Source organism: Corella eumyota, chromosome 1 (genome assembly GCF_963082875.1).
Source record: "Corella eumyota chromosome 1, kaCorEumy4.1, whole genome shotgun sequence".
Lineage (NCBI taxonomy): Eukaryota > Metazoa > Chordata > Ascidiacea > Phlebobranchia > Corellidae > Corella > Corella eumyota.
In genome coordinates, this window is record NC_137490.1 from 22391997 (window position 1) to 22453648 (window position 61652).

At 28.2% G+C, this 61652-nt stretch overlaps 4 protein-coding genes and 1 long non-coding RNA gene across 13 annotated transcripts; 1 reads left to right on the plus strand and 4 right to left on the minus strand.

Annotated features, from left to right (window-relative positions):
- Positions 1-231: 231 nt before the first annotated feature.
- Positions 232-24692, minus strand: LOC145762102 (uncharacterized). 5 transcript variants are annotated; one of them, XR_014287760.1, is made up of 10 exons: positions 5103-5239; positions 4711-4852; positions 4403-4534; positions 3880-3950; positions 3534-3748; positions 3228-3330; positions 2521-2734; positions 2211-2313; positions 1893-2023; positions 232-1370 (listed from the first exon to the last, which is right to left on the minus strand). It is a non-coding gene; the product is annotated as an uncharacterized LOC145762102 (long non-coding RNA). The 5 variants fall into 5 exon arrangements; XR_014287771.1 differs by lacking the exon at positions 1893-2023; XR_014287749.1 differs by lacking the exon at positions 232-1370 and having other exon boundaries at positions 1686-2023.
- Positions 24693-26555: 1863 nt separating this feature from the next.
- On the minus strand, positions 26556-29020 carry LOC145742379 (uncharacterized). The gene has a single exon (XM_082560162.1). The coding sequence runs from the start codon at positions 29018-29020 to the stop codon at positions 26597-26599; it is 2424 nt and encodes an 807-aa protein (XP_082416288.1). The 3' UTR covers positions 26556-26596.
- A 5742-nt stretch (positions 29021-34762) lies between these two features.
- On the minus strand, positions 34763-37707 carry LOC145763513 (uncharacterized). Of its 4 annotated transcripts, XM_082574972.1 has the most exons (8): positions 37562-37707; positions 37170-37297; positions 36859-36991; positions 36062-36236; positions 35905-35975; positions 35570-35784; positions 35260-35362; positions 34763-35071 (listed from the first exon to the last, which is right to left on the minus strand). In XM_082574972.1, exons 4-7 carry the CDS (start codon positions 36186-36188, stop codon positions 35281-35283), a joined length of 495 nt encoding a protein of 164 aa, XP_082431098.1. In that variant the 5' UTR covers positions 36189-36236; positions 36859-36991; positions 37170-37297; positions 37562-37707; the 3' UTR covers positions 34763-35071; positions 35260-35280. The 4 variants fall into 4 exon arrangements, with proteins under 4 accessions (XP_082431098.1, XP_082431100.1, XP_082431101.1 ...); XM_082574974.1 differs by lacking the exons at positions 36859-36991; positions 37170-37297; positions 37562-37707 and adding exons at positions 36358-36431; positions 36652-36699; XM_082574975.1 differs by lacking the exons at positions 36859-36991; positions 37170-37297; positions 37562-37707 and adding an exon at positions 36735-36753.
- A 188-nt stretch (positions 37708-37895) lies between these two features.
- Positions 37896-40829, minus strand: LOC145757666 (uncharacterized). Its single transcript, XM_082572458.1, has one exon. The coding sequence runs from the start codon at positions 40775-40777 to the stop codon at positions 38147-38149; it is 2631 nt and encodes an 876-aa protein (XP_082428584.1). The 5' UTR covers positions 40778-40829; the 3' UTR covers positions 37896-38146.
- An 8877-nt stretch (positions 40830-49706) lies between these two features.
- LOC145760647 (uncharacterized) lies at positions 49707-52990 on the plus strand. Of its 2 annotated transcripts, none has more exons than XM_082574526.1 (8): positions 49707-50265; positions 50512-50625; positions 50767-50821; positions 51578-51622; positions 51780-51938; positions 52010-52126; positions 52288-52426; positions 52725-52990. In XM_082574526.1, exons 1-7 carry the CDS (start codon positions 50074-50076, stop codon positions 52410-52412), a joined length of 807 nt encoding a protein of 268 aa, XP_082430652.1. In that variant the 5' UTR covers positions 49707-50073; the 3' UTR covers positions 52413-52426; positions 52725-52990. The 2 variants fall into 2 exon arrangements, with proteins under 2 accessions (XP_082430652.1, XP_082430651.1); XM_082574525.1 differs by having other exon boundaries at positions 49720-50265; positions 51777-51938.
- Positions 52991-61652: the final 8662 nt, after the last annotated feature.

A 61652-nucleotide genomic window follows, 5' to 3' on the forward strand; every position in this document is an offset into this window, starting at 1 on the left:
ATAAAAATAGCAAATTTATTTTACCTGTCACTCACAGAAAATCAATTAACTGGTTAAATTTAAGAATTTCCCATTTCTTAACTTAAACGTTGAACAAAACGACATAATTTTACAACTAACAATTTAATTAAATAAATACTTGAATTGACTTGTTAAAAAAACATTTTTTAAAAACATATTTAACAAAAAGTGAGCTACATAATGTAAAACAGGAACTATGTCAGTTTTACTAATAAGAAATACAAAAATAGAGTGTTATACATGTTAACAACTTAACCAAAACACAAAATACAATATCACCGTTTTACAAATAAAAATATCAACTTTATATTAACCGTTATTTAGGGATGTACCTAAAAGCTTGGCTTGTACGAGCATCTTAATTTTAAAAAAGCTCGGCTGAGCAATACGAGCTTTTGAATAGCGAAAATAAATACCTAAGTGACCTTTCGATACGTAACGCAAAACGTATGCCCGGAAAAATGCACAAATTTTTGTTGTGGACACGATTTTTTACCATTTTTTTTTAATTATTTGAATTAAATGTTATACCGCTGCATGTTTGCTATAGATAAATTATTTAAGATTATATTCCTTTATTTTAAGAAGCGATTAAAAATCGTTAAAACGTACGGTGAAACGTCAAGCTTTACCTGTTTTAAGAAAATTAAAATAGGCTGAACTTGGGTTAGTTGTGAACTTTGTATTAAAATGCGAAAATTTACTTAAGCTCACGTAAATTCACATGAAGAAATGTAAGTATTTTAATATGATCAGGAGTTAACTGGTTACGAAGCGGGCTAGCAATAGCTTCCGCTGTACTAAAAAGTCCTTCAATAAAAACACTTGTTGGCGGCGTGACAACAATTGAATAGCAACGTCATATCTCGCGTGATATAATAAAACCATTGAGATACCAATATGCATATAATATATAGATAAATATACTAATATATTTATCGGTGAAACAACGAATTTTCGCAGTGTAAATTATAAAACTATTACATTTAAAAAGTTATAACACTGCACGGCGTTTGACTTGCATTATAATTTACCAAAAAAAAAATTAATTTAGTTGATAATGCTCGGATAATTTAACATGAAAGCTCGGCAAAAACCGAGCCTTTAAAATGCCTCGGCAAGTACACGAGTACGACCCCGAGCACTCGGCTCGACACATCCCTACTGTTATCCAAAGAAAATCGATTAACTGGTTAACTACACACAAGTAACAAATATAGTCTTGCTATTACCTGACATAAAATATTCTCTGTTGTATAAAACCCAATGGAATTTTCTAAAAATAAAAATCTTTGCTTGTTGCTCGGCGTTACTAGGTTACTCGAGTCTGATGTTACTTGATATCCCTACTGTAAAAAAACAAGAGAAATAAAAAGATCTCTACTGTAAACTATATACCAGTTAAAAACAAGAAAACTAAAGATCTCTACTGTAAATTATATATCAGTTAAAAACAATAGAACTAATAAGAATTTACACAAAGGTTGTTTATACAAAAAATACAAGGTTCAAAAACATTTATGATTTGTTAACAATAAAAATGCTTTTAAAATGTAATTTTAATAACAAATTGTAAAATTGAAATATTTAAGTTGTATTGTTTCAGTAATATCCTGATATTTTTGACATTTATTTACAATAAAAATAATTCAAATTAACTAAATTATGCAAAGGCTACAAAAACCACAGTCTGTTTAAAATAAATAACCAATAAGAAGTACAACCATAAATAATTTTCTGAAATATACATTTCACCAAAAACCAGGCACATAAAAACCCATATTATTTTCTATTAACTTTTACCCCAACCCTACTAAAAAAAACGCAATAAAATTTTTAACAAAATATTGAAATAAATTAAACAAGTTTACAGTGGGTTTAGTTGGAAAAAAGGGGGTAACTTTTATTCCCGACAGGGGGTGACTTTACTATTGGGGTGAAACCATTGAATAAACCACTCAGTGGGTTTTGCATTAATCGGTCACAAGGTCGACTTCACAGCCTAAATATAAAAGAACCTTTTATAACCCCAGCCCAATCTTTAGTTGTATAAGTTATTTAACTTATAATAGCACAAAAAGTCAACTAACATCTAAATTCAAAAATTTTATGCAGTGCCAGTTGTAACAAACTTAAAAAAGGCAAAAAAGTGTCTACTAGAGTAAATTAGGGTATAGAAAAGTGCCTACCTGCTTCCCCCTCTATTCATGCTAGAACAAAAGTAAGGATAACTTGTGGGTTGTTGCATCCTTCTTATTTGTGCCTGGCTCAGTTGTATAGGTTAACAATAATCTAAACAAAGTTACAAAATTAGACCAAGATATATCTAAACATTATTTCTTAAATCTGGCTTACGTTTAGGTATTTAATTTAAACATTTGTATATGCTATTGAAAATTTAGTTAAATAACATATTATTGTGGTTCTGACTCACCTATTGTAGTAATGAAAATAATACAATAAACAAATCTAATTTTCAAAAACACTCAAAACCCAAACCTGTTTTCATCTGTAATATTGACAGCCTGTGTCCCAATAGAATAAGCATGACCACCTTGCAACAGACATGCAGCTACATTGTCAGGACATTGAGATAAATAAGTATAAAGTTCCGAGGAGAATTTATTGTGCATATTTCGACAAACATTTATGTAAATGCCGTCATGTGATGTCTCTGATGGGGTCGTAGGGTCAACGATGTAGTAATACCTCCCTAAATTTAAAGATAATTTAATTAAATAATAATATTCAATATAGGATTATATACCTGTTATAAATATGATTTCAGTTTATTGACCGAAACTACGGTTTTAAGTAACTAAAAATGACACTAGAGCTGTAAATACAAAACACAATATCTAAGTTAATAAAGTCAAGATTAGTAGACGTTACTCAAAGAACTAAAGTCAAGTCAATGATGTTATCAAATAGATACGCTATAAAGTTAGGAGAAAAGGGAGCAATTATGACGTCATCAATCAAAAGGCAAAAACACACAATTATAGATTACGTAAAAGAGATAAACGACTTAAACAAAACAAAGGCAAACAACTGTATTTTATAACATTTATTTATTTAACTTATAGTAACACAAAAAGTCAACCAACATCTAAATTCTAAAATTTTATGCAACTTCAATGGTAACAAACTTAAAACAGGCAAAAAAGTGTCTACTAGAGTAAATTAGGGTATGGAAAAATGCTTACCTACTACTCCCTCTATTCATGCTAGGACAAAAGTGATGATAACTTGTGGGTTGTTGCATTCTTCTTATTTGTGCCTGGCTCAGTTGTATAGGTTAACATTAATCTAAACAAAGTTACAAAATTAAACCAGGATATATCTAAACATTATTTCTTAAATCTGGCTTATGTTTAATTTAATTTAAACATTTGTATATGCTATTGAAAATTTAGTTAAATGACATATTATTGTGGTTCTGACTCACCTATTGTAGTAATGAATATAATACAATAAACAAATCTAATTTTCAAAAACACTCAAAAACCAACCTGTTTTCATCTGTAATATTGACAGCCTGTGTCCCAATAGAATAAGCATGACCACCTTGCAACAGACATGCAGCTACATTGTCAGGACATTGAGATAAATAAATATAAAGTTCCGAGGGGAATTCATTGTGGATATTTCGACAAACATTTATGTAAATACCGTCATGTGATGTCTCTGATGGAGTCGTAGGGTCACCGATGTAGTAATAACCCTCCTAAATTTAAAGATAATTTAATTAAATAATAATATTTAATATAGGATTATATACGCTAATATCTCCATGACCTTATTTTTTTCAAGTTTGAAAGTCGATTTAAATATAACTTTAAGACCAAAATTTTAAACCTGATTGCCAGAGTTTCAAAATTTCTTCCTGTGAAGTTTGTGAACGTTACATTTAACTTGTTCCTAAGCATCTGTAATCATAGAAAAATGTGTAAATTAAACATTATATATATATATATAGTACCATAGTGATATTAAAGTAAAACTGACATAAAAAAAAGTCAGCGTATAGGTTCAATGTTAAATTTCAATTATTACAACATTTTTGAGTTTTTAGAATATTAGTTTTTAAGACTTATGCCCTGAAAACTAAGTTAAGAGTGGAATAAATAAGGACATTGGTTTTTGCTTTCAAAATTTTAACTAGCTGCAGACCCTCATGATTACTCGCAGGTTGAATCTTTTGGCCCTTTCTGACCTTTGCTTTGACTGCTATGTCATGCTGCCAGGTAAAATTACATGATTTTACACAATTAAATACATAATACCACTTGCCAGCAGCAAGATTTAAACTTAAAACATCAAGATGTTGCCAGAATGACAAAAATTTATGCAAAAAATAAATAAATATAAATAAACTTACCACAAAACTTCAATATTTCATGCAGTAAAACAAATTTTAAATTTATGCTGGACATGGAAGTATGGGGGGTTTACCTTCAGGTGCTTTCCCAAACTTCAGTGACATCATCATGCATTTTTTATTCTCATTTACCTAAATTAACCCGAAATTGTAACCTAAATTTTGTATAACTAACACATAACTAAACAGCATTAAATTAAAAATTAAATTTAAGTTGATAACCTTAAAAAATTAGAACAACCAATATTATGTTTGTAAAACCTAATGATGTATATGAACATACCATTACAACATTAACAAATGTTCACCTAAAGGGGTTGTAAGATGTGTATATTGTTGTGGTTGTCACTTTAGAATATAGGTGACTATGCACAGCTTATTCACGATCTTGTGTGTACACAGTTTATTTAGAAGTGCTCATTAACAAGGCCACTAGCTGGTAGAAGTGAGCTAAAAACAAAATAGTTCTGTTTGTACAAAAGTGAAATATTTTTTAGGATCACATAAGTATTCAGGTTCGACAAACTACTTTTACAGTGTCACAAAGAAATAACATATTTGAAATTTACCCTAAACCAAGCTATAAAAACACTTATAAATAATTGTAAGTCTAAAAATTTCATGATTGACAATAGTAATTTTTAAAATCTAACTACATACTTTTTTAAGCTTAAATATTTAAATAATAATACTTACAAACCTAAAGTCAATTTTGATTTCTTTCTAAAAATTTGCAGTTTTCAAAAGTCAGGTTCCAATTCTTCATAAACTTTGCAGTATGCTTTATGATGTCACTGTAGCAGTTCCAGATATCAAAACAACTCAAATATTATTATATAATTCCTAATAATCCTGAAATATAAAATCAACATTAAATCAAATTTGTACAATTCATTAAGTTTAAGATTAACATACAAATATACCCGAAAATATATAACTGTGAGATTTAAACTGTTTTATAAGCTTTAAAAAAAGATACATAAAAATAGCTAAAAAATGGTTATTTTCATTAGGTGGAATTTTTAAGATTTAAAGTTTAAGTTTAACATACAAACATGCACTAAAATATATACTTAAACATAAAAACTGTTTATAAACATTTAAAAATATTCACACAAATGATACTCACAACATAGTTAGAAACAATAAAAAACCTAAAAAAATAAAGTTTTACAAACAAGCACAAATTCGCACATAATTTAAAATATTTGAAAACGCGAAATAAAGAAAAGAAAAATATTTTGATACTCGCTGACCATGTTAAGTTTAGATTAACATTTTTTTACAAAAAACTTTAAAATAAACGGCATTGCCTTGCATTCTCCAATCCAATCTTTACAGTACATGACCCTTTTCTGATTTTCTCCAGTATGTTGGTAGACCGTAAGTGAAGTTTGGAAATCCAATAATGCTTCTTCATATTGACTGAGCTCATATTTGCATTTTCCAATACAATAATGATCATCAGCAACATTACTGCTCTTAGTTGGATCGTCAACAATTTTTAGGTGGATTTCAAGTGAAGTTTGGAAGTCAGATAATGCTTCTTCATATTGACTGAGCTCATATTTGCAATTTCCAATCCAATAATGATCATAAGCAACATCACTGCTTTTAGTAGGATTTTCATCAATTTGTTGAAATATTTCAAGTGAAGTTTGGAAATCGGACATTGCTTCTTTATATTGACCGAGGTTATATTTGGACTTTCCAATCCAATAATGATCATCAGCAACATCACTGCTCTTAGTTGGATCGTCATCAATTTGTTGGTGGATTTTAAGAGAAGTTTGAAAATCAGATAATGCTTCTTTATATTGACCCAGCTCATATTTGCAATTTCCAATCCAATAATGACAAAGAGCGATATCATCCTCCGAGTTGTTAGTAACCTCAGTTTTGCATATTTCCTGGTCCCACCATTTTATAGCAAAAGTATAAAAACCTAAAATATAACATATCTCTGGAAACAAAAATATTTCAGGTTTTGCTATTTCATCAAGGTCGAACAAATTTTCTTGAAATTGTTGAATTGTTAAAAAATATTCAACAAGGCTTTTTATTCCAACTGTTTTATCGATAAATTTACTTTTTATTTCTGATCGTTGAACTGTATCGTCTTGTGATTTCTTATCCATGTAAACTCTTAATCTTGTCTCACATGCAACGGCGATGGAAAATTTAAGATCGCAACCAATTTCTTCAGTTAATTTATTTTCTTGAACAAGACTTTCTAGAATGTCAAAGCAACAGGACTCTTTTATGCCATGAATTTTACCGGTTGCTGAAACAAATAAAGTTGAACTTCTGTAAATCATTCTTTTTATGTTTAGTTTATTGCAATTCTGCAACTTATTTAATTGAGTTAAAACCTCAAAATCTTTTTTATTTTTATTTATTTGGTCTTTTACTGAAATTTGATAATGCATTTCATTTAATAAAGACATTTCCTCAACAAATTTCCGAAATTGTTGGTATATTTGTTGATTTCCCGCAACAAAACATGACGTCATCAACATATCAGCCAAGTGGTAACCATTCTTTATATTTTTATCTGACCCAATAAAACTTGCCATTTTGCTTACAGTTTGAATTAACTCAAGTGTAAATTGTTTGTTTGTAGTTTTCATTTGCCTTCCAAGTGGAGATTTACAAGCATGTGGCATCATTCCATCAAAAGAAATGCCAAGGGGGGTGAGAGCATCGTAAAAGTTAAATTTAGTTGAATCTCCGCTATTTAAACTTGGAATATTAACAGCAGGAAGAATAGTTTCTCCAAGATTAATCAAAATAATTTGAAATATCACAGCAAACCACCTAAAGTATTCCTTTACTGCTTTGGGAATTTTTTTAAGAAAATTCATTATATTATTATCCAAAACTATGACATTTTCAAAATCAGAGTAAGGAGTTATTTCCCTTCGTGAAAGTGATCCAAGCCCCACTAAAGCATATTCACATGGGGGATTTCCCATTATTTCTTCACAAAACCTTGCAAGGCGTTTCATAATCTTTGTATAATTCTTACTTATTATATTCTGCAGGTTTCTTATGGCTTCAACTTTTTCACTTTTAAGTTTTGTGAATTCCTCGTTAGATATGTCTTCAGGAATCTGAGGAATGGTTTTAAGTATATTATTAACCTTGTTTCTCATTTCTGCAACATCTTTAGCAATTATTTTTGAATATTTAATTAAATCTGCTTCTTGGTTTGCTGCATTTGAAACTTTAAGTAATTCAGAGCAAAATTGACGAAGATCTTGTTTAATTTCTTCCACATTTTCAGGATTTCTAACAATAGCTGCATTTAGTAAAGCTGCACTTTGAATTAATTTGATTTTGTTGGCATTTTTCAAATATTTTTTTGGGGACATTTGAACAAACTGAAACAATTTTTTTCCAAGTCTTGTTTTTTGATTGGGATTGTTATTTAAAACTTCAGTTTTGTAAATTAAACCAAGTTCATGGAAAAGTTTTGCAGATTGTTTTGGGAAATTTTCCTTTCCACTTTTGTCACAAATTTGTTTAAGTTGTTCAATAATCTCATCTTCTGTTTCCATTGTTTTAAGGTAAATGTATTTGCTTTTAAGTAAAATATTAAAAGTTTAAAATCTGATTTGTTAAACCCAAAAAAATTTTTATTTGCCAAAACAGCAAGAACTTTTCTGTGCAGATTTATCAAACTTATTTTATAATTTTTATTGGTATAACCAAGCAATTAAAAATTTAATATTTTTGTAATCCTATCTAAGATAAGATTACAAAACCTTTCCTAATAACAGTAAAATTTAATATTTTTGTAATTCTATCTGAGATAAAATTACAAAACCTTTCCTAATAAATATAAAATTTAATATGTTGTCGATAGTATAACATAAGTTTTATTTAAACTAACACATTACTGGCAACACAAAACCAGAATTCTTTGCTATTAACTGGCTTAAATTATCGTACGTTAAATAAAACTCAATGAAATGTTTCAGGAAGAGAAAGCTTTTGTTTGTTGCTCAGTGTGGCTAGGTTACTAGTGCCTGATGTTACTTAATATCTCTAATATAAACTATATACCAGTTAAAAACAAGAGAAATGAACAGAATTTACTGTCACAGTTAATTTCATTATATTTTCATCAAGTTTTAACCCTTTTAACTTAACAGTTAAACAAAAACAACATAATTTTACAACTGGCGATTTAATTAAATAAATACTAGGATTAACTTGTTAAAAAAACTCTTTTTAAAAACATATTTAACAAAAAGTGAGCTATATAATTTTACTATGAATTTACCACGACAGTTAATTTTAGGGTATATTAATTAACCTTTAACTCTGTTTTAAAAACCCTGATAAAACAACCTAATTTTACCACTGCCATTTATTCAAATAATTTGATCAACTTTTTAATTAAACCACTTTTTAAAAACATATACAAAATAAAATGAGCTTAAAAATATAACAAAACCACCATTGTCAGTTTTTTTAAGAAAGAAATACTAAAATAAAAGTGATAATAAATATTAACAACTTAACCAAAACACAACAAAACTGTCTTAAATAAAATAGCAAATTTATTTTACCTGCCACTCACAGAAAATCAATTAACTGGTTAAATTTAAGAATTTCACATTTCTTAACTTAAACGTTAAACAAAACGACATAATTTTACAACTAACAATGTAATTAAATAAATACTAAAGATTGACTTGTTAAAAAACATTTTTTAAAAACATATTTAACAAAAAGTGGGCTACATAATGTAAAACAGGAACTCTGTAAGTTTTTCTAATAAGAAACACAAAAATAGAGTGTAATAAATATTAACAACTTAGCCAAAACACAAAATACAATATCACCGTTTTACAAATAAAAATATCAACTTTATATTAACCGTTATTTAGGATGTGCCAAAAAGCTTGGCTTGTACGAGCATCCTAATTTAAAAAAGCCCGGACGAGCAATACGAGCTTTTGAATAGCGAAAATAAATACCTAAGTGACCTTTCGGTACGTAACGCAAAACGTCCGGGAAAAATGCATAAATTTTTGTTGTGGAAACGATTTTTTACAATTTTTTTTTTAATTATTTTAATTAAATGTTATATTGCTGCAGGTTTGCTATAGATAAATAATTTAAGATTCAAGAAGCGATTTAAAATAGTAGGGAACATGTGAAAAAGGCAAAACAAAGTTTACCGGTTTTAAGAAAATTGAAATAGGCTGAACTTGGGTTGGTGATGTACTTTGTATTAAAATGCGAAAATTTACTTAAGCTTACGGAAATTCACATGAAGAAATGTAAGTATTAGATATGTTCAGGAGTTAACTGGTTACGAAGCGGGCTAGCAATAGCTTCCGCTGTACTAAAAAGTCTTTCAATAAAAACACTTGTTGGTGGCGTGACAACAATTGAATAGCAACGTCATATCTCGCGTGATACAATAAAACCATAGAGATACTAATATGTATATAACGACGACCTTTCGCAGTGTGAATTATAAAACTATTGCATTTAAAAAGTTATAACACTGCACAGTGTTTGATTTGCATTATAATTTACCGAAAAAAAAAATTAATTTAGTTGATAATGCTCGGATAATTTAACATGAAAGCTCGGCAAAAACTGAGCCTTTAAAAATGCCTCGGCTAGTACACGAGTACGACCCCGAGCACTCGGCTCGACACATCCCTACTGTTATCCAAAGAAAATCGATTAACTGGTTAACTACACACAAGTAACAAATATAGTCTTGCTATTACCTGACATAAAATATTCTCTGTTGTATAAAATTCGATGGAATTTTCTAAAAATAAAAATCCTTCTTTGTTGCTCGGCGTTACTAGGTTACTTGTGCCTGATGTAACTTGATATCCCTAATTTGTTAAAAAATGCTTTTGCATAAACTTTAACAATTTTTTTCTTAAAAAAATTACTAAAAAATTCCTTATTAAAGGCCCGTTCACACGGCGTACGCAACGCAACGTAGTGTAAGATTTCGCAACTATTCAAAATAAACAGAGTCGTTCACACGTACGAAAGTTTGCGTAAGTTAGGTAATATTTCGTAAAGTTTTGTAGCCGAAGCGAAATTTACGCAAGATTTCGTAAGCTGTATACTTTTATTAGATATTTTGTATTTGTTAATCCCTAGAACTCGTAAAATTACGTAACGCAACGCAGCTCAACGTTATCTTGTCGTGTGAACAACCCTTTACTTTTAATAATAGTAAAAAATAACTTAATAATCTTACTTTAAAAATTATAACAGATTAAAACTTAAATTAATACTTTATATTAAAGCTAAATTTGAAATATTATAATGGTTGCCAGAAGATTCGGCCGTGAGAAGGTTCGGCCTGTAAAAAACGGCGGGGAGTCGTCGACAAAATTCCCGCGTATAAAGTCAGCGTAAGATCATATTTTACCGATATTCAAAATAAGATTTTGCAAAAACTAAAATACATAAAAAATAATAATCATTTGCGATAAATATTTATGTTAATTTTTAAAATTTTTTTTAAATTTTAGTTTCAAAAACGTAATTTTAGAACGGATTAAAAACAAGTGCTTCTGACCTGCAAAATTTATTTTCGGCCTGTGAAATTTTGTATCTATCCGCGGGAAATCCGTGACATAAAGCCCGCATATATACCTTCAATGCATGACCATATTTTCTCCTGTATTTAATCGGTTCTAAATTTAGTTTTTGATGTATAAATCCATAAAAAATAACAGTTAAACTAAGATATATCCTAATTGTTAAAACCAAACACAATATACTTATAGATTGTACATTTTGCAAAATTATAATTTAAATATTGGTCAAATATGGTCTTGCGTTAATGTTATCCGCGGGCTAAAGGTATACTCCCCCGCAGTTTAATGAATAAATTTCGCAGGTCGAAAGCACTAGTATTTAATCTATTTTAAAATTAGTTTTTGAAACATAAAGCTTAAAAAAAAATTTCAAAACCTTACATAGTTATTAACGTAACAACCAATTAAAACTATTGTATATACGGTATTTTTTGCAAAAATTATTTTGAATATCGGTAAAATATGGTCTTACTCTGACATTGTACACGGGAATTTCGTCGCCGACTCCCCGCCATATTTTTGCAGGCCGAATTTTCTTAGCCCCATTATAAAAGTATATTATACAGAAAAATCTTGGTTAAAAAAATTCTAATTATATTTTTATTGTTTTTAAAAACCGTTTAAGCGACATAAAACATATGTAATAAGGGTTACAAAACACCTTTCTATTAATAGTTTAAATATCAGTATACAAGACATTGCACTAATTACGTTAAATCTAGTTTTAACTAAGACAACAAACTAACTGATATTATAAGCCCAGCACCAGCGTATGTTAAGCCAACTGTAAAGTTTTAAAGCCTAAACATCAAGTTTAGTTTGGGAGTAATAGAAAATACACTAAGCATGAAGTGACGTCATAAAGTGTACGGTTTTATTCACAACAAAACGAAATGTAACTTGCCTACAGTTTGCTTTTAGGCTATCATTTTTACTCCCAGGTTGTAAACCCTTACAGTAATAAGTTAAAAGCTTTATATTCAGATTCTTTAAAGCTTTATATTCAGGCTCTTGTACTTTAAATTAATCATTCCTTACACAAAATTAAGATATTAAATTTTTTTATTATTAACTGCTTAATATTAACTAACTGATGTTATTTATTATTAAGCATTGTAAAAACATAGAATCCTATTTGTTCTTTAAAATATTTTGTTTTATCCTAATTAAACTAAGTTAATAAATATTTAATCAACTATTTAATTTGTTACGTTCGAATAAAAAAAATTAACAACTAACATGTTTACCTAAAAATATCTAAAACTTGATAGTGACGTCACTGCAAGAGCTTATGACGTAATAACATTCACATTTTTAAACCAAACAACTAAATTTAGCACCGAATTTACGCGAATTAACGCTGCCACCTTAGAGTCTAGTTAAATTAAAACAATAACCGCAAGGTCGCAGTAAGGAGTAAATTCGTAAAAATATAGCGATGTCATCAGATTGCGAGCCAAAAGGTTTCCAGTTCAAACCTCAGCAATGCCACGCTATTTTCCTCGGATGTTAAACATTCTTGAATAAAATAAAAAAGTGACTACCAAGTATATATTAGGTTACATAATCGATCGAAAATTTGAATTATATTGGTTTAAGGGAAGTTTTTAAATACAAAATTAAAGAAAATATTTTGAATAAAAACAAATATTTATTTATTGAGTTGTTTGATCCGATTTATCTTTAGTTGAAATTATTAGTTTTATGATTTTTGGTAGATCTTTCATGCTATTAATTACAAAAAACACAAAATATGATCAACTAAGTTTAAAAATATAAACGGCAACAAAACAACAACCAATGTGTTTATAAGCTTTAACATTTTATAAAATTGCTTGTAATTTAAACCGTTTTTGTAAGTTTATAGTAAACATATTTAATTTCAACAACATACCTTGGCAAGGCAACTATCTTGATGATAGGTCAAGTTTTGGCTTATATTGTTTTAATCCACATATCTTAATAACTTGGTTTGGATTAAATTTTAAATGTCCAATATATTCAAAATTCTATATTTAATAAAACAACAATATTATAGATGTTTGTAATATAGAATGTAAATATCACATCTGTTTTACCGCACTAGTTTACCTTACTATTGGTCGTTAATGTAGTTTTATTCTAAAACGTTTGTTCAATAGTACATGTTAGCATGTTAATTTCTTAAACACACGACTTGCAAAGTATATGAAAGCAAAGCGAGCCAACTATGTGCTAAAGCAAACTTAAGCAAACAAGATTGGAATTATGCACAGTAAAGCATAGCGATTGAGGCTATATTCTACTTTGGGCACAAGTGTTTAACGCAAAATTTATTTTTACGCTGCTATTGCGTTTTAATAGACAACAGAATATTAAATATATTTGAACATTTAACAAATTTGTTATAATTATTTAAGTTAAAAACATTTAAGACAAATAATCACTTATATCAAGTATTGTTTAATATCTTGTAGTTTGTTATAACAACTTAACTATTCTAAAATATTTTACGACAATATTCAGTGCATTTCTGTTTAATAAAAGTTTATTAATTAATTTTTAAGTTTAATTAAAAAAATCGTTAGTAATTTTTACAAGTAAAATAAAAATTATAAATTCAAAGCTTTTTACAAACAAGTTGTTTAGTTAAATTTAAATAAAAACATAACAAAAAATGTAAATTTTTAAATTTTGGGATGTGACTTTTTGTTAATGTTGTTATAAATCAATTAAACATTGTGACGGTTTTAAAATTAATTATTACGCAACAATTGAAGATTATTTAAAGTCAAAGATAGTTAAATGAGATAACAATTACAATTGTTTAACCAACAAACAACTTTAGAATATTGATCACATTTTAATAATTTGCAGTATTTAAATAAAAATTTACATTTAATTAAGTTTACAATATGCTCTATAATATCATAAAATATTATTATTAAGAGAAATTTGTAAGATTTAAAGTTTAAGATTATCATAAAATTATGCACTAACATATATACTTAAAAATAAAAACTGTTTAAAGTTTTTTAAAAATATGTTTAGAAGTTATATTTACAACATAGTTAAACAACAATAAACTAAAAATATTGTTGTTCCACAAATATAATGTTTTAAAGCACAAATTTGCATATCATAACTCATATTATTTAAAATCCAAAATTAAAAGAAAGGGAAAACAAGTATGATATAGAAGCAAACAATTTTTAATTTAGCTTCTTATTTCTTTACAACAAACTTTAAAATAAATGGCATAGCATCACATTTTCCAATCCGATCTTGGCAATCCCTGATCATATTTTGATTGTTGCCAACTTGTTGAAAAATTTTAAAAGAAGTTTTAAAATCAGATAATGCTTCTTTATATTGACCGAGCTCATATTTGCACGAACCAATCCAATAAAGATCGTAAGCAACATAACTGCTTTTAGTTGGATCGTCATCAATTTGTTGGTGGATTTCAAGTGAAGTTTGTAAATCGGATATTGCTTCTTTATATTGACCGAGCTCATGTTTGCACAATCCAATACAATAATGACAAAGAGAGATATCATACTCCAAGTTATTAGTAAACTCAGTTTTGCATATTTCCTGGTTCCACCATTTTATAGCAAAAGTATAAAAACCTAAAAAATAACATATCGCTGGAAACAAATTTATTTCAATTGTCGCTATTCGATCTAATTCCAATAAATTTTCTTGAAATTGTTCAATTATTAAAAAATATTCAACAAGGCTTTTTATCCCAACTGTTTTATTTATAAATTTACTTTTTATTTCTGATTGTTGAACTGTATCATCTTGTGATTTCTTATCCATGTAAACTCTTAATCTTGTCTCACATGCTACAGCGATGGAAAATTTAAGATCGCAACCAACTTCTTCCGTCAATTTATTATCTTGAACAAGACTTTCTAGAATGTCAAAGCAACAAGGTTCTTTAATGTCATGAATTTTACCAATTGCTGAAACAAATAAAGTTGAACTTCTATAAATGATTCTTTTTATGTTCAAATTTTCTAAATTCTTTAATTTATCTAACTGAGTTAAAACATTAAAATCTTTTTTATTTTTATTGATTTGTTTGTGAACTGAAGACACAAAAGTTTTTCTGTCCAACAAAGATATTTCCTTGTTAACGAATTTCTGAAATTGTTGATATATTTGTTGACTTCCAGCAACAAAACATGACATCATCAACATATCAGCCAAGTGGTAGCCATTTTTTATATCTTCATCTGACCCAATAAAACTTGCCATTTTGTTAACTGTTTGAATTAGTTCAAGTGTAAATGATTTGTTTTCTGTTTCAACTTGTCTTCCTAGTGGAGATTTGCAAGCATGTGGCATCATTCCATCAAAGGAAATGCCCAGGGGTGTAACAGCATCGTAAAAGTTAAATTTAGTTGAATCTCCGCTATTTAAACTTGGAACATTAACAGCAGGAAGAATAGTTTCTCCAAGATTAATCAAAATAATTTGAAATATCACAGCAAACCATCTGAAGTATTCTTTTATTTTTTCTTGACCTTTTTCAGACAATTCTGTGATATTGTCATCTAACACTATAATGTTTTCAAAATCAGAGTAAGGAGTTATTTCCCTTCGTGAAAGTGATCCAAGTCCCACTAAAGCATATTCACATGGGGGATTTCCCATTATTTCCTCACAAAACCTTGCAAGACGTTTCATAATTTTTGTATAATCTTCACTTATTATATTCTGCAGGTTGATTATAGCTTCAACTTTTTGAATTTTAAGTTTTGTAAATTCCTCGTTAGATATGTCTTCAGGAATCTGAGGAATGGTTTTAAGTATATCAATTACCTTGTTTCTCATTTCTGCAACATCTATGCCAATAACTACAGAGCAAAACATCAAATCTGCTTCTTGGTTTGCTGCATCTGCAAGTTTAAGTAATTCAGAGCAAAATTGACGAAGATCTTGTTTAATTTCTTCCACATTTTCAGGTTTTCTAACAATAGCTGCATTTAGTAAAGCTGCACTTTGAATTAATTTGATTTTGTCAGCTTGTTGAAAACCTTCAGTTTTGTAAATTAAACCAAGTTTATGAAAAAGTTTTGCAGATTGTTTTGGAAATTTTTCTTTTCGATTTTTGTCACAAATTCGTTTAAGTTGTTCAACAATCTCATCTTCTGCATCCATTGTTATGTAATAAACTTTTTCGTTTGATAAATTACAATTAACTTAAGTTGTATATGGTTTATTGCTTTGAAAAAACTAAATTTGAAAAAACAATAAACCTAAAAATTGTTTTAAACATAAACATATTGCTTTTAAATATTATAAATACTATTTTAACTTATTTAAAAAATGTGGTAACAAAAATTAACGAAAAATAATTTTAAAATTTAATTAACTTGTAGGTAAAAATGACCGTGGTTTTCTGTCCGACTATTAAATGGTTATGTAGCGAATTATTATTTAATTTTTAATAAAATCCTTTAGTGGTAAGTTGATACAAGAATATAAAATTCTGGCTAAATCTTACGAAAATAAACTCTGAATTTAAGTAATGTCTAAATCCATGTTTATTGAGTGGCGTCCGTTTAGCAGAACGAAATTGCCTAACTGTTTTTAAAACGAGCATTTGCATTTAATAAAAAGCAGAAATGAATCGTTGGAAAAATAATTTAATACTAGAGAAACAAGGTTAGGGTTCCCATGTGAAAAGAGTTGTTAAATAACCCGCAAATTCGATAAACAAGTTATAGTTAAAAGCATTGGAACTCATTGTTAAAATAGGGAGGAAAATACGCCAAAGCCTGACAGCAAATAAATAACAATTCAATTTCAAATCAACATCAAAAACTGTTTGTTTATAAAATTAAAAGTTAGCTTATGTGGATTTATCCAAAATAAGCTACAGTTACAACGTACTTATTAAACAAAAATGCTGTTGTTTTCAGAGAACAGGCATTGCTGATACAATTAATTTTTTGAAATTGGTCTAAATTACGACCAGACTTTATGCAATATACAAGCCTTATTTAAAACAATAATCGGTATGAAGTTAATACTATTTGGGTCACGTATGTTGTTCGGTTCTAGACAAAACATAATTACGCTACGGTCCTTCTAAATTCTTTCCTATGGTATATGGTCCTCCTAAATTTTTTCCTATAGTATATGGTCCTCCTAAATTCTTTCCTACGATATATGGTTTTTCGATAAATACGGTCTTACGTTGACATCAAACGCGGGCTTTATAATTATGAAGGTCGAAAGTGACCGGCAGCGTGGTGAAGTGGTAAGAACACTTGCTACACCACACATGAGGTCGTGGATTCAATTCCCACTGATCTCATGCTGTAGCGCCCTTGAGTAAGGTGCTATAAACGGTATGAACTCCTGCTGAGCCAACACTTAATCAGCAGCGTAATAACCGGGCAATTACAGTCTCTATAATATCCCAAACTGCCACAGGCAACTTGAGACTGGGTCGGAGTAACTGATGTTACTCTATGTTTAAGTCGCGCATTCGACTTTCCCACATCAAGGATAAAGATATATACAAAAAAAAGTAAATTTTGCAAGCCATAAGCGCCCATCTTTAATCCGTTTTAAAAATACGTTTTTAGAAAAAAAATTTTTAAAAAAACTAAATATTCTAAAAACCAACATATGTCATTAACGTAACAACCAGTTAAATTTTTTTTATATATTATACTTTTCATCAAATTTTATTTTGAATTTCGATAAAATACGGTGTTACGTTAACATCAAACGCGGGCTTTACGTCGTGGACTTCCGCAGTTAGATGAAAAATTATGCGGGCCTCAAGCGCCCGTCTTTAATCCGTTTTAAAAAGACATTTTTAAGACAACAATTTAAAAAAAAATAAATATTCTAAAAATTAACATATATATTTATCGTAACAACAGGTTAAAACTTTTTTAACTATTGTACTTTTTGCTAAATTTTATTTTAAATATTGGTAAAATATGGTCTTGCGTTAAAGGTATACGCGAGCTTTACGCTGCAGACTCCCCGCAGTTTAATAAAAAATTTCGCAGGCCGATAGCGATTAATTGTTAAATTTTGCAATACAAAAGCACCCGTCTTTAATCCGTTTAAAAAAAGTTTTTGTAACATAAATCTTAAAAAAAATAAATATTCTAAAAACTAACATACGTCATTAATGTAACAACAAATTAAAACTTTTATATATACTGTACTTTTTGGCAAAATTTTAATTTGAATATCGGTAAAATATGGTCTTACGCTGACTTTATACACGGGAATTTCATCGCCGACTCCCCGCCGTTTTTTTGCAGGCCAAATCTTCTGGCAACCCTTTAAACGTTTTATTCTTTGTGTTTTGGCATATAAATTATATACATTAACACGGGCAATAACTAATAACATATTTAGGCACATTCTTTAGTGTAAAAAATGTTAAATTAATGCTTTTTTTAAATATTGTTTAGAAAGACGGCACTATTTCGCAAAATACGTAATATCATAACGCATTGTGTCACCTAAAAGCGCGCGCTTTCAAAATTAGTTTTTTATAGGTTTCAGTTTGTAAAATTAAAAAAATTGACACGGGAAAAGAAAGATAACATGTTTTTGCACATTATTCTTTAAAAAAATGATTAGTTTACTGCTTATTTAATTTTAAATGCTGTCTAAAAAACTGTATATAAATACACAAAAATAAAATTTTTTGCGGCAATTAAAATGCGAACTCTCCGCTGTTTTAAAAAAAATCGCTTGGGTACTCATTAATCTACCTTCGTGTTCGGTATACATATACTGACTTTTGAAATTTTACAATTGAAGAAAGGCGGACAAAGTTGTCATTATTCCGCTACTTACGTAGAATGTATATAATTTTGTTTACCTATAGAATCGCAAATTAACAAGTTTTATACGCCTATAATATATTTAATAAAAAACTCAGCAACCACTTGAATTTAACGGCATATTTTACTAAATATCTACAATGAAAACTTAAAAAAAATGTAAAATTAAGGATCTCCTAAAAACGTTTAAATCTAAGCTTCTTTCTTATATCTGACATAAGCATAATAACATATTTATTTTCACGCTGGATGATATAGCAATTTGATTTGGAGCGAAAACATAACAAAAAGGCTGTAAATTGATGACATTCAGACTCTTATTATTAACAACATATTGTCAAAAAGTTGGGTAATTAAAGTTCTGTGTGTAAATAATTATGCAATATAAAAAATAGGCTTAGAAAATACATAAAAATTTATTGCCATATGAGGTTTTGTTAACCCGAAATATACTTAATAAAAACACCTCTATCCATTATCCAGCTATTTTTTGTCCAATACGAAACGTAAAACTTGAGATTTGTTTAAAAAACGTCTAAAAATATAACATATTCCTAATGACCGGTATTAGCATATTAACTTTTTTTTAAAGCTGGTTAACAACGCAACTTAATTTGAGACAAAAACAACAAAAAAGTTGTGATTTAATGACACTTTAACTTTATACCGCGAGTTGGTAAAAAGTTTTCCAAGCACAAGTTTTGCATGTAACTTATACGGTGTGTACAAAATAGACATAAAAGAAACATTAAAATTATTGTTATAGTCAGTCTTGTTAACGTGAATTTAACTTTATGGGTTCACCGCTCTTAATTATTTGGCGATCCGCTATTTGGTCGGTTGGAAAATCGATTGGACTATTTAGGTTTTAGTTCAAAAAATGTAAATTCAATTAAAAACAAGAATTAAAGTTTACGTCGTTACCAACCAAGCAGTTTATTTAGTTATTAATAAATACAAAGTCACTTACAAATAACTAATTAATAAAATTGCACTGCTTCCATATTTTAAACAACAACCGTTGTTAACTCAGCACTTCAGATCACCAAAAATATTGCCTTAAACCAAACATAGACTTTGCTCACGTTATCGTTATTATTTCTGCTTATCAGTTTATTCACCCACAGGTCGGGTATAACGTACACTGACTGTTGAAATAATCAAACAAATTAAAATTCATCAAAGTTGAGAGACGAACAAAGTTGTTATTATTACGCTACTCACTTAATTTTTTAACGATACAAATAAAAAGAGAATTAATGACATTTAAGACTGTTTTTAAGGTCTAGTTAACGCAGATTTTATTTTACGGGAATGCCTTTAATTAAATGTACAACTTTTCGGTCAGACAGCGAAAAATTTTGTATTTGGTTTAACCCTATTGTAATACCTTTTACTTAACAACCTTCTAAACGAAATTTTGAACATTTAGTAAGTATTATCAAAACCATATTAACAGCGTTTTGTAATTGTTTGAGACATCTTCATAATAAACCAAACATTAAATTCCGCAAAACTAATGCTACCTTTCACATAAATTACCACGAAAATTATAAAAATTTAAAATAAGAGGTCGGTAGAAAACTCAACCTACTGTAAATTTTAATACGATTTTGGTGCTTTTTTTGAATAAACTTAATATGTAACAATTAAAAAAACATAATTACCAAAACAATATTACTTGCAATGCATTTTAAATGGTTGTTAAAATTAAAATGAACTTTAACCTTGATATGCCAGCAAACCAGATTATGAAAAACAAAACAAAGTTACGCCAGAACCAGATTATGAATACCATTCATTTAGTATAACTACAAAAATTTTATAACACGTAAACCAACAAACTAAAATCATGTGCTTAAATAATAATAACATTAAAACTTCTATAAAACTTAATAAAAAATTCGGCAACAATTTAAATTTAACCAAATAGTTTATCGAACGTCTACCAAAATAACTAAAACGTAAAACTTGAGAGTTGAACAGAAAGTGTTTAAATTTACCATATTCCAATATGCGACATGGCATAATGTGATCTATTTTTGGGCCAGATTATAAAGCACCTTAATTTGGGACAAAAATATAACAAAAAGTTGTGATTCAATAACACTTACAATCTTACTTTAACCCGTGGCTCGTCAAAAATCTGTAACACAAGTTTTTGTGTAAATTACATGATATAAAAAATAAACATAAAAGAAACATTAAAGTTATTGTTATAGTCAGTCTTGTTAACGTGAATTTAACTTTATGGGTTCACCGCTCTTAATTATTCGGCGATCCGCTATTTGGTCGGTTGGAAAATCGGTTGGACTATTCAGGTTTTTGTTCAAAAAATGTAAATTCAATTAACAACAAGAATTAAAGTTTACGAGCCAAGCAGCCTATAGAGTCAGTCAATAATTACACTATCATTTACAACAAACCAATTATCAAAATTGCACTGCTCCCATATTTTAAACAACGACCGTTGTTAACTCAGCACTTCAAATCACCCAAAATATTGCCTTAAACCAAACGTAGACTTTGCTTGCGTTATCGTTATTAGTTCTGCTTATCAGTTTATTCACCCACAGGTTCGGGTATAACGTACACTGACTGTTAAAATAATTAAACAAATAATATTCATTTGTATAACCACCAAATATAAAAAATGAAGCGTAATTTGTTTTCTTAGTTAATCGTTTAAATACCTTATAAAACGAAGCTTATCCCCAACCTGCTTTAAAGTGGTTAATGGCTCCTTTGTTTAGGCTTTGATGCCATTCATCGCTAACTAATCGGGTACCGGTTTCCTAACATATAGTAAAAACCTTACTTTTCGTGCCATCTCTAGTATTTTCTTACTAACCGATCTACTAAACCTAATTTCGTACAATAAGTTAATATTATTAAAACCATATTAAAAGCGTAAAGTATTCGTTTGTAGCAAAATTATCTGTAATACCAAATGTTAAATTTCGCAAAATTAAAAATATATTTTACATGGTTAGTACCTGAACTATAAAAATTTTCTATTTAAAAAAGAAGTCGCAAAAAAAATTAATTTGCTGAAGATTTCATTGCATTGCTTAAAGATAAAAGCATAATTAACCAAACAATATTACTTGCATTGTTTTAAAATGGTTGTTGGAATTAAAATTAATTTTTTGAACGTCATGTTATTGAACGTTCGTCGCATTTAAACATAGTTTATTTACCTTGTTATATAATTGTAACCAAAGTGACACAAGAACTAGATTATAAAAAAATGTTTGTGTTATTGTAAAAATAACGGACAAAAATTTATTGATCATAAACGTTTTAACCTCGAGGTTACGTCACTAGATTCCAGAATATTGTTATCCAATCAAAACAAGGGCTATTCAGGTTTTTGTTCAAAAAATGTAAATTCAATTAAGCACAAGAATTAAAGTTTACGTCACAAGTTTATTAAGCACAAGTTTACGTCGTTACCAGCCAAGCAGCCTATAGAGTCAGTTAACTATTACACTATCATTTACAACGAACCAATTATTAAAATTGCACTGCTTCCATATTCAGAACAACAGCGGTAAACATTAAGTAACAGTAAACAATAATTTTAATGTTGCACAAATTTAAAACTAACAAATATCACCGACGAGTGTAACGTAAGGCTTCAAAATATCTAAATTTTTTTACGTTACCGTAGTAGCAATAATTCTACATTCTATATATCATATTAACGTCGCAAAACAATATTAATATCGACCAAAACGCTAATAGTTATTCCGTTAAGTCGCGCTAATAATATTACTCTGTACTATCGGTTAATGTTATAAAATTATTTATATAAACTCTATCCTTTTACTAGAATAACTAACTAGTTTTTAACATAGCATAACTACTGGTTTAATTACATTTTGCACAGCGACCACATTACGTTAAATATTTTTTGAAGTCGGTCACAAAACTATTTTCGCTACAAAATATACTAAACCTTAGATAACTTAAACTGTAATTTTAAGTGGTTGAAAATTCTTGTGCAGCGTATCTCGTATAGATTGACCGCTACTGATACAACTCAACCTTAGTGAAAAGTTTAAACTTCAAATTAATATTTAACAAAATGATGACGTAGTCATTTTATATCGGCCCTTAACAGTATTTTTAGTTTGTAATTTTTTTATGCTTCTATAAATTTGTGACGTCATAATTAACGTCCAAATATTTTAGTTACTTAAGGGTCTGTTAGCCAGAAAGGGGTAATTTTTTGTTTTTAACCCACAGGGGCTGAAAATCTTATTGGGGTTCAACCTTGAACTAAATTTACCCCCTTGGAGGTCATATGAAAACTTTAAGACAGTTAATGCAACAAAATTAAACATTTTTAAACTTATTTTTAATTCAGTTAAACTGTTTATTTTTAGAATTAATATTTCACAGGACCAAAAAATATTCAATTAAGTAAGAAAAAATATAAGGTGTATAACCATAAATAATTTTCTGAATATACATTTCACTAAAAACCAGTTGCATGAAAACCCGTATTATTTTCTATTAACTTTTACCCCAAGCCTACTAAAAAAACGCAATAAAATTTTTAACAAAATATTGAAATAAAATCAACAAGTTTACAGTGGGTTTAGTTAGAAAAAGGGGGTAACTTTTATTCCCAACAGGGAGTAATTTTACTATTGGGGTAAAACCATTGAATAAACCACTCAATGGGTTTTGCATTAATCGGTCACAAGGTCGACTTCACAGCCTAAATATAAAAGAATCTTTTATAACCCCAGCCCAATCTTTAGTTGTATAAGTTATTTAACTTATAATAACACAGAAAGTCAACTAACATCTAAATTCAAAAATTTTATGCAGTGCCAATGGTAACGAACTTAAAAAAGGCAAAAAAAGTGACTACTATAGTAAATTAGGGTATGGAAAAGTGCCTACCTACAACCCCCTCTTCATACTAAGACAAAAGTGATGATAACTTGTAGATTGTTGCATCCTTCTTATTTGTGCCTGGCTCAGTTGTATAGGTTAAAATTAATCTAAACAAAGTTACAAAATTAAACCAAGATATATCTAAACATTATTTCATAAATCTGGCTTACGTTTAGGTATTTAATATAAACATTTGTATATGCTATTAAAAATTTAGTTAAATGACATATCATTGTGGTTCTGACACCCCTGTTGTAGTAATGTAAATAATACAATAAACAAATCTAATTTTTAAAAACACTCAAAAACCAACCTGTTTTCATCTGTAATATTGACAGCCTGTGTCCCAATGGAATAAGCATGACCACCTTGCAACAGACCTGCAGCTGCATTGTCAGGACATTGGGATAAATAAGTATAAAGTTCCGAGGGGAATTCATTGTGCATATTTCGACAAACATTTATGTAAATGCCGTCATGTGATGTCTCTGATGGGGTCGAAGGGTCACCAATGTGGTAATACCCCCCTAAAGTTAAAGATAATTTAAATTAAATAATAATTTTTAATATAGGATTATATACACTAATATCTCCATGACCTTATTTTTTTCAAGTTTGAAAGTCAATTGAATATATAACTTTAAAACCAAAATTTTAAACCTGATTGCCAGAGTTTCCAAATTTCTTCTCGACAAGTTTGTGAACGTTACATTTAACTTGTTCCTGAGTATCTGTAATCATAGAAAAATATGTAAATTAAAAAGTATATATAATACCAAAATGATATTAAAGTAAAACTGATAAAACATACATTAACAAATAAAAAGAAATTTATAAGTTACCAAAGTTGTTCCACAGTCAAAAGTGATGCTGCTCCGATAAAAACTCGACTGAGAACATTTCTTTGTCATGTTAAACTCGAGGTAAAAACCAACAGAATCAACCGAGTCATAATTTATACTTGGTGAGATTGTGGACTCTCCATAGGATAAATAAGTGGCTGTAAAATGATTTATTATATTAGGTTTCTTTTTGTTGTATTTTTTTACATAACAGTAGAGGTAACAATTTAAAAGGTTTAATTAGTAATATATTAGATCTATAAAAAAACTAACACAACTACAAGCAGTGGGGATCAAACCCAACACCCTATGTGGTGATGACTAAGGCTGTTAGATTATCGGTTATCAAAGGATTCGACTTGCTAAAAAAGAGGGTTTTTACAGCAAAAAGTCAGCGTATAGGTTCAATGTTAAATTTCAATTATTACAACATCTTTGAGTTCTTAGAATATTAGTTTTTAGGACTTATGCCCTGAAAACTAAGTTAAGAGTGGAATAAATAAGGACATTGGTTTTTGCTTTCAAAATTTTAACTAGCTGCAGACCCTCATGATTACTCGCAAGTTGAATCTTTCGGCCCTTTCTGACTTTGCTTTGACTGCTATGTCATGCTGGCAGGTAAAATTACATGATTTTACACAATTAAATACATAATACCACTTGCCAGCAGCAAGATTTAAACTTAAAACATCAAGATGTTGCCAGCATGACTAAAATTTATGCAAAAAATAAATAAATAAACTTACCACAATACTTCAATATTTCCTGCAGTAAAACAAATTTTAAATTTATGCTGGCCATGGAAGTAAAAGAGGGTTTTTACCTTCAGGTGCTTACCCAAACTTCAGTGACATCATCATGCATTAATAATCCTCATTTACCTAAATTAACTTTAAATTGTAACCTATATTTTGTATATAACTAACACATAACTAAACAGCATTTAATTAAAAATTAAATCTAAGTTGATAACCTTAAACAATTAGAACAACCAATATTATGTTTGTAAAACCTAATGATGTATATGAACATACCATTACAACATTAACAAATGTTCACCTAAAGGGGTTGTAAGATGTGTATATTGTTGTGGTTGTCACTTTAGAATATAGGTGACTATGCACAGCTTATTCACAATCTTGTGTGTACACAGTTTATTTCGAAGTGCTCATTAACAAGGCCACTAGCTGGTAGAAGTGAGCTAAAAACAAAATAGTTCTGTTTGTACAAAAGTGAAATATTTTTTAGGATCACATAAGTATTCAGGTTCGACAAACTACCATTACTGTGTCACAAAGAAATAACATATTTGAAATTTACCCTAAACCAAGCTATAAAAACACTTATAAATAATTGTAAGTCTAAAAATTTCATGATTGACAATAGTAATTTTTAAAATCTAACTACATACTTTTTTAAGCTTAAATATTTAAAAAATAATACTTACAAACCTAAAGTCAATTTTGATTTCTTTTTAAAAATTTGCAGTTTTTAAAAGTCAGGTTCCAATTCTTCATAAACTTTGCAATATGCTTTATGATGTCACTGTAGCAGTTCCAGATATCAAAACAACTCAAATATTATTATATAATTCCTAATAATCCTGAAATATAAAATCAACATTAAATCAAATTTGTACAATTTATTAAGTTTAAGATTAGCATACAAACATGCACTAAAATATATAACTGTGAGATTTAAACTGTTTTATAAGCTTTAAAAAAAGATACATAAAAATAGCTAAAAAATGGTTATTTTCATTAGGTGGAATTTTTAAGATTTAAAGTTTAAGATTAACATACAAACATGCACGAAAATATATACTTAAACATAAAAACTGTTTATAAACATTTAAAAATATTCACACAAATGATACTCACAACATAGTTAGAAACAATAAAAAAACTAAAAAAATAGTAAAAAACTAAAAGTTTTACAAACAAGCACAAATTCGCACATAATTTAAAATATTTGAAAACGCGAACTAAAGAAAAGAAAAATATTTTGATACTAGCTGACCATGTTAAGTTTAGATTAACATTTTTTTACAATAAACTTTAAAATAAACGGCATTGCCTTGCATTTTCCAATCCAATCTTTACAGTACATGACCCTTTTCTGATTTTCTCCAGTATGTTGGTAGACCGTAAGTGAAGTTTGGAAATCAGATATTGCTTCTTTATATTGACTAAGCTTATATTTGCATTTTCCAATCCAATAATGATCGTAAGCAACATTACTGCTCTTAGTTGGATCGTCATCAATTTGTTGGTCGATTTCAAGTGAAGTTTGTAAATCAGATAATGCTTCTTCATATTGACTGAGCTCATATTTGCATTTTCCAATATAATAATGATCGTAAGCAACACCCCTGCTCTTAGTTGGATTGTCAACAATTTGTTGGTGGAATTCAAGTGAAGTTTTAAAATCCGATAATGCTTCTTTATATTGACTGAGCTCATATTTGCACTTTCCAATCCAATAATGATCGTCGGCAACATTACTGCTCTTAGTTGGATTGTCATCAATTTGTTGGTGGATTTCAAGTGAAGTTTGGAAATCAGATAATGCTTCTTTGTATTGACTGAGCTGATATTTACACAATCCAATCCAATAATGACACCAAGCAAAATTAATGCTCTTAGTTGGATTGTCATCAACTCGTTGGTTGATTTCAAGTGAAGTTTGGAAATTAGATAATGCTTCTTTATATTGACCGAGATCATGTTTGCACAATCCAATCCAATAATGACAAAAAGCGATATCATACTCCGAGTTATTAGTAAACTCAGTTTTGCATATTTCCTGGTTCCACCATTTTATAGCAAAAGTATAAAAACCTAAAAAATAACATATCGCTGGAAACAAAAGTATTCTAGTTTTTGCTATTTCATCAAGGTCGAACAAATTTTCTTGAAATTGTTGAATTGTTAAAAAATATTCAACAAGGCTTTTTATCCCAACTGTTTTATCTGCAAATTTACTTTTTATTTCTGATTGTTGAACTGTATCGTCTTGTGATTTCTTATCCATGTAAACTCTTAATCTTGTCTCACATGCAACGGCGATGGCAAATTTAAGATCGCAACCAATTTCTTCAGTTAATTTATTTTCTTGAATAAGACTTTCTAGAATATCAAAGCAACATGATTCTTTTATGCCATGAATTTTACCGATTGCTGAAACAAATAAAGTTGAACTTCTGTAAATCATTCTTTTTATGTTTAGTTTATTGCAATCCTGCAAATTACTTAATTGAGTTAAAACCTCAAAATCTTTTTTATTTTTATTTATTTGGTCTTTTACTGAAATTTGATAATGCTTTACATTTAATAAAGACATTTCCTTATTAACAAATTTCCGAAATTGTTGGTATATTTGTTGATTTCCCGCAACAAAACATGACGTCATCAACATATCAGCCAAGTGGTAACCATTCTTTATATTTTTATCTGACCCAATAAAACTTGCCATTTTGCTTACAGTTTGAATTAACTCAAGTGTAAATTGTTTGTTTGTAGTTTTCATTTGCCTTCCAAGTGGAGATTTACAAGCATGTGGCATCATTCCATCAAAAGAAATGCCAAGGGGTGTGAGAGCATCGTAAAAGTTAAAATCAGTTGGATCCCCACTATTTAAACTTGGAATATTAACAGCAGGAAGAATAGTTTCTCCAAGATTAATCAAAATAATTTGAAATATCACAGCAAACCACCTGAAGTATTCTTTTACTGCTTTGGGAACTTTTTTAAGAAAATTTATTATATTATTATCCAAAATTATGACATTTTCAAAATCAGAGTAAGGAGTTATTTCCTTTCGTGAAAGTGATCCAAGTCCCACTAAAGCATATTTACATGGAGGATTCCCCATTATTTCTTCACAAAACCTTGCAAGACGTTTCATAATTTTTGTATAATCTTCACTTATTATATTCTGCAGGTTTCTTATGGCTTCAACTTTTTCACTTTTAAGTTTTGTGAATTCCTTGTTAGATATGTCTTCCGGAATCTGAGGAATGGTTTCAAGTATATTATTAATCTTTTTTCTCATTTCTGCAACATCTTTAGCAATTATTTCAGAATAATAAATCAAATCTGCTTCTTGGTTTGCTGCATTTGCAAGTTTAAGTAATTCAGAGCAAAATTGACGAAGATCTTGTTTAATTTCTTCCACATTTTCAGGTTTTCTAACAATAACTGCATTTAGTAAAGCTGCACTTTGAATTAACTTGATTTTATTGATATTTTTTAAATTAGATTTTTTGGGAATTTGAACAAACTGAAACAATTTTTTTCTAAGTCTTGTTTCTTTATTTGGATTTTTATTTAAACCCTGAGTTTTGTAAATTAAACCAAGTTTATGAAAAAGAATTGCAGATTGTTTTGGAAATTTTTCTTTTCCATTTTTGTCACAAATTTGTTTAAGTTGTTCAACAATCTCATCTTCTGCATCCATTGTTATGTAATAAACTTTTCTAACACTGATTTACTACTCAAAAACCTATAATACAAGTTCAGACGAAACAATTATCTATTAAAACAATTAAAAAAAACAATTCTACATATTAACTTAAAAAGAAACATTTTCATTTAAAGAAATAGTTGGGGTAAGGGTATCCCTGGACACCTCGGCCAAGCTACTTCGGCCCGAAGATTTTTTTTATAACAGCGGGGAGTTCGCATTGTAATTACCGCGAAAAATTTTAGCGTTTTTATATACAGTTTTTAAGACAGTATTTGAAATAAAATAAGCAGTAAATTAAGATTTTTTAAAAAAGAATAATGTGCAAGAACATGCTTTCTTTCTTTGCAGGCCAAAAGCGTCCGTCTTCGATGCGTTTTAAAATTACGCTTTCGAAATAAAAAATAAAAATAAATATTCTAAAAATTAACATATATATTTATCTTAACAACCGGTTAAAACTTTTTTAACTTTTGTACTTTTTGCTAAATTTTATTTTGAATATTGGTAAAATATGGTCTTGAATTAAAGGTATACGCGGGCTTTACGCTGCAGACTTCCCGCAGTTTAATAAAAAATTTCGCAGGCCGATAGCGATTAGTTGTTAAATTTTGCAATACAAAAACACCGTTTTTAATCCGTTTAAAAAAAGTTTTTGTAACATAAATCTTAAAAAAAATAAATATTCTAAAAACTAACGTATGTCATTAACATTACAACCAATTAAAACTTTTATATAAACTGTACTTTTTGGCAAAATTTTATTTTGAATATCAGTAAAATATGGTCTTACTCTGACTTTATACACGGGAATTTCATCGCCGACTCCCCGCCGTTTTTTTGCAGGCCAAATCTTCTGGCAACCCTTTAAACGTTTTATTCTTTGTGTTTTGGCATATAAATTATATACATTAACACGGGCAATAACTAATAACATATTTAGGCACATTCTTTAGTGTAAAAAATGTTAAATTAATGTTTTTTTTTAAAATATTGTTTTAGAAAGACGGCACTATTTCGCAAAATACGTAATATCATAACGCATTGTGTCACCTAAAAGCGCGCGCTTTCAAAATTAGTTTTTTAAAGGTTTCAGTTTGTAAAATTAAAAAAATTGACAAGGAAAAAGAAAGATAACATGTTTTTGCACATTATTCTTTAAAAAAATGATTAGTTTACTGCTTATTTAATTTTAAATGCTGTCTAAAAACTGTATATAAATACACAAAAATAAAATTTTTCGCGGCAATTAAAATGCGAACTACCCGCTGTTTTTTTAAAAAATCGCTTGGGTACTCGTTAATGTATCTACCTTCGTGTTCGGTATATATATACTGACTGTTAAAATTTTACAATTGAAGAAAGGCGGACAAAGTTGTCATTATTCCGCTACTTACGTAGAATGTATATAATGTATATATAATAGAATCGCGAATTAACAAGTTTTGGTAAAAACTCGGCAACCACTTGAATTTAACGGCAAATTTTACTAAATATCTACAATGAAACTTAAAAAAAACAAAAAATTAAGAATCTCCTAAATACGTTTAAATATAAGCTTCTTTCTTATATCTAAAATAAGCATAATAACATTTATTTTCACGCTGGATGATATAGCAATTTGATTTGGAGCGAAAACATAACAAAAAGGCTGTAAATTGATGACATTCAGACTCTTATTATTACCCAATATTGTCGAAAAGTTGGCTAATTAAAGTTCTGTGTGTAAATAATTATGCAATATAAAAAATAGCCTTAGAAAATACAATAAAATTTATTGCTATAGGAGGTTTTGTTAAGGCGGAATATACTTAATAAAAACACCTCTATCCATTATCCAGCTATTTTTTGTCCAATACGAAACGTAAAACTTGAGATTTGTTAAAAAAACGTCTAAAAATATAGGATAATCCTAATGACCGGTATTAGCATATTAACTTTTTTTAAAGCTGGATAACAACGCAACTTAATTTGAGACAAAAACAACAAAAAAGTTGTGATTTAATGACATTTATTAACTTTATACAGCGGGTTAGTAAAAAGTTTTCCAAGCACAAGTTTTGTATGTAACTTATACGGTGTACAAAATACCTAAACATTTAACCTCACGAGGTTACGTCACTGGATTCCAGAATATTGTTATCCAATCAAAACAAGGGCTATTCAGGTTTTTGTTCAAAAAATGTAAATTCAATTAAACACAAGAATTAAAGTTTACGCCGTTACCAACCAAACAGTCTATATAGTCAATTATTAATTACACAATCACTTACGACAAACCAATTATCAAAATTGCACTGCTCCCATATTTTAAACAACCGTTGTTAACTCAGCACTTCAAATCACCCAAAATATTGCCTTAAACCAAACGTAGACTTTGCTTGCGTTATCGTTATTAGTTCTGCTTATCAGTTTATTCACCCACAGGTTGGGTATAACGTACACTGACTGTTGAAATAATCAAACAAATTAAAATTCACCTAAAGTTGAAAGACAAACAAAGTTGTTATTATTACGCTACTCACTTAATTTTTTAACGATACAAATAAAAAGAGAATTAATAACATTTAAGACTGTTTTTAAGGTCTAGTTAACGCAGAGTTTATTTTACGGGAATGCCTTTAATTAAATATACAACTTTTCGGTCAGACAGCGAAAAATTTTGTATTTGGTTTAACCCTATAGTAAAACCTTTTACTTAACAACCTTCTAAACGAAATTTCGAACATTTAGTAAGTATTATCAAAACCATATTAACAGCGTAATGTAATTGTTTGAGACATCTCCATAATAAACCAAACATTAAATTCCGCAAAACTAATGCTACCTTTCACATAAATTACCACGAAAATTATAAAAATTTAAAATAAGAGGTCGGTAGAAAACTCAACCTACTGTAAATTTTAATACGATTTTGGTGCTTTTTTTGAATAAACTTAATATGTAACAATTAAAAAAACATAATTACCAAAACAATATTACTTGCAATGCATTTTAAATGGTTGTTAAAATTAAAATAAACTTTTACTTTGATATGCCAGCAAACCAGATTATGAAAAATAAAACAAAGTAACGCCAGAACCAGATTATGAAAAAAACAAAGTTACGCCAGAACCTGATTATGAATACCATTCATTTAGTATAACTACAAAAATTTTATAACACGTAAACCAACAAACTAAAATCATGTGCTTAAATAATAATAACATTAAAACTTCTATAAAACTTAATAAAAAATTCGGCAACAATTTAAATTTAACCAAATAGATATCGAACGTCTACGAAAATAACTAAAACGTAAAACTTGAGAGTTGAACAGAAAGTGTTTAAATTTACCATATTCCAATATGCGACATAGGCATAATGGGATCTATTTTTGTGCCAGATTATAAAGCACCTTAATTTGGGACAAAAATATAACAAAAAGTTGTGATTCAATAACACTTACAATCTTACTTTAACCCGTGGCTCGTCAAAAATCTGTAACACAAGTTTTTGTGTAAATTACATGATATAAAAAATAAACATAAAAGAAACATTAAAATTATTGTTATAGTCAGTCTTGTTAACGTGAATTTAACTTTATGGGTTCACCGCTCTTAATTATTCGGCGATCCGCTATTTGGTCGGTTGGAAAATCGGTTGGACTATTTAGGTTTTTGTTCAAAAAATGTAAATTCAATTAAAAACAAGAATTAAAGTTTACGAGCCAAGCAGCCTATAGAGTCAGTCAATAATTACACAACCATTTACAACAAACCAATTATCAAAATTGCACTGCTCCCATATTTTAAACAACGACCGTTGTTAACTCAGCACTTCAAATCACCCAAAATATTGCCTTAAACCAAACGTAGACTTTTATCGTTATTAGTTCTGCTTATCAGTTTATTCACCCACAGGTTCGGTATAACGTACACTGACTGTTAAAATAATTAAACAAATAATATTCATTTGTATAACCACCAAATATAAAAAATGAAGCGTGATTAGTTTTCTTAGTTAATCGTTTAAATACCTTATAAAACGAAGCTTATCTTCCAACCTGCTTTAAAGCGGTTAATGGCTCCTTCTTTTTAGGCTTTGATGCCATTCATCGCTAACTTATCGGGTACCGGTTTCCGAACATATAGTAAAAACCTTACTTTTCGTGCCATCTCTAGTATTTTCTTACTAGCCGATCTGCTAAACCTAATTTCGCACAATAAGTTAATACTATTAAAACCATATTAAAAGCGTAAAGTATTCGTTTGTAGCAAAATTATCTGTAATACCAAATGTTAAATTTCGCAAAATTAAAAATATATTTTACATGGTTAGTACCTGAACTATAAAAATTTTCTATTTAAAAAAGAAGTCGCAAAAAAAATTAATTTGCTGAAGATTTCATTGCATTGCTTTAAGATAAAAGCATAATTAACCAAACAATATTACTTGCATTGTTTTAAAATGGTTGTTGGAATTAAAATTAATTTTTTGAACGTCATGTTATTGAACGTTCGTCGCATTTAAACATAGTTTATTTACCTTGTTATATAATTGTAACCAAAGTGACACAAGAACTAGATTATAAAAAAATGTTTGTGTTATTGTAAAAATAACGGACAAAAATTTATTGATCATAAACGTTTTAACCTCGAGGTTACGTCACTAGATTCCAGAATATTGTTATCCAATCAAAACAAGGGCTATTCAGGTTTTTGTTCAAAAAATGTAAATTCAATTAAGCACAAGAATTAAAGTTTACGTCACAAGTTTATTAAGCACAAGTTTACGTCGTTACCAGCCAAGCAGCCTATAGAGTCAGTTAACTATTACACTATCATTTACAACGAACCAATTATTAAAATTGCACTGCTTCCATATTCAGAACAACAGCGGTAAACATTAAGTAACAGTAAACAATAATTTTAATGTTGCACAAATTTAAAACTAACAAATATCACCGACGAGTGTAACGTAAGGCTTCAAAATATCTAAATTTTTTTACGTTACCGTAGTAGCAATAATTCTACATTCTATATATCATATTAACGTCGCAAAACAATATTAATATCGACCAAAACGCTAATAGTTATTCCGTTAAGTCGCGCTAATAATAATACTCTGTACTATCGGTTAATGTTATAAAATTATTTATATAAACTCTATCCTTTTACTAGAATAACTAACTAGTTTTTAACATAGCATAACTACTGGTTTAATTACATTTTGCACAGCGACCACATTACGTTAAATATTTTTTGAAGTCGGTCACAAAACTATTTTCGCTACAAAATATACTAAACCTTAGATAACTTAAACTGTAATTTTAAGTGGTTGAAAATTCTTGTGCAGCGTATCTCGTATAGATTGACCGCTACTGATACAACTCAACCTTAGTGAAAAGTTTAAACTTCAAATTAATATTTAACAAAATGATGACGTAGTCATTTTATATCGGCCCTTAACAGTATTTTTAGTTTGTAATTTTTTTATGCTTCTATAAATTTGTGACGTCATAATTAACGTCCAAATATTTTAGTTACTTAAGGGTCTGTTAGCCAGAAAGGGGTAATTTTTTGTTTTTAACCCACAGGGGCTGAAAATCTTATTGGGGTTCAACCTTGAACTAAATTTACCCCCTTGGAGGTCATATGAAAACTTTAAGACAGTTAATGCAACAAAATTAAACATTTTTAAACTTATTTTTAATTCAGTTAAACTGTTTATTTTTAGAATTAATATTTCACAGGACCAAAAAATATTCAATTAAGTAAGAAAAAATATAAGGTGTATAACCATAAATAATTTTCTGAATATACATTTCACTAAAAACCAGTTGCATGAAAACCCGTATTATTTTTACCCCAATCCTACTAAAAAAAACACAATCAAATTTTTAACAAAATATTGAAATAAAATAAACAAGTTTACAGTGGGTTTAGTTAGAAAAGGGGGGGTAACTTTTATACCCGACAGGGGGTGACTTTACTATTGGGGTGATCTTTGAATAAACCACTCAGTGGGTTTTGCATTAATTGGTCACAAGGTCGACTTCACAGCCTAAATATAAAAGAATCTTTTATAACCCCAGCCCAACCTTTAGTTGTATAAGTTATTTAACTTATAAATAACACAAAAAGTCAACCAACATCTAAATTTAAAAATTTTATGCAGTGCCAAGTGCAACAAACTTAAAAAAGGCAAAAAAGTGTCTACTAGAGTAAATTCGGGTATGGAAAAGTGCTTACCTGCTACCCCCTCTATTCATGCTAGAACAAAAGTGATGATAACTTGTGGGTTGTTGCATCCTTCTTATTAGTGCCTGGCTCAGTTGGATAGGTTAACATTAATCTAAACAAAGTTACAAAATTAAACCAAGATATATCTAAACATTATTTCTTAAATCTGGCTTACGTTTAGGTATTTAATTTAAACATTTGTATATGCTATTGAAAAATTTAGTTAAATGACATATTATTGTGGTTTTGACACCCCTGTTGTAGTAATGAATATAATACAATGAACAAATGTAATTTTCAAAAACACACAAAAACCAACCTGTTTTCATCTGTAATATTGACAGCCTGTGTCCCAATAGAATAAGCATGACCACCTTGCAACAGACATGCAGCTGCATTGTTAGGACATTGAGATAAATAAGTATAAAGTTCCGAGGGGAATTCATTGTGGATATTTCGACAAACATTTGTGTAAATACCGTCATGTGATGTCGCTGATGGGGTCGTAGGGTCACCAATGTAGTAATAACCTTCCTAAATTTAAAGATAATTTAATTAAATAATAATATTTAATATTGGATTATATACGCTAATGATTCTATGACCTTATTTTTTTCAAGTTTAAAAGATAACTTTCAGACCAAAATTATAAACCTGATTGCCAGAGTTTCCAAATATCTTCCCGACAAGTTTGTGAACGTTACATTTAACTTGTTCCTGAGTATCTGTAATCATAGAAAAATATGTAAATTAAAAAGTATATATAATACTAAAATGATATTGAAGTAAAACTGATAAAACATATATTTACAATTTAAAAAAAGGTAGCAAAGTTGTTCCACAGTCAAAAGTGATGCTGCTCCGAAAAAAACTCGACTGAGAACATTTCTTTGTCGAGTTAAACTCGAGATAAAAGCCAACAGAATCAACCGAGTCATAATTTATACTTGGTGAGATTGTGGACTCTCCATAGGATAAATGAGTGGCTGTAAAATAATTTATTGTATTTAGTTTCTTTTTATTGTATTTTTTTACATAACAGTAGAGGTAACAATTTAAAAGGTTTAATTAATAATATATTAGATGTATAAAAACACTAACACAAACCAGTGGGGATCAAACCCAACACCCTATGTGGTGATGGCCAGGGCTGTTAGAATATCGGGTATCAAAAGATTCGACTTGCAAAAAAAGAGGGTTTTTACAGCAAAAAGTCAGCGTATAGTTTCAATGTTAAATTTTGCAAATAATACAATACATAAAAAAGTTTTGATCAATTATTACAACATATTTTAGTTTTTAGAATATTAGTTTTTAGGACTTATGCCCTGAAAACTAAGTTAAGAGTGGAATAAATAAGGACATTGGTTTTTGCTTTCAAAATTTTAACTAGCTGCAGACCCTCATGATTACTCGCAGGTTGAATCTTTCGGCCCTTCCTGACTTTGCTTTGACTGCTATGTCATGCTGGCAGGTAAACTTACATGATTTAACACCATTAAATACATAACCCAACTTGCCAGCAGCAAAATTTAAACCTAAAACATCAAGATGTTGCCAGCATGACAAAAATTTATGCAAAAAATAAATAAATATAAATAAACTTACCACAATACTTCAATATTTCCTGCAGTAAAACTAATTTTAAATTTATGCTGGCCATGGAAGTATGGGGGGGTTTACCTTCAGGTGGTTACCCAAATTTCAGTGAAATCATTATGCATTATTTATCCTCATTTACCTAAATTAACTTTAAATTGTAACCTATATTTTGTATATAACTAACACATAACTAATCAGCATTTAATTAAAAATTAAATCTAAGTTGATAACCTTGAAAAATTAGAACAACCAATATTATGTTTGTAAAACCTAATGATGTATATGAACATACCATTACAACATTAACAAATGTTTACCTAAAGGGGTTGTGAGATGTGTATATTGTTGTGGTTGTCACTTTAGAATATAGGTGACTATGCACAGCCTATTCACGATCTTGTGTGTACACAGTTTATTTAGAAGTGCTTATTAACAAGACCACTAGCTGGTAGAAGTAAAAAAAAAACAATATAGTTCTGTTTGTACAAAAGTGAAATATTTTTTAGGATCACATAAGTATTCAGGTTCGACAAACTACTGTTACAGTGTCACAAAGAAATAACATATTTGAAATTTACCTTAAACCAAGCTATAAAAACACTTATAAATAATTGTAAGTCTAAAAATTTCATGATTGACAATAGTAATTTAACGAAACTAACTACATACTTTTTTAAGCTTAAATATTTAAAAAATAATATTTACAAACCTAAGCAAAGGCAATTTTGATTTCTTTTTAAAAATTTGCAGTTTTTAAAAGTCAGGTTCCAATTCTTCATAAACTTTGCAATATGCTTTATGATGTCACTGTAGCAGTTCCAGATATCAAAACAACTCAAATATTATTATATAATTCCTAATAATCCTGAAATATAAAATCAACATTAAATCAAATTTGTACAATTCATTAAGTTTAAGATTAGCATACAAATATACCCGAAAATATATAACAGTGAGATTTAAACTGTTTTGACTGTTTTTAAGCTTTAAAAAAAAGATACATAAAAATAGCTAAAAAATGGATATTTTTTATTAGGTGGAATTTGTATGATTTAAAGTTTAAGATTAACATACAAACATGCACTAAAATATATACTTAAATATAAAAACTGTTTATAAACATTCAAAAATATTCGCACAAATGATACTCACAACATAGTTAGAAACAATAAAAAAACTAAAAAAATAAAGTTTTACAAACAAACACAAATTCGCACATAATTTAAAATATTTGAAAACGCGAAATAAAGAAAAGAAAAATATTTTGATACTCGCTGACCATGTTAAGTTTAGATTAACATTTTTTTACAATAAACTTTAAAATAAACGGCATTGCCTTGCATTTTCCAATCCAATCTTTACAGTACATGACCCTTTTCTGATTTTCTCCAGTATGTTGGTAGACCGTAAGTGAAGTTTGGAAATCAGATATTGCTTCTTTATATTGACTAAGCTTATATTTGCATTTTCCAATACAATAATGATCATCAGCAACATCACTGCTCTTAGTTGGATCTTTATCAACTTGTTGGTGGATTTCAAGTGAAGTTTTAAAATCCGATAATGCTTCTTTATATTGACCGAGCTTATATTTGCAGTTTCCAATCCAATAATGATCAAAAGCAACATCATAGCTCTTAGTTGGATTGTCATCAATTAGTTGGTTTATTTCAAGTGAAGTTTGGAAATCAGATAATGCTTCTTTATATTGACTGAGCTCATATTTGCACTTTCCAATCCAATAAAGAAGTTCAGTAACATTACAGATCACAGTTGGATCGCCATCTATTTGATGAATTTCAAGTGAAATTTGAAAATCGGATAATGCTCCTTTATATTGACCGAGTTTATATTTGCACATTCCAATACAATAATGATCTTTAGCAACAATACGGCTTTTAGTTGGATCGTCAATAATTTGTTGGTGGATTTCAAGTGAGTTTAGGAAATTAGATAATGCTTTTTTATATTGACCGAGTTCATATTTGCTTATTCCAATCCAACAATGAACTTCAGCAACATCACTGCTCTTAGTTGGATCGACATTAATTTGTTGGTGGATTTCAAGTGCAGTCTGTAAATCAGATAATGCTTCTTTATATTGACCGAGCTTATATTTACAAAATCCAATCCAATAATGACAATCAGCATCATGCCTGCTCTTAGTTGGATCGTCATCAATTTGGTGATAGATTTTAAGAGAAGTTTGGAAATCAGATATTGCTTCTTTATATTGACCGAGCTTATGTTTGCACAAACCATTCCAATAATGACAAAGAGCAATTTCCCCCTCCGACTTGTTAGTAAACTCGGTTTTGCATATTTCCTGGTTCCACCATTTTTTAGCATAGTTATAAGAACCTAAAAAAAGACATATTAATGATCCCAAAAGTATTCTAGTTTTTTCTATTTCATCAAGGTCGAATAAACTTTGTTGAAATTGATGAATTATTAGAAAATATTCAACAAGGCTTTTTATTCCAATTAAATCTATAATTCTTCTTTTTATTTCTAATTGTTGAACTGTATCATCTTGTGATTTCTTATCCATGTAAACTCTTAATCTTGTCTCACATGCAACAGCAATGGCAAATTTAAGATCGCAACCAACTTTTTTAGTTAATTTATTATCTTGAATAAGACTTTTTAGAATGTCAAAGCAACAAGGTTCTTTAATATCATGAATTTTACCAATTGCTGAAACAAATAAAGTTGAACTTCTATAAACCATTCTTTTTATATTCAAATTTTCTAAATTCTTTAATTTATCTAACTGAACTAAAACATCAAAATCTTTTTTATTTTTATGGATTTGTTTGTGAACTGAAGACACAAAAGTTTTTCTGTCCAACAAAGATATCTCTTTATCAACAAATTTCTGAAATTGTTGATATATTTGTTGACTGCCAACAACAAAACATGATGTCATCAACATATCAGCCAAGTGATAACCATTCTTAATATCTTCATTTGACCCAATAAAACTTGCCATTTTGCTAACTGTTTGAATTAGTTCAAGTGTAAATGGTTTGTTTTCTGTTTCAACTTGTCTTCCTAGTGGAGATTTACAAGCATGTGGCAACATTCCATCAAAGGAAATGCCAAGGGGTGTAAGAGCATCATAAAAGTTAAATTTAGCTGGATCTCTACCGTTTAAACTTGAAATTTGAACTCTAGAAATATTTGTTTCTCCAAGATTTATTAAAATAATTTGAAAGATCACAGCAAACCATCTGAAGTATTCCTTTATTTTTTCTTGGCCTTTTTCAGACAATTCTGTGATACTGTCATCTAAAACTATAATGTTTTCAAAATCAGAGTAAGGAGTTATTTCTCTTCGTGAAAGTGATCCAAGTCCAACTAAAGCATATTCACATGGGGGATTTCCCTTTATTTCTTCACAAAACCTTGCAAGGCATTTCATAATTTTTGTATAATCTTCACTTATTATATTCTGCAGGTTGATTATAGCTTCAACTTTTTCACTTTTAAGTTTTGTGAATTCCTCGTTAGATATGTCTTCAGGAATCTGAGGAATGGTTTCAAGTATATCAATAACCATGTTTCTCATTTCTGCAACATCTTTAGCAATTATTTTTGAATATTTAATCAAATCTGCTTCTTGGTTTGCTGCATTTGCAACTTTAAGTAATTCAGAGCAAAATTGACGAAGATCTTGTTTAATTTCTTCCACATTTTTAGGTTTTCTAACAATAGCTGCATTTAGTAAAGCTGCACTTTGAATTGATTTAATTTTTCTGCCCCAATTTAAACTTCTTGTATTGTGTGCAGGATTAAAAACTTGGTTTTTGTAAATTAAACCAAGTTCATGGAAAAGTTTTGCAGATTGTTTTGGAAATTTTTCTTTTCCATTTTTGTCACAAATTTGTTCAAGTTGTTCAATAATCTCATATTCTGTTTCCATTGTTATGTAATAAACTTTTTTGTTAGTTAATTTGTTAAAAAATGCTTTTGCATAAACTTTAAAAAATTTTTTCTTAAAAAAATTACCAAAAAATTCCTTATTTACTTTTAATAATATTAAAAAATAACTTATTAATTTTACTTTAAAAATTATAACAGATTAAAACTTAAATAATACTTTATATTAAAGCTAACTTTGAAATATTATAATGGTTGCCAGAAGATTCGGCCGTGAGAAGGTTCGGCCTGTAAAAAACGGCGGGGAGTCGTCGACGAAATTCCCGCGTATAAAGTCAGCGTAAGATCATATTTTACCGATATTCAAAATAAGATTTTCCAAAAACTAAAATACATAAAAAATATTTAATCATTTGCGATGAATATATTTGTTAATTTATAATTTTTCTTATTTAATTTTTGTTTCAAAAATGTAATTATAGAACGGATTAAAAACAAGTGCTTCTGGCCTACAAAATTTTTTTTTCGGCCTGTGAAATTTTGTATCTATCTGCGGGAAATCCGTGACATAAAGCCCGCATATATACCTTTAATGCATGACCATATTTTCTCCTGAATTTAATCGGTTCTAAATTTAGTTTTCGATGAATAAATCTAGAAAAAATAACAGTTAAACTAAGATATATCCTAATTGTTAAAACCAAACAAAATATACTTTTATTTACTTACAGACTACATTTTGCAAAATTATACTTTAAATATCGGTAAAATATGGCCTTGCGCTGAAGATATACGCGGGCTTTAAGCTACCGACTCCCCGCAGTTTAGTAAAAAATTTCGCAGGCCGATAGAGATTAGTTGTAAAATTTTGCAGGTCGACTATTGTATATACGGTACTTTTGGCAAAAACTTATTTTGAATATCGGTAAAATATGGTCTTACTCTCATATTGTACATGGGAATTTCGTCGCCGCCCAACGAATTTCGTCGCCAAAATTCTAATTATATCTTTATTGTTTTTAAAAACCGTTTAAGCGACATAAAACATATGTAATAAGGTTTACAAAACACCTTTCTATTAATAGTTTAAATATTAGTTGCAATAGTTGTTATTATACAAAAAAACAAGATTATTTAATTTAGTTTTAACTAAGACAACACTGGCAATACGAAACTAAACTGGTAACAAACGTAGATTTGCCATACACAAATTAAAAAAGTTAAATAAAAAGTAAACTGATCTGAATATATATTGAAAAGTTCCCATATTATAAGCCCAGCACTAACATATGTTAAGTCAACTGTAAATTTTTGAGGCCTAAATTTAAACTGTTCCCTACATTCAAGGTAAAGAGAAAGGTATTAACTGTAATTTGGGTGACTTATATTTTTCATGGTTATTTTGGTAACAACAATGGAAATGTAACTTACCTACAGTTTGCTTTTAGGCTATCATTTTTATTCCCAGGTTGTAAATCCTTGAGTAATAAGTTAAAGCTTTATATTCAGATTCTTATACTTTTGTTGAAAATTAATATTTTCATTAAAATTAATTTAATTATTTCTTACACAAAATTTAGAAATTAAATGTTTTTATTATTAACTGTTTAATATTAACTAACTGATGTTATTTATAATTAAGCATTGTAAAAACATGGATGCCTATTTGTTCTTTAAAATATTTTTTTTATCCTAGTTTTTAAACTAAGTTGATAAAAGTTTAATCCAAGAATTAACTTTTTACTTTTGTATATTCTAAAAAATTAAATATATGAAACTTACAGGTGACGTCACTCCGAGAGATCGTGACGTAATTTCATCCAAAAAAATTGAAAGGGGAACTTTTTTTTCATATCTCCAGAAGGGATAGGTTTTTGATATTTTTATCGGGTAAGGGTGTGCGGTTTGGGACGTGTCTAAGCTATCTGTAAATGTCAGGTTCATGGCAAATAGTGTGGCCTTTCTCTGTACCTTGAATGTAGGGAACAGTTTAAATTTAGGCCTCAAAAATTTACAGTTGACTTAACATATGTTAGCGCTGGGCTTATAATATGGGAACTTTTCAATATATATTCAGATCAGTTTACTTGTTTTTATTTATCTTTTTTAGTTTGTGTCATTAACGCACACTCGATTGATTTATAAAAACAAACCCTTAAGTAAGGCGCTATAAACAGTATAAACTTCTGCTGAGCCAACACTTCATCAGCAGCATAATTATCGGGCAATTATAATCAATAATAACCCAAACTGCTAAAGGCAACTCGAGACTGGGTCGGAGTAACAGTTGTTATTTTATGTTCAGGTTGTAGAGTCAACTTTTTCGCTTCTAGGATATAGATTTATTCAAAAAAATATCACAATTAAATTTTTTTTACAGGTCCACTCTCTACTGCGACCTTGCGGTTGTTGTTATGCTTTACCTACAACCTAAGGTGGCTTAAGTTCAGTTTTAAATATTATAGATTATAATTGCCCAATAATTATGATGCTGATTAAATGCTGGCTTAGCAGAGGTTTTAATCGTCTATAGCGTCTCACTTAAGGGCGTTACAGCATGAGAGCAGTGGGGATTGAACCCACGACCCCGTGGTGACGTAGCGAGTGTTCCAACTTCAGAACAATTTTGTAAGGACAAGAAATTGTTCCTAATTTCTTTGAACTTTGTTTTTACTTATTGTTCTTATAAATTAATCGAGTGTGCGTTAATGACGTCACAATAAAAGTTTATGTGATCATAATTAATTAACCGTTAAACTGGTCCGAAAATTTATAAAACTTTAATGGAATTATTTTCGAATAAAATTCCTTAAAATTTTATTTATTTAAATTTTTTTTATTTTTAAAAGTTTATTTAAAATAATAATTAACAATTAAACCTAATTAAAAAAAACAATTATTTAAAAGTTAAAAAAAAAATTAAAAAAATGTTAAATACGTTTTTTATGGCGCCAGTTTGTTAAGATTATTTAATTGTTTATTTTTTTTAAAGATAAAAGTTGAAACCAGTTCAAATTTTGGCGCGAAAACTTTACTTCAATAAGAAAAATTTAAAAAAATAATCACAGATAAAAAAGTTTATTATTGTTGTAAATACGAAGAAAGTGCGACGTAAAAATTTTTAAAATTAATAATAAAAAATAAGTTACATTTTTTATTAGGTCATTTTTATTAATGCAACTACAAAAATTTAAATAATTCTGCAATAAAATCCCAATTTGACCTGTTTTTAATATTTATTTTGTTAATATTTGTAATTAGACGAAAACTTCTCAATGTGCAACCTATTTTCAGGCATTAAATTTATTTTATGACGTCATTAACAATTAAATAAACGTCACAAAGTCGGTCTTAATTTAAAAAGTCGTAAAAAACAAACAAACTTCAAAGTTTTAAGTTTTTCAAACTCGTAAAAGTTAAATCTTTAATTTTAATTCGTTTATTTAAAACTTAAAAGTGGTTCATTTAACATTTAAATGTCCTAAAAAAGCATTTGAACTATAACAAAATGATTTATTTCAAAAATATTTGTAAAAAATAAAAATGTTTTTTTAATAAATAAAAATAACTTTACTAACATTAATATATAGGGAAAAAAATACCCAAAAAAGGGTATTTTAAATCAATTTTAAATCTAAATTTTAAGTAATTTTGCAAGTTGTCTTAAACCAGTAACTAACCTATTGTTAATACTCGAATATTGATTATTACGTCACATGCAAAAACTATTAAACTATAATTGCCTTTAAAGAAATATTCTTGAACAAGATAATAACAATTATGACAACATATGGGATTAGTATTTTACAAATGTGATGTCATAAGGACAGTTATGACGTCATAATTGTTAAATGAAAAGCAAAATTATCTTCCGGTTAGTGATTTATTTAAGCGGATTTAAACAATTTTAAACGGAACGAAACGAGATTAAATTTTGCGCAAAACAAAACAAAATACGCCACAAGTGTCGGGTTTGTTTACTTTCAATTAAACTTTATTATTTGTTTAACTAATTTCCATCACGACGCATTTTAACGAGAGTTTTTAAGTAAATAATAATTTAGGGAGCTATCTATGTAAAACCCTATTAAGGAAATTACTTATTTTTCTAAATGCTCGTATTTCTAAAACACGGAAAGCTAATTGAGTTATTAAGACAATTTAAAACTGTTAAATTCACTTAAAACAACACAAAATAAACATTAATCTTAACGATATATTAACACCCTTCAAGCATTTCCTTTGTTAAATAAAAAAAATTAAAAAAAATATTTTTTTGCAAAACATTTAAAATTTTGAAAAATTTTTGGATCACAAAATTTAAAATATTTTTCAATAAATTTAGTTTAAATAAATCGGTCCCAACGGTGAATGCTGTTATGTTAAACAGCAGAAAAACAATAAATAATAACAACAGCATAAGGTTAACGCTGCACTAAGCATATGTTAAACGTAGTTACCATCTGTACAACATTATTGTTTTTAAATTTATTTTTAAAGTTATTTTAAATATTTCAACTCTTTTAAAGATAAACTACTAAAACTTGATGCCACAATACTTAAAGATATTATAAATTTTATTTTTAAAATTTGTTTATTGGTTGTGTTTAATAAATCTTATATAATAAACATCATCTTATAAAGTAGAAGCTCATATTTATTTACCCTCGATGTGGGGATTTAGACTTAACAGCTTAAACATAGAGTAACATCAGTTACATTAACCCAGTCTTAAGTCGACTTTTGCAGTTTGAAATATTATAGATTACAATTGCCTGATAATTATACTGCTAATTGATTTTTGGCATGGTAGAAGTTCATACCGTTTATAGCACCTTATTTAAGGGCGCTAAAGCATGAGAGCAGTGGGTATCGAACTCATGACTTCACGTAGCAGGTCGAAATGTTCTTATCACAACAATATAGCCAAATGACAAAATGTTTTTAACTAATTTAAATAATTGCGATAGACAGAGATTAAAAAAATTAATGTAATCCATTATTTCTTATATACCATTACATGATGTATAATCAACGTAACAATGTGCATTAGTGACGTCACAAAGGACCGTAGTGACGTAACAAGTGATTATTAAGATAATGGAAGCAAAGAAAATCGGATTGGATTGTTTTAACAGCTTATTATTTAGGTCCATCAGCAGATTAAAAAATATTCAAAATTTGTAAATTAAATAATTAAAAAAAAAATTGCCCGAAAAAGTTACAAAAAGATAGTTTATATTTAATAAAAAAAAAATATTTGTTATTAATTTAAATATTCAAATTTTTAATTTCAAAAAATCGTTTTAATTGGAAAAAAATTTTTAATATTTAATATTTGTTTAGTTTTAATATTTATTGACTTTCTTTGTCCTAATTAACAATCGCAAATTGTTCCTAATACAATATACAAATATGACGTCATATTAGTAATAGACCAACTGTTCGAAAATATGAATTGGTCGATATTGTTCTAATTTTAATAAATCATTGAAATCAAATTTTTAAACGTCTTAAAAAGTAGAACAATTATTAACTCAACATTTTTTTTTTTTTTTATTTAGGTTTTCTTTTTTTTTTTTATTTACGCGCATTGATAAAAGTAAATAATAAATACGATATACAATTAATATTACAACAATGCGACGGGAAAAAATGACAAAATCAATTTAATGATTTAAAACATGCCAAAAGTATTAATGTTTACATAAAGATTTTAAGTATGTTGTGACATGGTCACCAAACCCAAAAATTCAACACTTTTAAACCAAATTTTTAGAAATTAAAAACTTTAACTTTATGTAGTTACAAAAAAATATTTTAAATATGTCAAAAATCGTGGATTTAAAAGTTAAACTAATTTGTTATTTTTAAAATCGTCAAATTTTTACAAATTTTCACCTCAGTGAACTTAAAAGTTAAAAAAACACGAAGATTGAAACACAGACAATCTATTCAACCCTCAAGCGACGATCGACGTACAAACGCACCTGAAATAAACGAATGTTTACACAATCTTGTTGGTAAAGGGTTAGAAAACCTGCTAGGCTTATTTTTGTCGCCAACTTTACTTTTATCGATCGATAAAACGCGAGACGTTTGGTCACGTGATCTGATTGTGACGTCAGAGCATGGGAAAGTCGAATTATTCGGAAATTGTTACGAACGCGATAGTGAACAATGGTCGAGGTCATCTCGGCTCAAACATTTCCCTTCCCAAGGAAGTTTGGGCGATGATTCTTCGATTTAAACAATGCCCTTTGTGACGTCATACACCAAAACAATGAGGCGCGAGCAGTATGAGATTGGGACGCTCGAAAAGTTTCGAAAATCGATAAAAAGTTTTTAAACAAAGATTCGACTTTTTTTTTGGTCTAATTAGGATCCAATATCTAGAACACAAAAATTTTCATAAAATCCCAAATTTTTTGGTGAATTTCTGTAAAGAAAACATTAAATATTTCATTTTAAGATTTATGTAAAATTCCCATAACCACGAAACCTGGGACTTTGATGTAAAAGTTACTACCTTATGACGTCACAAACCCAACTACAGACAATTTTATTTTACTCAAATACGTTAAAAATTTAAAATCTGGTTTAAGAACACCTAACATCATTTTAGAATATTTAAACAATCAAAAAAAAAAAAAAATCGTAGTTGTCTGCCTAACGCTGCGCCCATACAAGCAGGTGACGACATAAAATGTACATTGTTACGTCACAGTGCAGCTGTCGCGTGTGGCAGACGCGCGCCTTTAGTTTTATATTTATCTCAAATATTTTATTCGAATAATATAAAGATGTATGCTCGATAGGGATCGAAAAATAAATATTTAATTTTTTATTTATTTATTAAAATATAAAATACATTAGAGTAGATTTTGTTAAATTTTTAGTAATATTTAACCAATATTTTTAGCTTAAGTATTTAATAATCTAGTTAAGTTGTTATTTAAAAACTAAAGTCAAAATAACTTAAATTTAAAATTAAAGTTAACGAAATTATTTTCTTTTAAACCCAAGAATAATTTTTTTTTATCTAAAACCGATATTTCAATTGCAGAAACAAATATTAAAGCCAAGACAAAAATCCCCAAATCCAGAATTCCTAAAATTTCGTGTGAAAAAAATTTGTCAAATTAGTTTAAAAATAAACAACGACAAAACGCACGTCGGGTTGCTTGGCGTGCAGTCTTTATTACGTAACAGTCACTTTAATTGACAAGTCTACAACCTATATCAGTACCAGGACCAAGTTTTTTTCCGTATTTGCCGTTTATTACATTAATATATCGTGGGAAAGCTTAGCTTATTGGTACTTCATTCACATGGCTTCAACACAACCACATGAGCTTTATATTAAGGTGGTGGCTTATATGATAAATAAGAGAAGGCGAGATGATATACATATTGTGATCCGCGATAACAATATTAAGACAAGCGATAATATCAAATAGGCGGAAAGTGGTGTTTTGTTTGTTTACCTTTTGCTTTGCCAGAAACAAGATTTATTTAATATCTCACAATTCTCACGAATATTTGAAATTTCAATTCAATAAAAACCGCATTGATTCGTCGCTTATATTTGTGCCCCAAATTTTGAATCCAACAATAAGGATTTTATGTAACTTTTTATTGTGTATGGGGTATATAAAAAGTTCAATAACATTAACATATTTTCAATTTAATTAGGTTTAAAATCATAAAGTTTTATAAAATTGAAAATAAATTTAAAAGATTGAACCAAAAAAAATATTGGAAATAAATAAGCATGGGAAATGGAATGTGTTCAATATGGTGCAATGTAAATATTAATATTCCCTTGGCAATACTATAGGAAGTAGTTGTGTATATTTGACCGCCTTAAATAATGGGAAAGTTAAATAATTGCTCATTTTTTGGACAATTTTTTTAAAGTCTTAATTTTCATTTTTTTGAATTAAATTTAAAAAATTTGAACATTTTTTTTGTTTTTTGGTTTTTCGCGTATTGATAAAGGTAAATAATAAATACGATATACAATTAATATTACAACATTGCGACAGAAAAAAATGACAAAATCAATTTAATGATTTAAAACATGCCAAAAGTATTAATGTTTACACAAAAATTTTAAGTATGTTATGGCATAGTCACCAAACCCAAATTTTGGTTGCTAATAGCCACTTTTTTATTGGGATTAATTTGCTTTAGACCACTTTTAATTTAAGATATTTATGTTTAAATACAAACAGGTTTTAGGATTTGCACATTTTTATTTTCCTTCTAAGCTTACGCACCCGTATTACATCTGTTTTAAAGTAAAACCTACAAATATAAGGATTAGATTGCTAAGTGTGGCACGATAACGCGATCTCTTTTTGTTCTATCTTATACAACCCATTAAACGCCTTTCTCTTGTTCGAGAATAAAGAGTAATTATACGATTCTATTGTGTACAGACGTGCGCCTACTGTGACGTAGGGAAAAAAGAAATCTTTTTTCTCGTCGGGTATTTAGTTTCGGCAAAGTTAAGACACAATTCACATTTTCACATGCTTTAAAGTGGATCTACCCCTCCACCCAGCATGACGTTAATAGCTTAATGGAGTTTTTACAAAGATTTAGTCAGAAGTTGATTCAATAAAAAGACGAAAAAGTCGTTTTAGAACAAATAACTTAATGTTATAGTTTGATATTTAAAATCTATTTATAGCTGAAAAAATCAAGTTTTAGAAAAATAGTTTTTAAACAAACTTAGAAATCTTATAAACAGTTTTTAAAAATAAAATTTTAAAATAAAAATAAAAAATGCATTTTAAGAAAATTCTTTTTTTTAAATAAACTCAAATATTTAGTCAAAGTTTTCTAATTTAAGATTTCAATTACTGAAAGAATTTAAATAATTATACAATTCAGTAAAAAATCAAGCTTTTAACTTGTTTAAATAATGCTTAGTTTTATAAAAAGAAGACTGAAAAAATTTTTGGATCTTTTTTTTAACTAAGTTTCCGTATTTGTAAAAAGTTTAAAAACTTTTCAACAAAAAAGTTAATTTAAAAATAAATAAATGATATTTTATTTTATCGATATTATATTTGACCATGCGTAATAATCGATAAAGTTAAGAATAATGGGTCATTGTTTCAAGATAATATAAAATATTTCCTCTCATGAGACAATCAAATAACAATGCTCATTCTCTTCCCAGCTGTCTGCATTTAACCACCAAAATTAAAATAATATCTGTGACGTAATAATAAGCATCCGTGACGTCATACTGTTCGTTGTCAGCAAGAAACCACTCACGCCGAAGTTAAGAACTTAGTCAAATATCGTCGCTAAAATCGAAAAACAATGAATTTTGTTCAACTATTTATGACGTCACTATGTCTGATTGTTATTTTTGGAGTTTATGAAGGCGCTGCAGCGTCCACGAGAGGCAGTAGAGGATTGTTAAAGAGGAACGGTTGCACGATCGCTTTAAAGACTTGCCGGAAAGATAAAAACTGCAGCGAGGCGTTGGTCAATATGAAGTTAAAATGCGCGGTAAGTCGATTAAAGGGTTTGTGACGTCATAATATAAAACAATGTGTCAAAGACAATTGTGTTTTTTAATATATTTCAAAAAAAAACTTTTTGAGCGGTAATTAAAAGTTCTACCCAACTCTATAATTGGGTTTGTGACGTCATAATATAAAACAACAAGTTAAATTTAAAGACAATAATAAAGATTTTTTTAATAGAAGTGATGAAAAAAAATTTTTTTGAATTAAAATAAATTTTTTGGTTCAGGTGAAAGATGGAAAATGTGACGCAAAGATGTGGGATCTTCCGATTTGTTCGGAAATTATGGAAACCTTGACCGCGACTTCGTTCGAATTAAACAATCGATGTGTTTGTGATAAGGTAAATTTGTTATTATGACGTCATAAGTATTTTTAAAATGAGAAACATTGCAGTTTTATTAAAAATTAAAAGATATCTTAAACCCTGTTTTTAAACAAATAAACATGACGTCATTAACGTTGTTATTATTACGTCATATAGAAAAACAATGACTGCTCGTCGATCTACAGCAAGTTATACGACAACCCCTGTTTCGGTAAGTTTGCAAATATTTCGAACCCAAAACAAAACGAAAAATTTGAAATGATTTGAAGTCGGGTAACATAACGACCTTTAGTGTCAGGTTTTGTTTCTTATAACAGAGCCAGACGCCAGCTTTAGAATTTCGAGTAGTGGGGACGTAGTAACATGAGCTTGCTTTTTCAAGTTGGCCTACCGCGTTGTTTTGTTAATTGGTCGGGTTTAAACGATTGTTGTTTTATCTTAGATGATATTTGATGGCCTTTCGGGGGTGAATCAAAGTGGTTAAACTTAATATTAGGTTTAAAAAGATCTAAATTTTTTGATTTTTAAAAGTCTTTTTTTTAGCTAGGTTTAGTGACCATGCCATAACATACATAAAATCTTTACGTAAACAATAATATTTATGCAATGTTTTAAATCATTAAATTGATTTTTTCATTTTTTCCCGTCGCATTATTATAAAAGTATTGCATATCTTTTTATTCACTTTCATTAAAGCGCAAAAAAACAAATTAAAAAAAAATTAGACTGTTTAAAATAAGATTTAAATGTGTATTTGGGTTTTTAGTATAACTCTTGTATTTCAAACTTTTGTTAATAAATAAATTCTAAAGGGTTTAATATTTGAATATACAAATTTAGTGAACATATTACTTTTATGACTTTGTTTAAATGTCCAATTTTCTGCAAAAGTTGACCAAAATTAACAGTTTTATATTTTTGTATACATGGATTAAAAATAAATTTTAATTTTTTCCTTTTTTTTTAGGTTCCGTTCGATACCTGAAAAGTTTAAATATGTTGCCTCGACCAGGTGAGTTTAGAGTTAAATTAAAATATTATAAGTTATTAAAAATTAAAAAAAAATTTTAATGATGTACATTTTTTTACTATAGCATTTAAATATTTATCTAAATAAAAAATAAATTAATTAATATTTTTAATTAACTTTAAATTAATTAAATTAGAAGAAAGAGTTGTCAAAGAGAAAACAAAAACAGAAAATGTTGAACAAAAGGTTGAAATCAAAAAGGATAAATTTTTGGAGAATTTCATGGCGTATGATGCTGATGACGTACAACATTCCAGTTTTACTACGTCATTAAATATTCTAAACAACGATTTTTTCGGTAAGTTTGTTTCGTTATTTTTATCCTCAAAATTTTTTTTAAATTTTTATTTATTTTTTTTATTTTTTTAGACGAACCTGCGGCCGAAGCAATAAACGATGACGTAACAGTCGATGACGTCACTAACGTAAACGACGATAAAATGACGCCGACCAACGGATCCGTACATGACGATGGGTTATTGTTACGTAAGTACAATACACATTGTGGTTTTCATTGTTAATCCAATTTAAACAAAAAATTGTAATTTAAAAATATAAAAATCCAAGATTTATAGAAATTTAAATTTAATTAAAATAATTAAAGCAAATATTTCAACAAATATTTTTTTAAATTAATTTTATTGCAGACGTTGTTGCTATAGCGACAGGAATTTTAATGTTGTCGATGTTAATCTTGGGGGCAACACTGCTCGTCTACTTCAACATAAGAAGGAAAGAAAACAAAACTGAAAAAAACAATTCACCCTCGTGACGTCATAATCAAAGGTAAATTGACGTCAAATTTAAAAGTACCAGCAGCGTGGTGTAACCACATTAAGTCCTGGGTCCGATTCCCACCGCTCCCATGTTGTAGCGCCTTTGAGTAAGGCACTTTAAACAGTACAAACTCCTGCTGAGCCAGCACTTAATCAGCAGCTTAATTATCGTGCAATTATAATCTATAAAATATCCCAAATTGCCACAGGCAACTTGAGACTGGGTCAGGGTAACTGATGTTACTCTATGTTTAGGTCGCGCATTCGACTTTTTTATTTTATTTTAATTATTTTTTTCATTGTTTTAGCTGAAAGCTTTTCATCATCGAAATCGCGACTTGAAATGATTGCACGACGTCATCAAAATGACGTCATCGTAGCATCGGACCAAGCGAGAAACGCGAGAGTGACGTCACAAGTTATTTTTGTTCCAAACAATAGGATGACGTCATAAAAATTTTAAAATGACGTCACAAAAAACAACTCATTTTATTGTTTTTGCTTTTGAAAAAATTTTATTTATTTTTTGTAACTTTTTTGTTTTTTTGTTGATTTGTCACAATAAAAGTTTTAAAAAATATTTTTTTTGATATTTTTTTTTTTTTAAATACCTAATCTTAGATCCTTAAATTTTAAATATTGTACAAAAACTGATAAGATATACCACCAAAAAAGAAAAAAAAAGAAAAATTCGTAGAAAATTTATTTCTAAAAATAGTTATAGTATTTTTAAACCCAAGTTTCTATAATTATTAAAATAAATTATCATTTTTATTATAACGTTTAAATCCCATGCCTAAACTGTTAAAAATTGAATAAATATACCAACCAAAATGTTGATATAAAATAAATCAAATAAAATAATTTTAATTTTTAAAATTCCATAACCAACAAAAAAATGAAAATATTTTTACAAAGCTTTTATTACGAAGACATCTGTAAGACATGATTATTGATTTTTAACACAATTGTCTCAACAACAATTACTATTATGACGTGTCAATATTGAATTTTCACTAAAATTACATTTATTGTGTTTAGAATTTTCTGGCATTTTTAATTTAAATTTTCTTTTTAAAGAGCTGAAAAAATTTAGCGTTTTTTGTTATATCAAAAAAAATAATTTATTTATAAAACAAAATTGAAAAAAAATCAGAGAATTCTACAGAAAATTTAAAATTTTTTCCCTAAATCGCGCTGTGAATTGTTACTTCAGTTAAGCTTTTATGACGTCATAGTTAATATTTTGTCACAACAATCACAAGGATTGCCGACATAAATTATTAACTGAATCGAAATTGCACTTGTGACACTAACAATGTAGATTATGACGTCACGAGATCGAAATACAGAAACTAGAAACTTGGTTAATGGGGAAAACGTGTTAAAACTTCAGTTGTAAACTCAAACTTTTTATCTTTAAACATTTCGAGATTTTAAATCGATTTTTTAATTTAAAAGAAAATAGAAAATCGTGTTTTTATCTAGAATAGAAACACAAAAAGTTAACAGAAACGTGTAGATAAAGCTAAAAGGTTTTAATTGTCAATTTAGAGCTAATTAAAAGATGAAATTACATTTCTATTCAGCCGTAATTAGTAAACATATTGATTACAATTAATATGTTTTTAAGTAAGGCTAGATTGTTTTTTAAATTTAGGTTTTTTATTTTTGTTTTTCTACCTACATTTATTTTTAAAATTACGTTATTTTATTTTTAAGAACATTTTAGTAAAATTTCAATTAAAAATTAATTAATAATTGTTTTAATAATGATCAACAAGTTATTTTATTTCACTCTCTTGGCCACTTGTTTGTTTTATTATGACGCCACCTTCGGTATTATGACGCAACAGGTCACGTGTATTGACGTCATGAAAGATTGTAAAAAGAACAAAACATGTTTGAGTGCTTATAGAGATGCAAGAAAAAAATGCTCGGTAAAAAAAATTTAAAATAATTTCTAAAAAATATTTTTTTATTAAAAATAACCTTAATTAAACGAAGTTTTCTGTTTTAAATACAATTTTCGAACCAAAAATACTCAAATTTTAACTTTTTAAAAACTTTGTTTTATTTCAAACATAGAATGACAGAATAAACTTTATTAAAGTAAAATCGTTATTTATTGAGTTTTCAGCTAGTTTAAAACAAATGTAATCCCTTCCCCAAAATCGATGGAAATTCTGTTTCTAAAAAAATCAATTTTAAAATTTAAAATATTTTAAAAAATAAACCTTTTTTTTCAAATAATTTTTATTCTGTTAATTAAATTTTATATTTATCAAAAATTATTATTATTCTGTTGTAATTTACGTAATACATCAATTTTTAACGTATTTATGACGTCATAATAGATATATTGTTATAGTACAAGGATGCGGTTTGTGTTGAACAACTGGAGGACATTCCAGAATGTGAACAATCGACCGATTATCTTTTAAACAATTGGTTCCCGAAAACCGAATGCGTTTGCGCCGGAAAATATTTTAAAGTAAAAATTTTGAAGATTTTAAATCTTTTTTTAGACTTATTTTATGAAATGTCTGCGCAGCAGTTAAAACACCATTTAAAACAAAAATATCACGTTAACATCATTTTTAAAATAAAAACACTACTTTAACACCATTTTTAAAACGAAAATACCATCTTAACACCCATTTATAACAAAAATACCACTTTTCATTTTAAAATACAAACACCAATTTTAACACAATTTATACACAAAAAACACCATTTTAATACCACTTATCAAGAAAAGCACCATTTTAAAATAAAAAATAACACCTTTTACGATATTTTTAAACAAAAACACCATTTTAAAATAAAACCACTATCTTAACACCACTTTATAACAAAAATACCTATTTTAACACCATTTTAAAAAAAAAACACCATTGTAAAATAAAAACACCACTTTTAACACAATTTATACACAAAAAACACCATTTTAATTCCACTTATTAAGAAAGACACCATTTTTAAACAAAAACACCACTTTTACCACCATTTATAAACAAAAACACCATTTTTAAACAAAAACACAATTTTAAAACAAAACACCATTTTAACACGAAAACACCATTTTCAGAAACAACGTGACGTAATGTTATTACATGTTATTAATATTTTAAATATTTTTGGAACTATAAAAAAATATATAAAGTGTAAATGTTAAAAATAATTTTGGTTAAAATTTAACTTTTAGATTTCGGAACGAACTTCGTTAAATTTTGTCGAAAAAGTGAAAAGGTGTTCCTTGATCCATGGACAAATTTACTCAAATCCTTGCACTGGTCCAATTATTATTTTAACTTTATCTAATTATAACTTGAAAAAATATTTAAAATATTTTTACAAAATTTTGGTTTTAAAGTGTTATTTATATTGGAGGGTTTTGCAATTTTGTAAGTGATGTATATAGCACTTTAGTGTGGTTGACACTGAATCACAAAATGGCTTTAAAGCCTTTAAAAACTGTCTGTGGTACTTACAATTTAATTTTCAAAGGCACTAAAAAATGATTAACATAAAAAACCAGGTTACCATATTTTTTGTGTGATGTAGAAAGTACTAAGTAGCGTAGTGAATGTATACAAGCTAGTACTTTCTACGTCATCACAAACAGGGCTTTCCTTTTCTTTTTTTTAATTAATTATCGCTAATATATGACTTTAACTTTATTTTTTGAGTTTAAATGTTCTATAAAAAATTTGTTTATTTTAAAGATATTCTCAACTTTCGAAAACACAATTCCATGACAATAAAATCCACCGTTTTCGCTACAACGATTACTACGACAAGTTACCATGACAACAACAAGTTCGGTGAGGTCTGTGTCGTCACGTGCATGGTCAGTGTTAATTAGTTATGACGTCATAGTGATAATAAACGACGTTTTGTTAGTGTTACAATGAGCAAACTTGAATGCAAAAACCATTTTAATAATTTGAAAATAAATTCTGGCAATAAATTGACCATTTAGTAACCATATAATAAAATTTAACCATATAATAAAATTTAACCATATAATAAAATTTAACCATATAATAAAATTTAACCATATAATAAAATTTAATAAAATTTGACCATTCAAATCACTTTTAATAATTATTTTAACTTAAACAAACTGGCATTAAAATAATTTTTTAACATTTCTAAAAATGTCTCCAGATATTTCACCAGAAAATTACAGCGGAAACAATTCCACCCAATCACAAACAACTACGTCATCAACAACTGATGAGGTTATCCGCGAAGAAGATAAATACGAAATCGACATGTTGTTTCGAAGTAACATTGATGACGTCATACCACCTCCGTTTGACCCCGTGACGAAGGTCAAACCAACTGCAGTCGAAGATAAAGTAAAAATATTAATGACGTCACTTGCAAACAAAGGTGATTATAACGTCATTTTAACGTCACGAAAGTATGTTTTAACAAAATGTTTTAATTTAAGCTATGACGTCACGACAAAACACAACAAATGACGTCACAACTGACGTCACTGCACTCATTAAACAGCCTTTAAAAAAAAAAATCCCAGTAGGTGAGAAATTGTTCGATTTTATAAAAATTTGGTAAAAATAAAACGTGGCCGAGATTTTAAAATTCAGTATTATTTATTTCAGTATTTATTTATTTTATATTTTAACCTTAAAAGCGATTCTGCAAAATACATATTGTTATGTCTTGAGATATATTATAATATTATCTCTAATATGGAACTAAAAGTCAACCTTGCAACCATTGGTTTAACATACATCTACAAGTCTGTAGTGTGTTAAAATCAAAATAAAACATATTCTGTGTTTATTAAACTTGCAAGTTATTGAAAACAACTGTAAGGACTTGGTTACATAAGCGGTGGAGATCAAACTTTTATGTTTAATAAGTTCTTACACTGAGTTTTAACAATTGAAATATTAATTGTTTAAAGGGACGATTGTTCTTGTTGTGGGCGTCGTGGTTATTGGAATAACATTACTGGGAGTCGCTTTGTTATATAAAAGGTAATTTTAAACTATTTAAAAAACTTTAAATCCCACGCGTATAATTACTGATACTTATTTTTAAACAACTTTCATTCCAAATACCTTGTTCAAATCATAATATTCTCTTTGTTTTAGTAAATAATTGACGCCAATATCTATTATGACGTCATAAGGAGTCTTGTATTCCCATAGGTCGCGCGCGTGGCTTCGCAAGCTTGTAAATATTTTAGAATAAGTTGATCTTTGTGCGAAGTTTATTAATAATTGAACGAAATCTGACGCTTTCTGATTTAATTTCCTTGACATTTTAGCTGACAACCCTGTTTTATTATTATGACGTCATTATGTTATGTGGAATAAGATTAAAAATAAAATTAATTAAATTTTAATATCGTAAAAGTCTCAAAAATTAAAGTTTTGTAAAATTTAATAATTGAAATCTACCAAATTTATTTTTTTAGAAAACGAAGTCAAGGTTATATTGCTGGTAGAAAAAATCTAAATTTAAGAGAAAATCAGAAAAGGGAGGAAGGAAATGGATTGACCGACGAACAATTATAATTCTATGGAAAAAATTTATAAAAAAAACTTCCGCTAGATGCTGCTGTTGAGCCAACATTAACGTCCAACTTTATCAAATATATGAAACATTTTTTTTTTTTGTATATATCTTTATCCTAGATGTGGGAAAGTCGAATGCGCGATTTAAACATTGAGTAACATCAGTTACTCCGACCCAATCTCGAGTTGCCTGTGGCAGTTTGGGATATTATAGATTATATTTACTCAATAATTATACTGTTGATTAAATATTGGCTAAGCAGGAGTTCATACCGTTTATAACGCCTTACTCAAGGGCGCTACAGCATGAGATCAGTGGGGATTAAACCCACGACCTTATGTGTTGTGTAGCAAGTGTTTCTACCACTACACCACGCTGCCGGTAATTTAAGTTCACTTAGTAAAAAAAAATCTTTAATTCCAACGAAATTTAATAATTTTTTCTTAATTTTATTATGAAAAGATACAAAATGCTAAATAAAAATTGTATTTAAAATATTCAATACCTGAGAACAGGCAGTCATTTCAACTTTTAAACAAGTGCAAATTCCTTAACATGAAGCATATTAAAACATAATTTACGTCATCAATATATTTGTACAACTAACAGTGGATGTATTATACAGGTTAATCATTCACACATTACACCACAGTTTGTTCAAACAGCGACGAATTTTTAATGTTATCGACCTAGAGATCAATGTTAGTTAGAGTGAAGCTAAAAATATCAGATTATTTAGATTATTCGCCCACGAATAAGATGGTGTTATGAGAAATTAAAGACGTGTTAAATCTTCTGTAATGTTCTGTTTTAAAATATGAGCAATTAGTTTCAGAGAAATGCAGATTTAATGCTCAAAAAACGTGTCTCAAATTAAAAAGATATCTTATCATGTTTATTTAAAATTAGAAAACGAATGTAGTTATCAGTTGTTTAATGTAAATTTTGTGAGTGTTAAAAACCTGCTAATAGTTGAGATTTTATTTTTTAAATACTCGTTTTAAAAAGTGTGTTAATATGAACTTAGTTTCAGCATAAGGGTTAAATGGGTTAAAAAAAAGAATTTTTTGAACGATTGGTGATGTTGTTTAGTTTAATTTGCGTTAAAAAATTTAAAGATAGTTAATATACAATAAGTGATCTTCATAAATCACATGACCACAAATAAAATTATTATATTTAATAAATCAAAACTAAAAATCCAAAAAAATAATTGGTTGTATTACAAACTACCGCAAAAATTTTAATTTTTTTAGCTTACTAATTATCGAAATTAAGATATGGAAATATCAGATTGATTAAGATAAATGGGTAAAAAGTTAAAGGAAAAACGTCAGGCGCATAGTTGTACAAATCTGCGTGTGGTCGAACCTGAAAAAAAGCCTTTTTTGGTGTTTAAACTTTGACTTTTATTTACAACAAACATATTAATAACAACTAAGATCATCCAAACCTGAGATACATCTACGTCACAATTATTTTAAGTTGACAGACCGTTAAAATACGTCCTTAAATTTAATAAAATTCGACCTTTTTAGAAACGAGTTAAAATATAAGTTTTTTTGCGCAAAAGTTTAAATAATAAAAAGTATATTCAATAAATATTACATTAATGCGACGAAAAATCTATAAAAATTATAAAATTTAATGATCTAGAACATGCCATGAATAATAACGTTTAGATAAAGATTTTAAGTATATTATGGCATGGTCACCAAACCCAGAATTACACAACTGAAACTTTAAATAGTTCTAACTAATGATAGGTTAAAATAATAAATTTCCTCACATTTATTTAGTAAAAAAAGTTAAAATAACATCAATTATTTTAAAACATAGTTCAAAATTGATTTTTATCTATTTTAAATTTAACTTCTGTTTATTATTTTAAATGGTGGCGGATTTACTGCATTTGCTACCCCGATTTTTAACTAAAAATGACGACTTTTAAATCAAATTTTATTCAACTCACAAAAAGTTTAATATTTTGTGTAAATAATTACTCAAAGTCAAAGTCTTATTGTGGCAACAAAGTTTAATAAACAATCATCATTATGACGTCATACCTGCCTCAAGGCTTACTAGAGCGTGAAGAGAATTTGTCATTCCGAAAATACCTGAGATTTGTGTGACGTAGAAAGTCAAAAATCGACGTTCCGATGACCGAATAAGACAATTAAAGTTTGTTGTGGTTTTGTAACAAAAATCTTAAATTGTGACGTCATAGATGAGGGTCAAAACCTGCGAAATATTTCTTTTCTCTTTTTGGTAATTTTGTGACGTATCAAACAGCGATTGACGCTATATTTACTCTGTGACGTCACAAACAGGGAAAAGGTAGAGAACGTGTTTGCACAATTTCGGTTAATTCTAGAATTTATAAAGGTGGATAAAAACCATTGTTAGCAACATTCTAGAATTGTGAAACTAGAACGTAATTACATGTTCGTCGACAAATAATCTATTTTGTTAGAAATTCTCGAATTAATTATTTAAATAGGAATATAAATGTAACCAAGCAACAAATACAAAGACAAAAAATTAAATATTGAAGAAGAGGTAAAAATATCACCAAATAGTTAGACATCTTTCTACTAACGGTTAGGTGCAGTTATATAAAACGCGGAATTAGTATTTAATATAGAACAGATATAAAGGTTTTTGTACTTAAAAAAATGTGTTTTAAATAAAAAAGGAATCTAATGGTGTTTAATAACTAAAGTGGTTAACAATTCAAATATTACAAGTCTAAAAATCTGCTATTGGTTGATATCACTTTTTATTTAAACCCATTTTTTTTAGTTTTTAGATCAAAACTATAAAAGTTTAATATATATTTAACATTCTTACAATATAAAAGTTTTTGTACTGAAAAGTTAAATGTTTGCAATAGTTGCAGGTTTTTTAAAAATGTAACATTAAACTCCAGTTATGTTAAGTTGAAGTGGATGTTTTTACAGGTGTAATATATATTCTGTAATGGTTGTTTATTTAACGTTACCTAATATACTACAATGTGTTAATACCCTTTAAATATAATAACGTGATTTAAGCGGTTTTATGAAACGAACTTGCGTAAAAATCTGACGTATTTTTGATCTTAATCTTTAATCTCAGTTAGTACGTGATTTAATTTTGGTTATTTTTAAAATATTGATTAAATCACAGCGGGTTAAATATGTCCTTTAATTTGATTTTAACTTCACTTAGTTGGTGGATGATGTAGCTAATGTACGTTAAAGTTTTGGTAAAATGTAACCTAATGTTAGATCGGTTATTTAAGTGAATAAATATTAAAGTTGAGAAAAAAATTTATAAAATACTTTAGTTTAGAATTGTAAGTCAAAATTACTTAAAATTAGATTGTTTTAGAAATACAAGTTTACTATAATTCCTTTTTTTAATAATGGGGTTAATTTTTACAGTAAAAAAAGGATTTGAAAAATATAAAAATAAAATTTAAATGGAATATATTATAAAAAAAATAATTTAGCAGCAGATGAGATGATATAAAGTAAAACAAATTATAATTCTTTGATTAAATATTAGTTTACGTGTAGAGGTATTGTGATGTGTACAGATTGATATTTTGAAATCATTAAACCTATATACCCATGCTTAGTTTAATTAAACAAGAATCAATTTATCGATTTGTGCGAAAGCAAATACAGTGAAAT

Coding starts and splice junctions, on each gene's coding strand:
- LOC145763513 (XM_082574972.1), bottom strand. CDS start 36,188: ATGACTCGGTTGATTCTGTTGGCTTTTATCTCGAGTTTAACTCGACAA. Junction 35,785..35,904: donor TTGGAAACTCTGGCAATCAG/GTTTATAATTTT, acceptor CTTTAAATTTAG/GAAGGTTATTACTACATTGG. Junction 35,363..35,569: donor AATATTACAGATGAAAACAG/GTTGGTTTTTGT, acceptor AACTTTGTTTAG/ATTAATGTTAACCTATCCAA.
- LOC145760647 (XM_082574525.1), top strand. CDS start 50,074: ATGAATTTTGTTCAACTATTTATGACGTCACTATGTCTGATTGTTATT. Junction 50,626..50,766: donor ATCGATGTGTTTGTGATAAG/GTAAATTTGTTA, acceptor TACGTCATATAG/AAAAACAATGACTGCTCGTC. Junction 51,939..52,009: donor TCTAAACAACGATTTTTTCG/GTAAGTTTGTTT, acceptor TTATTTTTTTAG/ACGAACCTGCGGCCGAAGCA.
- LOC145757666 (XM_082572458.1), bottom strand. CDS start 40,777: ATGGAAACAGAATATGAGATTATTGAACAACTTGAACAAATTTGTGAC.
- LOC145742379 (XM_082560162.1), bottom strand. CDS start 29,020: ATGGATGCAGAAGATGAGATTGTTGAACAACTTAAACAAATTTGTGAC.